We start from the raw sequence: 72,089 nt of genomic DNA on the forward strand, positions 1-72,089 counted from the left end.
AAAAGTTCAGTTTGGTGGTCAAAGCAGAATGCTGCGTCAACCACGGAGTGGTTGCAAAAATTTGACAGCTAACAGAAGCGACGCATGGCGTCGACAACGAACTCTGTTCGCATTCCGAGTTGTTTTCGTTCATTGCGGGGCATTCCGAGAATTGTTTACAAACCTCTGAACTCGTTTTTAGGGCGCTGACCATAACACACATTTGCTGAGAGTCCAATGTACCAATGTCTGTTTTTGTTGTCGCTAGTTTTTTGCTGATTGACACCCACTTTCTGGGTCCTGGCTGGTTGGTAGGCGCCGCCGTGATGCTGACATTAGCCGTCCAGCGTTCAGGGTGAAGATAAAAGGAGAGGAAGGAGAGGACAGAGCGTGAGCAGGAGTGGAAACAAACAAGGGTTGGCCGCTGCCTCTAACGGACCTTTTTTGCTCTGTTTTCTCGTTTTCTAGTGGCCCAGAGGGTTTCACCGGTTGTTACATAAACATGACCACTTGGACACGCGCTAGTTTGCTGGTTGGCCGACTAGCTGAACGGGGGGGGGGGAGCAACAGCGAATAGTTTTCGCTATTCCGTGGGTCATTTTGGCGCCAATTCGACCCGTCCTACGACGACGGGCAGCAATAGATTAAATTGACCCAGAATGGTGCCCCAGAACTAGGCAGTAGTGATTGAAAGCCAGAACTGTAGGCTCCTGCGTTCCCGTTACGAGATTGACTTCGCGGTTCTAGTTTAAATCGACCGATCAGGGCGACACTGGCATTCCGTTGGAATCAGAAATGAATTTGAATGACGGTATTGATATTGAAAATTGGTGACCTGATTCCACGAGTTGGCGTCTGCGGTCGAAACCAATGAAGATGACCTTCGGTCATCAGGACTCTCAATTTACGGTTACGTTGCATAATAAACGATTTCAATCAATTTGACCGTCATTACCGTTTGATGCCAAGTGACTTGCACTTGGCGGTTCGTGTGTGACTGCATCTACACAGGATGCGAACCGTACGCTCAGCGAACGCGGTGCAAGGAGGAGGAGCTTCCGATCGGTGAACCAATTTCTCCTTCCCAGCAGCACTGAGCACTAAGTAAGTTTGTTTTTTGGCAATTCAGATTCAGACATAAAAAAAAACTAAGTTAATTGGTACATTTTATTGAACGACAATTGGAGAGTGCCCTAGTTTTGACACTTTTTTGCAACTACATGCTTTGAAAATGTAACAAACAAGTTGGGTTAAACACATTCCATAATCTCACCTCGAATGAACCATTCAAATTAGAGCTACCAAACTAACTTCATAATTATCGAATAAAAAAATCGAAAGTTACTGACAATTAACTAACCAAAAGTGGACCTCCTCTCGTTAAGTTCCGTTGAAATCACGCTCAAAATGATGAAATCCAGCCAAGCTGTCAACCAGCCACGTAGCCAGAGGTGGGGGCCAGGAGCCCTATCTTGGCTCCTGATACATTATATACATATCTTACTGCTTATAAACATAATACATTACAATACATTTAATGTATTGTAGTTCTAAACGCAAAAATATGCATATAAAGCAGTTAAAATCAAAATTGGGCCCCCGGGCCCCCCCTTCTGGCTACGTGGCTGCTGTCAACCTGGTACCGATTTCAGGCGAAATGTAGTTTACGCGTGGACTTTGAATAATATCATTCACAACACACACGCTCTCGCGGGGGGCGGGGGGCAGCACAAAAATACCGCAAAGCCGAGAAGCGCTGAGTCACGGACTCCGGACTCCTAACGGTACCGTGCTTTGTTTTCGTTCCGTTTCGTTCCAAGAAAAGGAGGCAAACAAACAACCGTAATGTCCAGTCCGTTTCTCAGGCCTCTTACGATATTGTTTTTTTTTTTTGGTTTTTCGTTGTCCTCATACCTCCTGGCACCCCACCCCACACCGCACCGGTGGTCGGTATAATACCTATTCTCAGCTTGGTGGTTGGGCTGTTTTTAGTTGCGCTTTTCGAGATGCTGATTTACATAATGTTGCATAATGATCGAAAGCCGAACCGAATCGAACCGAACCGGCCCGCCGGATCACAGGAAGTAGGCCACAAACCAGGTGGCTGCCCGCGTTGGTGACCGTTGTCACGTGCTGATCATGTGCACCAGCCCTGTTTGTTTTTCACTCCATCGGGGAGCCGCGGATTCGAGCCCGAAAGTTCCCAGAAGTATCAGGAATGCAGTTTTCAAAACAACCTTTGGAATGTCGTAAATTTTTCGATGCTGGAATGCGTTACAGTTTACCTCCAACAGCGTTGTTTACCGGTGCTCTTGAAGAAAAACAAAATCAACGCAACTGATTATGAAAACATAGCCCAATTCGGACGAAGGTCGCCATAGAAACGTTGAATGAAAGCTGTGCGCCTTCAAAGCACAGCAAAGCTTTGCACGCACGCATAGTTCGATGCGTGAATGAATGACGCAGGGCCTACGTTGTTTTGAATGCTGACCACAGCCAGCCGGCGCCGGTAGGCAAAGCCATCGAAAACAAAACATTGAACTTGAGGGAAGCCCACGAGCTCGCTCGAACGGGTCTCCGGGGTGTTTTGTTGTACCCTGCCGTTGGAATGTGTATAGCCGTGCGTAGGACCGGTGCGCTGATGTGTTAAGCCGGAGAATTGGATGCTGCTTGCGTAGCGAAAGTTCCACGCGGGACCATGGATGATGGAAGTTTCCATCCGTGTAGCGTAGGAAGAAAGTTCTGAAAACAAACCGAATGCGGTGCTGACCGACCGGTTTGGTGGTCGAAACCCACGGTGGCGGTTGGAAGCGCCCGCGGACGAAAGTAAGAGGCAACCTAAAGTTGAAAAGAAAAGTACCGTAAGATTTGAATAATTCGCACGTTCTTCTCGCGTTGTTTGTGGCTTGTTGTTTGGCTTCGCTTTTCGTCCGTACCGTGCCGTTACGTGTGAATGTAAGAGCGGGAAGCCAGAAAATAAAAATAAAACCTATGCTCCAGCACGGGGAGATCGGCATGCACGATCGTTTGTTTATGCGAAATTTGATGACCCGCCACGGGCCGAATTGGATCGTTTGTGGAAACCACTGGGAGGGGAGCAAGGAAATATGTATGGAGTTACAGCGTGTATGTTTGTTGTTAGAATAACATATTTTGTTTTTCAAATCAACAAACTAGTTATTTACATAACCACAAGAAAAACAGTGATTCAGTTCCGTATAAAACTTACAGGAAAATAACGGGAAAAAGGAAGAACCGAAACAATGCAGGCTAATTTACAAATCATCGAAAAAAGTATTTTCATTGAATTATGCTAAAAGTATCCCGACGATTTAGTTCGTTTCGAGGTACGATGCTGGTCTAACAAGCCAGTCGTCGTATGTTCGAATCTCGGCTAGGCGGTGCTGCTAGACAGAGTCAGTAGGATTGTTGCACTAGCCCCGTAACTGTTCTGTACTCTAATAGCCGGCTGTGAAGTCTGTCGGTAAAGAAGGAAAAAGAAGGGTCAAGTCTTAGAAAGACGTTTAAGCCCAAGGCTTTGCTTTTTTTTGTCCCGACGATTTGGAGAAAGTCTGACCATCGACACAAAAACTTTGAAGGGGCAAAAGAACAAAGGCACTCCTAAACTCATTTAAAAGTGGAACCCAAAGTGGTCATCGAGTCGCACATGTCCGCCGATCCGGCGGGACAAAGGAATGAAATCAGGAATCTCCGCTGCCGACGGTTACCCGCCAGCGAAAGGTTCTCGTCAATAGCCCGAATGTCGTTGGCTAAGTTGCGTCGCCATGAGCCTCGGGGTCTTCCTCTTCTACGTTTGTTATTGCGGATTCTAGCCTATTGCTTTCCTGCAGGTCTCAAGAAGTGTCTGATCCACTTCGACATCGACGATGTAATTCCTTACTCTGCATATTATTTCGGCACAGCAAGATAATATCGTCGGCTAGGTCGTGGTCATTTAGCTGCTTCATCGTTAAAGGATTCCGAGGTAATCCTCCATTCCTCCTCCATCTACTGACAGTAGCTGTCATTGCTCCAACTAGTATTTCATCCATACTGATGAGAAACAGCAGCGGTAATAAATATATAGCCCTGTCTTACACCACCAGTAACTCTTATAGGGTCGAACAAGACGTCATTGTGCAACACGAGAACGTATAGATGAGCTCGATCCAATGTAGCTCTGATCAGTGGAATCCGTTTGTCCGGAAAACCGTGCTAGTGCATAATCTGCCATAGCGGGTTTCGATCAACTGTATCGTACGTTACTTTCAAGCCAATAAAAATGTTATGCGTGGATTATGTTGTATTCCCGACATTTTTGCGGGATCTGTCGGATGGTAAAAATTTGGTACGCAGTGGCGCGAGCTCCCATGCAGCCCGCCTGTTAATTCCCTACGAAAACATCTCAACTGTCTTCGAGGATTGAAGCACCTAGCTCCTTGGCCTCATTCAGTATTCGCACGTAGTTCAGCTCGGCAGGTCGTGGGGTCATTTTAATGTTCAGCTCAGAAGGATAGCTTTGACAGTTTTGAGTACGTTTTGACGAAAAGTACTGACATTAGAAACTTCGTCGAAAATTAGCTTGCTATTAATGCTGAAGAGGGTTCTTAATGTGAAAGCACTTCTCAAACAGGACTATTCATTCTAGGCATTGCACGTAGGTACTAGGTAGTGTTTCAATTCATGTAGGAACAACTTGATATTCAAAGCTCGGATATTGCGATTAAACTAATCGAAGCCCTCAAAGAGTGAACCGAGGAAAAACAATCAGCATACGGGGATCTACTCGCTTTCTTATACAATTTTGCCATCAAAGTAAGGACTTCAGTAAATTTGTAAGTCTTCAAGAACCACGTTGATTAGTCAAGCTGACAAAATCTTAAAGCAGTTAATTGCCACTGCGAATGGGATTGCTAACATAGAAAAGACGGTACCTGCGAATGGTGATGAAGAAGTTGACGCTTTTAAATAATGAATAAATAATTATGAATAATAATGATCAGATTTGTCGATGATGGAAAAACTTAAGAACTTGGAAGGAACACAAAGCACTCTTTCTACCAGCAGTGAATACAACATAAGCACCGGCATCTTCAAAAACGTTTAATGATGTTTAACGCGCTTCGAACCATTCGTCAGGCTACGGCGGAAGCGGAAAGAACTGAAGTTTTCCCTAGTCCATGCATTGACTTCCACATTATAAATATTATGCTGTATGTATTATTTGAAACAAGTTACATGCCGCAAAAGATTCGTCTTGAAACTCTGACGCCATTCGTTTCGATTATAGGTTTTCAGATAGAACTAAATACTTTACTTACTTTATTCAGCCGAGAGCCGGGGTGGCTCTTGCCGTATCAAGAATTCCTCTCCATTGTACTCGGTCCTGGGCTACTCGTCACCAATTCGTTGCGCGTCTCGACACACGCAAGTCGGCTTCAACCTGGTCGAGCCATCGTGCACGTTGAGCCCCTCTATTCCTGATGCCGGTGGGGTTCTTGAAGAGAACGGATTTCATTACACAGTCGTCCGGTATCCTTGCGACGTGGCCGGCTCACCGTAGTCTCCCAACTTTCGCCAGGTGTACGATGGGAATCTCTCCAAGCAGTGCCTGTAGCTCGTGATTCATACGTCTCCGTCACTCGCCGCTTTCCGTCTGTACTCCGCCAAAAATAGTCCGCAACACCTCTCGTTCAAAAACGGCAAGTGCACGTATGTCTTCCGTAACCAAAGTTACTGTCTCAAGTCCGTAGAGGACTACCGGTCTGATTAGCGTTTTGTACATCGTCAGCTTTGTGCGGCGGCGTATGCTCTTTGATTGAAACGTCTTGCGAAGGGAAAAGTAGGCTCGATTTCCAGCTTGAATGCGTCGTTGGATCTCCTTACTCGTATTATTGTCGGCGGTGACCAGAGATCCCAAATATACGAACTCATCAACCACTTCCAGTTCATCGCCGTCAATAGTCACTGTCCGTGGGAGGCAAACGTTACTTTCTCGGGAGCCTCTTCCTACCATATATTTGGTTTTCGACGCATTAATTTGCAGCCCTATCCTCTTAGCCTCCGTTTTTAGTCTGGCGTAGATTGCCTCCGCCGTCCCACGGTTTCTAGTAATGATGTCGAGGTCGTCTGCGAAGGCTAGGAGTTGGCTACTCTTGCTGAAGATCGTTCCTCTCGTTTCGATGCCCGCTCGCCGGATCACACCTTCAATAGCGATATTGAGTAACATACAGGACAGTCCATCCTCTTGCCGTAACCCTCTGCGCGATTCGAAAGGACTTGAGAGTGTTCCCGAAACGCGCACGTAGCACATCACTCGTTCCAGAGTAGCTTTGATCAGCCGCGTCAGTTTGTCCGGAAAACCGTACTCGTGCATTATCTGCCATAGCTGTTCGCGTTGTACTCTCGACATTTCTGAAGGATTTGTCGGAGAGTAAAAATTTGATCCGTAGTAGCACGGACCCCCATAAAGCCCACCTGATACTGCCCTACGAAATCTCTTGCTATTGAGGATAGACGACGCAACAAAATCTGGGAGAGCACCTTGTAGGCGGCGTTCACCTGCGTAATGCCGCGGTAATTACAGCAGTCTAGCCGGTCGCCCTTTTTGTAGATGGGACAGACTACACCTTCCATCCGCTCCTCTGGTAGTTTGTAGCACTTCTTGGCCATGTTTATAGAGTTCAGCCAGGAGTCGGTCCTTTTCGGCGACTCTATTATTCTTCAGCAGACCGATTTCTCGCCGAATCTCTTCGAGATTGGTACGCTGTTGTCGTTTGTAGGTATTCCGAGGTTAATTTCCATTGCGTCTCCTGCTGCTATATCGCCGTTGAGGTGCTCATCGAAGAGCTCCTTCCACCTGTTGACGACCTCGCGCTCGTTTGTGATTAGATCCCCTCCCTCGTCCCTACACATGTTAGGTTTTGGCGTGTGGGCCTTGCGAGTTTGGTTCACCTACTCGTAAAACTTGCGGGTATCATTAGCCCGGAATAGTTGTTCTGGCTCCTCACGATCTCTGTCCTCCTTCTGGCGCTTTTTCCTCCTCAGGATCGTGGTCAACTCATTCCTCGCTCGTCGATACTTGGTCAAATTCTCTCTCGTGGATATGCTTAGATAGTTTTCTCAAGCTCTTTTTCCCCTCTCTATCGCTTCTTGGCATTCCCCGTCAAACCGTCGTGCACTCGAGGTTTCCACTTCTAGCACCGCGGTGGCGGCCTCGTTGACGGCCGAGCGTATCCTACTCCATCCGTTTTCGAGATTCGAAGCATCTAGCTCCACAGAGGAAGGCAGAACTTCATCCAGTACCCGCGCGTAGTTTTCGGCAGTGCGCGGGTTGCCTAGTTGCCGAATGTTTAGCCGAGGAGGGCGGCTTTGTCGCGAGGTATAAACCGTCGAAAGTTTTGAGCGCACATGTACTGCTACTAGGTAGTGGTCCGAGCCAATATCCGCACTCCGTAGGGAGCGTACGTTAGTGATTCTCGAGAAAAACCGGCCCTCGATGAGAATATGGTCGATTTGGTTCGAGGTTCGTTGGTCAGGTGATCTCCAGGTGGCCTTGTCGATATCTTTGTGAGGAAAGAAGGTGCTTTTGATCACCAAGCCTCGGAAAGCCGCAAACTTGATGCATCGTTGGCCGTTATCGTTCGTGTCGATGTGCAGGCTATGGGGCCCGATCACCGGTCTATACATTGCTTCCCTGCCGATTTGGGCGTTCATATCCCCGATGACGATCTTGATGTTCCGTGGTGAGCAGCTGTCGATCGTTGCCTCCAGCTACGCATAGAACCCTTCCTTCTCGTCGTCGGGTCTACCTTCGTGTGGACAATGCACGTTTATGATGGTATAGTTGAAGAAACGGCCTTTTATCCTCAACACGCACATCCTCTCGTTGATCGCTTTCCAGTCTATTACGACACTAGGAAGTCCGTTCCCAGCTCGTTGGCCGCTCCACCGCTCTGAAAAAATTGGGCTTTGCCGCCACGGATCCTCCACACCTTCTCGCCTTTGCGGCAGATCTCCTGCAGTGCCACGATGCCAAACTTTCGGGGTTCTAGCTGATCGAGCAGCACCCGGTCGCCACCAACGAAATTTAGCGATCTGCAGTTCCAGGTATCAAGTCTCCATTCCATGTCCTTATTTCGTCGCCTTGGTCCATGCCGAATGTTCCGAGTAAGATTTTCTTGACTCTTTTTAGCCTTTAGGTTTTGGGTAGGTAGCCGTACTAAAGCCTACGCTACCGAGTCTCACTGTGCCTCCTTCCCTGTTGGTATATGACCTTAGTTTCTACCAGGGTTGGTTACCTGATCTCCGCTAAGGATGCTCGTATTCCGGTTGGTTCCACGAGGAGGTAGGGGTAGGAGTTGCTGGATACGAGGCTAAGGACCACTATGGGGTCTGTTTTACGCATTATCTAACCATTTACGAACTCGTATATCAAAGTACAAAAATTATCGTAAATATCTATACCTATAAAAAAGGATTTCTGTCTGTCTGTCTGTCAGTCTGTCCCTATGTTCCTTTTAGAATCGAAAACTATTGAACCGATCGGCGTGAAAATTTGCATATAGGGGTTTTGGGGCCAGGGAAGGTTCTTATGATGGTTAGAGACCCCTCCTCCCACTAATAGGGGGGGGCTCCCATACAAATGAAATACAAATTTCCTCATAAATCGAGAACTAATCAAGCAAATGGAACCAAATTTGACATATGGGTGTTTTTGGAGACAAGAATTTTTTATATGGTGAATTGAAACCTTTCCCTACTTGAGGAGGGAGAGCTCCTTTACAAATGAAATACAAATTTCGTCATAACTCGAGAACTAATTAATCAAATGGAGCCATATTTGGCATGTGGGTGTTTTTGGAGGCATGAAATTTTTCTATGATGAATTCTTTCGCAATTTTGGTTATAAAGGCGCATCATGTTATTGAGGGTCCATTTTTCGCATAATTGGTCTTATATGATTTTTCCATAAATATTTTTCTAGTTCTAAGGTTACGACACGGCGCATAAAAGTTTAATTGAGCAAGCAGACTAGATTCTGGATGCGTTGAGAAATAATGTCATGAAAAAGTAAAGCATTGCATGTTCGCGACGTTCTTTAAGTGTTTGTATATGGATGAGCATGCAGCGCGCTTCATAAGATGGTAATGGAAATACTGCCCAGTTAAGTTTTCGAAGCGCGTATAGTAGAAATTGTTTCTGAACAGATTCAATGCGTCCTTCGTGTAACGCCGTGTGTGGTGTGGGTGCCATACAATATTGCAATATTCCAGAATAGGTCTTACATATGTAATGTATAAAAGTTTTATTGTGTACGGGTCTTTGAAATTATGACTGAAGCGTTTGATAAAGACCAGCATTCTATTTGCTTTGTTAATAATGGTATTGTAATGTTCTGTAAATGTTAGTTTTGAGTCTAAGATTACTCCTAGATCTCTTACAATTTTACATTTTGGTACAATATTGTTTCCTAAGTATATGTCAAAAGAAGGAGTTTGAATTTTCCTGCTAAATGCTATTGAGTTACATTTTTTTAGATTCAGGTTTAGTAAAGATTTGTTGCACCAAGTGTTGAATACATTGACTTCATTCTGAAATACTGCGACGTCATGGGCATTTTTTATTTCCATATATATTTTCATGTCGTCTGCATATACAAGTACTTTTGAGTGGTTAAGTATATAGGAAATGTCATTTACGTGCAAAATGAAAAGAAGTGACCCTAAGTGGGAATCTTGAGGAACCCCAGAGGTGACTTGAATAGGGTCCGAGAGAAGGTTTTAGAAAGCGAACAATTTGTTTACGTTCCGTTAAAAATGATTGAAGCCATTTCAAGAGCTTCGGTTCTATTCCAATTTTTCTTAATTTGAAGATTAATAATGGTATGTCTATTCTGTCAAATGGCTTACTAAAGACCATGTAAATTGCTTCTACGTGGTTGCCATTGTCCATTGCATTCAGAGTAAAAGTTACAAATTCCAGAATATTTGAGGCAGTAGAGCGGCCTTTAAAAAAGCCGTGTTGCTGACTTGTAATTTTGTGTTTTACTTGTTGAAACATTTTTTCATTTACAATTGATTGAAATAGTTTAGGAATGCAAGAGATAATGGCAATTCCACGGTAGTTTCGGATGTCTGATTTTGTTCCTGATTTGAAGATAGGGACTAAATACGAAGATTTCCATATTTCCGGGAATTTTCCATTTTTCAGAGACATGTTAAATAGGCGTTGTAATGGTGTAGCAAGTTCTTCGGCCAGGTTTTTGAGAAATATGGGTGCTATTCCGTCAGGCCCCGGTCCTTTTGACGCATTCAAGCCTTTGAGTGCTTCAAATACGTCAATTTCTGATAGTTGAGAGACAGATATGTCGTTAGAAAATTCAGGGGTAAATGAGAAATTTTCCTGGTCGCGGTCTTCTTCAGTAAATGTTGTACATACTTCTTGAAAGAAATTTGCAAAAAGATTGCCGATTTCATTAGTATTATTTCCAATAAGTCCGTCAAGTTTCATTTGGGTTTCATTTAAATAGTTAATGAAATTTTTTGGACATGATTTGACTTTAGGAATTAGAACCCCTCTCCCTTTTTAGAAGGGAGGGGGGGCTCCCATACAAATGAAATACAAATTTCCTCATAACTCGAAAAGTAATCAAGCAAATGGAACAAAATTTGGCATGTGGGGGGTTTTGGAGGTAGGATTTTTTTTAATGATGGTTTGAAACCCCTCACCCCTGTGCTAGGGGGATAAGGACTATCATACAAATAAGAAAGAAATTTTTGCGTAACTCAAAAACTAATCGAACTGGAGAAATTTTAGACTTTTTCGTAAAACATTAATCAATAACAAGACCACCAAAAACTATCAATAGTAATATTAGATAATTCAGCGCGAGACGGCCACAGGCCGCGACCTGCCGTCGGATTCGCCGGCCACTGCGGGGAGACAGCCCCCCGTAGAGATCACCTCTATCTAGGTTTATTTATTTTCCTAGATCTACTGACCTTAATTACTTTCCTTCAGTTGGGTCACCCCTGCCTAATGGTACTTTCTACGAAAAGATTTTCCGTGAAATGGTACATCCCGCGTAAGGTTTTTCGCGAAATTCTATATTCCGCATTATGGTCAACCGAGAATTGGTGTTCCGCAAAATGGTATTCGGCGAAATGGTTTGTAATGATGGCGAATATTTAAATGCTATCCGCTCTATTTTATCAGGCTAAGCAATGGGGGGAGTTACTGTGAGGAAAATTTGTATATTAAAACACCCATGAACTCCCCAGAAACTTGCAAAACTCGAGATTGTGACAAAGGTCATCCGAGATTCACGATTTATATACAACACAGTTTAATTTGTGGCAATACGAAGTTTGTCGGGTCAGCTAGTCGAATATAAACCGTCGAAGAGAAGGAGTAGTTTTAACACTTTTACGAAACTACCAACTTGGACTAGGCTCGATTGAAACAAATAATCGCTATTCGTTGGACGGGGTGACTCTGTCATTTCTTTCTAAAAAGGAGGTAGTCGAATTCGCAAGTTTATAAACTTGCCATCGCGGGCGTGAAAAGCAAAGCTACATAAATCATTGCATAGAAAAATTTCTGATCGATTGAGGCAAATATCTCTAAAATCCATTAAAAATTGGTTGCGTTATAAGCGTGCAAAGCGTCACTTTTCGTTACATGTTTTTTCCACTCCTAATGTGCATCCTAATGAGTTATTCTCGCTGAAACGGGGCCACTACTGACACGAGGTCTTCAAATATTGAAACTTTTGCGCTTAATTGGTTGAAAATGGTTGAAAAATAAGAATTACACTTTTGATACCTCAAAATAGTGGACTCCAGTTCCAAAAAAAATTGAATTTTGAGCAAACCTGGAGATTGATATCATGTGATATTTCATAAATTTACCATGAAACAACTAACAAATGGCCCGGTTCTGTAAAGAAGAAGAACAGGGCTTTCAAATGGAGTAAAAAAAAATTTTGGCGACCATCTTGGATTTGGTCGCCGTATTGGATTTTATCAAAAAATTGCCGTTTTCACCATGAGCCCCCCAACTGATTTTCGTTTTAAGACCACCATAGGAAAGTTTAAAATGGCGGTTGGGGGGCTCATGGTGGGCTAGAGATTCTCTAGCTCTTCGTACAAATTCTCCGCGAAAAACCAAGCGTTGACCTTTCACGCCGTAACCTCTTGAACGAAGCATGGAACGGTTATCGAATGACACCTCATCCAAAAAGACGAGATTTGAATAATCCCAAGCTCATTAAAAAAGCGGATGATATCCGATTCTTTGATTTGTAGAGCACATCGTTCGAGACTTTTCCAAGTCAAGCCTTCGTTGTGTAGAATACGCCAAATACTAGCTATCGCTATTCTACTACCAAATTCTTGGTGAAACATTGTTTGAGCTTCATGAGGATAAAGAGTCGGGTTTCCTTTGTACAATTGAATTAACCAGTGAATTTGATTGCATCTCTTTCATATTTTCTTCTAGAAAATTCCATCCTGTTCGTATTTTAGAATCCAATTAGTGATTGTCGATTTGAGTTTTTTATAAATGATTGCCAATTTTAAGTAATTTAAGTAATAACCGTAAAGAACGTAATAAACTGTTGAAGCTGCCTTCCAACTATCGTGAGAATATCCGATATATTTAACTATTTACACCGGTTTTTTAGATATATTCTATAGGTATTTAAGATCAATTGTGTATTTATAATTCAACAATAATTTTCCTCGATAAAAATAAATCGACTGTCACTTTCTGTAGCAGAGCACCTCGTAATATTGTTTTCATGAGATGAGCTGTCAACTAGCTGTTAACATAAAAATAAGAGACAGACGAATTTCGTAGCAAAAGTCTAATCATCAATGAAAAACACAATATAACTATGAGTTATTCTTCAGCAAAATTTCGCATCACTGGTCCTGGATGCTGAGCGAACGGGGCTTTATAATTATGCGAGTGATTTTTTTTAATGTCACTTACCTGTTGTCCACAGTTTAAGATTTTTCTTCTTGAGTTTTAGAGTTCCTGGTCTGATGTGTTTTTGTGGAATCTTCTGGTGTGAAATTTTTCGATTGTTGTTTACGATAAAGCCCAACATATCCATCACCTAGAAATATGTATTCATTTCTCTCTCGCAGTTTAACTATTCACCATTATGTCCATTTAGTTGACCATACTTTCGTAAAACTTTACAATTTTTCCTGGTCGCTATGCAGAATAGATTTCAGCTTCTTTGAAAGACAGCAGTCACAATGTATGGGAACAATCGCCAGATTAAACGATTTCGCTATGACTATCCTCCACTGTCCACTTGGTAACGAAAAACATATCCACTAAAGCTTTGTCGTCCAAATTTGCATCATTTGCATCATTCCCTGTGAAAGAAGCGTAATATGATAAAAATTCTGTCAACATCAAATATCTATATTATTTATAGTACAAGTATTGAACATTCTACTAAATTAAACCACCACTCAAACGCGGGAAATTGTATACAGTTTCCGAATAAAAGGGACTTCAATTTCCATCTGGAAAAATTTCATTCCAATAAGCACCGAATACGCCTGCTGCGTATGCAACCGACGCGTACCCCGAGTAGAAACGTTTCACCCCCCAGTGCGAGCAAATAATGTTCCTTCGCGAAGTTCATGTGCACTTAGAATTTCAAATCAAGCGACCGAGCGTTTGCTTCTCGTTTTGCTTCATGGTTAGCTAGCACAGCCTACTGAGCTATCGCTGTTCGGTTCGGGTAACTTTTCTTTTCGTTCAATTCGACGGACCTGAACCTGAATTTTCACTATCAAGTGGGAAGCTCTGGAAGCGTTTACGATAAAACTTTCTATTTGACTTAGTTTTGCAAATACTTTTTGCTGTCCTTCAGCAGCATGAATGTTATCGCGCAGCGGTGAAGCATCTAAAACTGGACGGATAAACAAACAAATGCAGATATAGACTCTAGCTCTACGTCTACCCCGATAGCGATATTTGCCGTCAGGAAAATATTTCGATCGGAACCGTTTTTAATAGAACGAACTTTCGCACGACGGCCAAAGATTGCTTCGTCACGTTGTGTATGTCAAATTGTACCTTCTTACGTAATGCACGCCTATCGTGGGATTTCGGGAATCGCAAATTTGACCAGGCACTTGTGTGATGGCCGATTTGGATGGAAGTTTTATCGGTGACGTTTCGAATGGTGGCGACGGCGACGACGACGACGACGACATACACGACGTTTATTGGCACTTTATTAGCTGTGAACGAAAGATAAGTCATCTCTGTTTGCTTAATGAACGATTTGAAAAGTTGATTTTAAGTCAGCTGAGTTAAACGTAACCATTCTTGTCCCGCTGTTCCCAAGGACCAAGAAGTTTGTTAGTTTATTTATCTTTACTTTTTCGTAAGTTGTTTCTTATGCTTTTGTCTAGGTTTTGTTCTTTCAGATGGCAAACTTATTCTTACTTATTTGTAAGTTTGTAATAATTGTAAATGGGTGTGTCATATAGTTTGTGCAATTTCATCAACCTAGACCTTCCTATTTGGTCTAGAGCATCCATTTCTGGTGTTAGTCATCAGCAGAAGCAAGCTTAGTCAGCGGATTTTATGCTAGAAATCACTCCTCCCAAAACGCCATTCAAAAAAAAACATCGACAGGTGCCATATCAGGTCGCAAACTAATCACGATAGGAAATCACACGCGACTAATAGTTCAGCAACTTTATCATATCCGTTATCAGCGCACCCACGGGCGTCGCCGACCGGGGACTATTCCTGCGACGAGATAAACCTCTCCAACGCCAACCTGGCTACGCGCACCCTGTCCCAGCCAGTCTTCTCAGCTTATCAACCCATCGGACGGGTGGACGGTAAGTAACGTACGTCATTCGTCATTCGTATATGCTAAAAATTCAGGGACAGCCAAACCTTTCGCAGTGTTCGATCAGAGTTCAAGTCGACCTCAGCTCGAGGCCCGCACTGCGTCCGTAGCCATCAAAGGTCACCATCGCCATCGCCGTCGGATTGATTCCATTCCCGAGATATCGTATTCGAAAAATTTCAATTCCAAGGTACAGCCCTCATTAATAGTAATCAGAAGTTTGTGATTCAGAATCCACGAAAAAAAAAACACGTTTCAATCCCATCAGAACCCGCTACGACTTTTGTACGGAGTTCAATCATTCAAACTATAGTTAGATTATGCATTCATCCGCGCCCGGAGTGCCAAGTCCTGGACCGTGCAGAGTGTAATCAATTCAACTGATTCGAATTCACCAATCAACATCGATCGATCGATGCAAAGAAGAAACTGCCTTCCACGGCACGGCACGGATTGAAGCGCAAATAGGCAAGATCAAAACCTCGGCCCTCCTTCACAGTCGCCGGCGACGTAGAGCGAGAGAGACAGAGGAAGAATTTTCAAACTGATCCAAATCATTTTTTTGTGTGTGCTTTTTTAGGTCTCACTAACAGCAGCGGCAGGATCACTGCCGGTCCAGCTATCGGTGGTCCATCAGTCGAGCCGGATCAGTCATTTGGTGCGGTGCCCCAGTCAGTGCTTGTGTACTTGAGCTCTAGTTAAAAAAGTTGAAAAGCTTCTAGAAAGCTTCTGCTCTGAGTTAGGAAATTTTCTCACGCTCTCGCTCTGTGTTTGTGTGTGCTGTTCGAGCTGCTCGCTGTTTCAAATGGGAGAAGAAAGTTGCTGCGATGATTACCACCCTGAACGGTCGGTGCAGGCGCCCTGGAGCCTCCGCTGGCTGCAGCTGCTGGTTGCTGCCGGCACGAGCCGGAACGGATCTTTGGAGCGCACGTTTAAAGGTTTCCTTCCGGTCAGTGTTGAAGATCTGCAGGCTGCGGATGCCATAATTCGACTTCCGCTGTACGGGCTGGCCTTGGCCGCCTTCGGCTGGTTGTGCTGGAAGTTCTACTACGGACGCGTGATTTGGAAAAGGGTAAGTCTGGCAATTGGAATATTTTTGTATGGACAGAATGAATGCTGACAAAAATTTTTCTAAAAATTAGATCAAAAATGTCTAATCTAATAAAATTGATTGACAATTTTTCCATTGAAATTAAGGTTCTAAGTTCAATGTGTCTTAAATTTGCCTAGGAACTTGACAAAAAAATCTATTTTATTTAACATGACTACCTAATTTTGTGCAATTGTTTTGAATGTTTTGCAGCTTGCGCCTCCCAGTTGGCCTCGACGTATGATGCTGGCCTAATAAGCCAGTCGTCGTATGTTCGAATTTCGGCTGGGAAAGGCTGTTAGAGTCTATAGGATCGTAGCAACTGGCCCTGCAATTATCCTGTACTCTAACAGCTGGCTGCGAAGTCTGTCGTATAAAAACAGAAGGTCAAGTTACGATAACGGAATGTAGCACCTGGGCTTTGCTTTGCTTTTGCTTTAATAATTCTTGCACTGGCTTATCGCCATGTTCTCTAACCGAGACTTAAAAACACGTTGAGATAAGAATTACTAGTAATTCGGTGCTCTGCTCTCAAGCGGGAACAAAACAAAAGGGAAAAACATCTAGTTGCTACACGGTTACATGGTTGCTATTAACAGTTGCTCGTTCTGTACGCCTACTATTTTAAACAATACTGCTCGATCAGTTCCGAACGAATTCCTACTTTAGAGCGTAGCCTCTCTAGTCGAAACCGTTCGTTGAACTGGCTTTGTGGGTACGTCGGCCAACATGGACTCTATTGGGAAATACTTCATTTTGAGGATTTTCTTCTCTTGCAGGTCACAAACGAAGAGCTTTGTATCGATGTGGTTGTTGCACCGTTCGTTTCGGTCGCCCTCCGCCAGTTCGATGCAGTTTTGGTTGCCTTCAAATACGGCAATGGGACTGCCAATACCTTCGCTTATTTTTTCAATTATTCGTTTAGGCTAGGCGAGCTCCTGACACCTTTCAGCAAGCACCACGAACTCCGCTTCGGTGAACGAACATCTTTAATCCACCGGACGATACGGCATGTTGTAGCTTGTGGTCACTGCACTAGTGGAATTCAGTTAGCGCATCATCCTCTTGACTTGGCTTGGCTAGTAGGATTGTAGCACTAGCCGCGTAACTGTTCTGTACTGTAATAGCCGGCTGAGAAGTCTATTGATAAAGAAGGGTCCAATCTTAGAAACTCGTTTAAGCCCAAGGGTTTTTTATGATCCTCTTGGCTTCGGTCCAATCCTAGACGAGTTTTGACCCAAAATCCAGATGCTACCCAACTAGCATTTTAACATCTATATTTGGGGTCAAGTGGTTATTAATTAGGTAGCTGATCCGTCCTCCCCTTCTGCTGTAGATAGCTGATGTCGAAAGAAATTTTCGACGGTTTTGCTTTGTCCAAATCGAAGCGTTGTACCAATTTCTGGACCTAAGTGGTTGATCCTGTATCCCAAACAATTCCCTCTACCTTCATTTAAGGAAATGACAATCGACTCCCAAATTCGTCACGTTGAAGTGAGCTTAAAGGCTCTTGAAACATACGTCAAACTGCTTCTCCGTCTGCGTCACAATGTCTCGTAGCCTTGAAAACTGAATCCACTTTCAGATTCCATAGACACGCTGATTGCTACACGAACGGCATACGGTTCGTTTGTCACCCGTAGTGTATCCTTTTGGTTTCCGCATATAAGAGGTTTCTGCTAGCGTTCCGTTCAAGTATGCGGTTTTGACATTAACGTGCTTGACGATGGATTCACTAGCGAATGAAACGAGGTGTGAAGAACTCGTCGTAATCGATGTCGTATCTCTGGGTGAGCCCTTGAGCGACGATTCATGCCTTGTGTCGTATCATGTTTTCAGTCACATCCTTTTTGGTATTAAATAGTCATTTGTTACAAGAGCCGTAGCATGGCGTTCTAGTGCATTGGCAAGACCCGATTTTGCACCCCGTCGTTTCTTAACTCAGTTTTCTTGACTGAGTTTTCTTGAGCGTCTTAGTGGAATTCAATCGTGAAAAAGTTTTATTTAATTTTAATCAGTTTTCTTTTCAAGGTTATCATTCGAACAATAATAATTCAAAATATATAGTGTAACTTTTCCGAGAAGAGTAAATGGTTAATATGACAAGTCAAAAAAAGGTGAACTGAAAATCTTGATCTTAGACTAAAAATAAAGACTAAGCGAAGGTGAGATTCGAACTGACAGCTCTCAATCTCCAGTCGTGCGTGTTAGTTTAACCAACAACAATTACACCACTGAGCCATCTAATACAGTTGGATTTCGAATTTGGCATGGTTCGATTTTGGCATGCCTCGATTTTGGCAACAAAAGTATTCGCTTTTGGCAACACAAAATATTTCACTTCCAAAAATATGCTTAAATATCAATCTGTTTCCGCATACATGCTTTAAATGACGAAAAAATGATGCCCTGAGTGTGTTCATGAAAAAAAGTTATGTGTGTTTTATTGCCCCCTTTCGAGTTGACGCAGAAGGATTTATGAGATGACTGCATAATTAGTTTTCTTTCCTCTTCCTGGATGATGAATATCTCAAAATCACGTTAGTTTCAAACTACAAAAGAATATACCGAACAGAACTATTTACAAATAACAACACGCTGTCAAAGGCTCTTTTCGCTTCGATTTTGCTCTCATGATTACTGCACAACAGCCAAGCAGAATTTGAAAAAGTACTTGTGTAGTATAGAATTAAGAATAATCATATTAAAATATCCAACCAAAGTAGACATGCCTACAGCAGCATCGAAATATAAATTACCAATTGTCGACTCAACACGTGGAAGAAAACCAAGCAACCGTTGCCTCAGAATAACAAACAGTTCGCACCAACAAAAAGGGCCAATCTGCAAAATGTAAACAAACCGAATGAGGGTTTTGACGTAGGACTACGTCTTACGGCAAGTTTTGAGATAGGGTGTCATTCCAAAAAATCGAAAAATGCGAGCGTCACGAAAAATGAAAGGTTTTGAGCGCTAATAGCTCAGCGGTTTTCCGATCGATTTTCAATATTCTTACACCAATCGATTGGAAAATCTTCTAAGAATTGACCCAAATGAAGAAAAGTATGGATTCTTGATGTTGAACTATTGAAAAATTGAAAATAATGAACCTATGTTTTACCAGAATTCTCGCTTCGTGATTGGTTGGAAGATTCTTTACGATGATCTAAACCTATACCAATTTGATGTCTGTGCTTGGGAAGTAAGCCAAAACAAGTGACAAAGTTCCCTCATTTCAACAATATTTCTTTACACCACGGTTCAACCTAGACCATTTTGATGTCCTTGCTTGGGAAGTACGTCAGAGAGCGTGACAAAGCCCCCTCGTGCCAACAGATTTCTTACGAACGCTTTTAAACCTAGTCCAATTTGATGTCTGTGTTAGAGAAGTGTGCTAGAAAAAATGACACAAGTTCGTTGTCCCAACAGATCGCAAATTCTTTACTGCGAGACGGTTAAACCTTGGCGAATTTGATATCTGTGTTGGAAAAATGTGCTACAGCTGTAGTGTTCGGTTATAATACGACTTTTTATGAATACGCATGCTTGCCGTTTCATTAGAAGTGTAGTGAAAAGATGTGCTGTTGATAAAATAGGATTGAATTGGTAAAATCCTTTCAACGTGGGAAACCAAGGATAATAAAAACAATCTTTAATTTCAGTAAGGTACACTGAGAAAACTTTTCGTATAGTTTCTATGTGTCCCACACATAGATTTTTGCAATGTGCCTGGTCAATGAACTTTATATGCCACACAATTATAATTTATGGGTACGCGAAACTTTTGCACATACTACATCATATGCGTATATTTTTTATGTGTAGAATTGCACATACTATTCATATCCGTATAATTTCTATGTGTATTTCTTGGCGGATTGTGTTTATATGCGGCAGAATATTTTGAGTGTAGCAGGAAAGCAATAGTTTGTGTTATTGATTTTTGTATGCAATGTTACTACTTTGATAAATCCGGAGTGATTCGCGATTAGGGCTCAACTGGCAAATTGTAAACAAATCGTTTTATTACACCATCAGCCTTAAAAGACTGATAATATCATTGGCAAGAATCCTTTCTTCTGTTTTAATCGTTAGAATTATTTAAAACAAGTTTTTAGTGATGGGCGATAGAAGTGTTTAATCAAAACAGAAGACAATTTGCAGTTTAGCCTCTTGCATTGTTATGAAGTGACAGGCTTATTTGCAAATCGTTTTGTAAACAGGCGATAGTAAAGAGCGAAACTGCGTTGTTTTCAAAACACAGGCGCATTGTAAACAGGCGAAACTAAATAAAAAAATCAAAACAAGGCGTAACAGGACTGGGTGAATCTCCTTGTCAAAATGCTTGGAGGCTCATTCCAAGGGGTTCAACTATAAAACTTAGATTTTGAGCTTGAATGCACAAATTTTATGCAGTATTGTTGTGACATTATAGGATTGATTTATTCTACACCAATTTATGTCTTTAAACTTGATTTTTGTAACTTTTATTTAAATTAAGACTTGAAAATGTACTGGCAAATTATCACAGTGATATTCCTCATTGTTTACACCTCGTAAGTTGCGCCCTTTTCGCGAATCACTCCGGAAATGTTACACACAACGCATGTAGCATGTATATTATAGAACTATATATATAGTAACTATAATAGCATGTACATATGTTGCATATAGCATGTATACATGAAGAATCGAATGATTACAAGCATGAACACATGCTACTATCACTACAAAGAGACTTACGTAGTCCTGCGTCACCTATATATGCGGTCGTGTCTTGTACACAACCCCTCTGATTTTTTCCCTATGCTAGTCCAGCAGAAAATAACCCTCACTCTTCTCCTCCCCGTTTCTTCTTCCCCTGTTGATTTGGAAATGCATCTGTGTATGAATAACTTATTCACACAAAATTCATTTTATATAATCGTCTTTGCGGTTGTTAGCCTGACCGATTTAACATTTATAATATATCTCAGATATATTACAAATGTCAATACAGACAAAAAAATAATTTAAAATATTTCTATGAGTAGAAATAATTAAAAATTTTTCTAGGAATCCTTTATTGTGGCTGTGTTGGTATTAAAAAGAATAAGAATAAGAATAAGCATCAGTACTAGTTTTAAAAATAATTGTAAAAGAATTTTGAAAGAAATAATTGAAAATTTCCTTAAAAACGTGATCAATTTACCCCCGGATAATTATCTACAATATTGCTGAAGAAAGTACAGTTCAATCATTCGTATTTACGGTGCTGTAGGACTGCAATGCCGCTGGGAGCAAAGAGAGCGCTCTGTTTGCTACCAATCAAACAGACATAGCAATGCTTCCTACAGCAATATTGCAGATAATAACTAATTCTATAAATCATTTTTTGAAATTCTGCTTAACTGAGAAGCAGTAATCAAAAGAGCAAAATCGATATGAAACGATCATGCCGTTTTTGGGCTGACACTCCTTAGCAATATGTCCGTATCGATCGCAACGCTTGAAATTCCTACCTTTCTGCTGCCTCTGTTCATCCTTTGCCTTCGGTTTCAATGGAAACGGGTTACTTCCAACAAACGTCGTTTGGTCATTGGTCTTACTGGAGTTTCGGTACTTTCGCGATGATCGGTGTGCCGGAAATTTCTAGCGCCATAATCAAGGGTTTAAACTCCTTTGGTAGTTTTGCAAGCAGTAGGCAAACTGTGGGCAGAGCCCCTACCGACAGCAAGCGAGACCGAAAGACGACGGAAAAAGGAACTTATACTAATAAAAAACGCTTTCTGATCAAGCTTGGATCTTTTCGAATCTGGAACTTGTACGTAAGCACCACAACCAAATACTCGGAGATGAGCAATATCCGGTTTACGATTTGTCCAAAGCTCGTACGGCGTCTTTGGAAGTACACGAGACGGTTGCCGATTCTGAAGATATGCTGCCGTTAGCACTGCCTCGCCCCAGTACAGCTTCCCCAAATCAGCATCCGCTAGTATACAAATTGCCATCTCCTGCAGTGAGCGATTTTTGCGTTCCGCAATCCCGTTTTGTTGTGGTGAGTATGGTGTGGTAAATTGTGCTTTTATTCCTTCAGCCTCGTAGAAATCACGTAACTCTCGGTTGACATATTCACCACCACCATCGGACCGAATGACAAGAGGTTTCCTTCCAAAAACGTTGTGCACCCATCGAACGTACTGTTTGATTCTGCCGGCTGCTTCACTCTTGTTCCGCAATAGGTACATGACAGTATATCGACTGTAATCGTCGATTAGTGTCATGAGCGATTACCAGATGGGGTTACAGTTTCCATCGGTTCACAAAGATCTGTGTGGATTATCTCTAACGGTTGTATAGTCTTCCGCTCGATAACCGGAGCAAACGGGTTCCTTTCAGGCAGCACTCGCATGTAATATAACATCCACAATCTTTGAATTTGAAGCCACTTACTAGATCCTCCGTTGTCAGTCGTCGAAATACATCGGGGTCTCGATGCCCGATTCGGCGATGCCAAGTGTGTTGGCGCCACTCGTGATGCTCATTTCCAGCTTTCAATAACTGTTCCTGAACGCGCAGCCGATAGACTGCCAATTTTGTCACAGACTACAACTGTTTCACCTGCAGCGTTAACGATTGCACAGACCATCGCACCAAACTTGGCCCCAAAACCTTTAACAGCAAGCTGGCTCACCGAAATTAACCCGCCATCCAGATCCGGTACATACAACATATTTTTCAGAGTAATTTCTACCTGATCGCCACGACCGTTTTCACCAAAAATAACACCTTCGCCGATTCCGGACGCTTTTGTTTTGTTACCATCGGCCAATGTCACATTCGATTCTACACTTGTGCACAGTGCTGAGAAAAACGCTTTTTCACTCGTCATATGACATGACGCGCCACTATCAATAACCCAACAATTCGGCTTTACTTTACCGGCCATAAAACACACAGCACCGGTTGTTCCCTGAGCCTGCTTTGCATTAGTGTTTGCGCCTTTTGGAGCTTGCCTCTTCCATGACACACTCGAAAGTGTTCCGGTTGCTTACAAAAATAACACTTTCTCCGGCTTTTTACCAGCATCTAACTTCATCGCTTTCATGTCATTAGATAGCGACACACTTTTTTCCCGACGCTGATTATACTCATCCAGCAGCCGAGTTTTCACTAATGTCACTGTCCAGTCTACATCCGCCCGGCTCTGCAGACTTTGTACCAATCCATGATACGATTCTGGCACACTTTTAAAGATCATCGCAATCTGCAATGGCTCTTCTATGTTCAGGCCCGCAGCAGCAAGTTTATCGAACAATTCTTCCATACCGGCAAGATGCGAGTCCATATTTTCTGCACAATACCCCAAGATAATGCTATATGGTCGACATTGTCGCTTTTTCGTGGTGCTCTCGTAAAGCATTCCACATCCCGCGTGCACTTTCTACCGGTTCAGGCTTTGCAACAGCTATCACTTCCCATAGGTCCTCTTTTTCGAGCAACCATTCCATCCGCTGCTTCCAGGAGCCCCAATTTGCCTGGCTCAGCATCGGGAAAGCAATTTTTGCACTATCTGCCATTTTGTAACACACGTGGTGTGGAATCTTCTGACCGAAAATATACAACTTTGTTCGTCACTTTTCCGCGAATACCGCATATCTGGGCCCATAACCTGTGGGCAGAGCCCCTACCGACAGCAAGCGAGACCGAAAGACAACGGAAAAAGGAACTTATATTAATAAAAAACACCACTCGTTTAAGAAAATAACAAGAACGTTTTTAATCGCGTCTATCCGTGAAAAAAGTATACAGAGAAAGAGGAAATGTTTTACATGTCTATCAGTAACGTTGGCAACAGTTGAATGCAAACGGGGGATAAGTAACTAGTCAATAGAACCAAGGTGTGTGATATAAGAGGTGGTCATCTTTACTCTCCCACAGAAACGACGAACTCTTCGGAAACGTCGAAGCCAGCAAAGGCTACGAGCGGTGAAAATGATCTCCGTCACCTGTCACATGAAATTTCTGAGCAGCTGACTGGCAGAGGGTCTACCTCCAACATCAGTTCAACGGTGTTTCCTGTCACGCTGCAATGAAGTTCTCTGTGAATGAAGTACACTCCACACTTGTGTAAAGAAACCGTCATTCTGATTTTGGAGCAGTCGGAGTAACCTCTCGCTCGATTCATGGCATGTGTTCGTAGCAGCGCTTCATCCCACGGCTTGAGGGTTGCTACCGTAGTCTCCAACCATCTTACTGTCTTCTCCTCGGTGCAAACGAGTAGCGGCAGCCGTTCTTGAGTTGGCAACTCCTGAACTTTGACCACATAGCTGGAGAATTCTGTTCCGCAATGGAGTTAAGAATTTTGTCGCGGATATCCGTTGGCTGGAGGTATCCGCCATCTCACTACCACTACCATCTCATACGAAATCCCTTTATGGGACGCAGACGGCCCTTTACTTAGGCGCACTCTAGATTAGTTTCCGGCGACCGTTACCGCTTGTTCTCTGCTCGAGTGGTCGGGATTTCTAGTCGACAGAATAAAGCGCCAGTTTCCTGACCTTTTCCTGTGTGTATCCCTCACTGAGATACAGCTTGTGTCGCTTTTTTTCTGTGTACCAAAGAACCGCTTGAAAGCAACACGAGACGACGTGACTCTCCACTTTCTCATTTGGTGAACTCAGGATCAGCGATGAGACTGCGAATGTCCTCCATACAGCGAGTCGCTGTATGTACAAGTTCCGGCAGATTTTGGTGCATTATTTCGATAAAGAGTGCAAACCTAGATTCGTACCATAAACCAACAACTTACACATAACTAAACACTAATCATTAAATCAGGATTAATTTGAATAAAATATTGTTTTTCGCAGGACCTCACCGACATCGGCTTCAACCACATGCTGGACAACGAGCGAATGGGCAAGAATGACCGCCAGCGGGCGCACACCATCAACCGGTTGCGCCGGCTGCGTCGCGTTGGCCAACGCATTCCACCACCCTACCCGAACGGATGGTTCGGCATACTGGAATCGGAGACGTTGGCTCGGGGTCAGGCACGCAGCGTCGATTGTTTGGGTCAAAACTTTGTCGTTTTTCGCTCCGCTTCCGGGGAAGCATGCGTGCTGGATGCCTACTGTCCGCATCTGGGTGCCAATCTGGGGGTAGGCGGAACGGTCCGGGGCGATTGCATCGAGTGCCCCTTTCACCACTGGACGTTCAGCGGTAAGGATGGGCAGTGTACTAACATACCGTACAGTAAGTCCGGTACGGTTCCGAAGGTGGCCAAAGTGAAGAAGTGGCGTTCGCTGGAAGCGAACGGGTTTATTTTTGTTTGGCATCACGTGGACGAGGAGGTGGAACCGTGGCAATTGCCGATTGTGGCGGAAATCGAGGACGGTCGGTGGGTTTACTATGGGAAGAATGAGTTTCTGGTGAATGCGCACATTCAGGATATTCCGGAGAATGGAGCCGATGTGGCGCATCTGTCGGCGGTTCATGGACCGAACATGCTTACCGGTAGCGATATTCGATATTACCGGCCAGCTTGGGCGGATTTTGGCATGCATGCCTGGCAGGCCAGGTGAGGTGTTCAGTGCGATTAGAAAGGCTTTGGTAGCAATTAAAGGTTTTTTTTCCTATTCACAGTTGGAATGCACCAGAGGAAAACGATCCACCACACATTGCCCGCATGGATCTGAAACACACGTTCCGGTTCTTCAATAAGGTGGAAGTTTGCACGGTAAATGTGAAAGCATTCCAGGTTGGTCCCGGTTACGTGCAGCTGATGATGCAAACCAGCATCGGACCGATGGTAGCACTGCAAACGGTTACTCCGGTGGAACCGCTGGTTCAGAAGGTCATCCATCGATTCTACGCTCCGCGTAATTTGGGCAATGCCTTTTTTCAGAAGTTTGCCATCTGGGCGGAAAGTGTTATGGTACGTTACTCTCGGTTAGTTCGACATTACGGGGTAATTCAAAGCTAATTTTGCTTTTTTTACGATCATTTTTAGTTCGAACGTGATATGATGATTTGGAACCACAAACAATTTATCGAGAGTCCCCTGCTTATCAAGGAAGACCGATTGATCAGAGCGTATCGGAAGTGGTACGGCCAGTTCTACTCGGAGAACAGTACCAGCTATACGATGGCAAAGGAGAATCTGGATTGGTGATGGAACGACGCAGCGTCGAAAAATTTCCCTTTTTTTCAAAACCAATTTTTTTTTTGTCGACTAGAATAGGAATCCAGTTGTCTGTGATTATCGAATAAGAACCAATACTTTATTGAAATAAATTAAAAGAAGCAACTTTTGCTATTTCGATTTTAGCCAGTATCAAAATGCTTACCGGTTTATTTAGCCTGATTCTCCTCTAGAAACTGATCCAGCAAACCGGCCTCGATCGGGATCAGTAGATTCTCGGCTCCGTCAATCGTGCGTTTCACCTTGACCAGTTTGTGGTCGATGAATTCGGTTAGCTGAGCCCGAAGGGCCAGATCGGTACTGACCAGGAATGCCTCCCGGCAGTTACTGTACAGTTCTTTAAACAGCATACCCGGATAGTGCGGGTTATCCTTGTTGGCCAGCTGGTGGCGCACAATGGCCAGAAAGATTCCGCGCGAGTTCGTTGTCAGTGAGTTGAATACGTTCTTCATCGACGACAGTGCCAGTGCGCCGGAATTCTGCACCAACAGCGAGTTTTCAAAGGCCGTTTCGTCCGAGTACGGCAGCATAGTCGTTACGTCCCACCAGGAGAAGTTGTAGTAGCTCAGCTTGGAAGAATCCCAAACTAAAATCAGAAAAATCGGGTAATAAAAATTGCGTTAAAAATAGGTGAAAATTACTTACTCAGAGGCGTGTTAATGTGATCGATCGAAGCAAGCAGGTGAATGTTATCGATGTTTGCCAGTCGCGCCAGCACGTTTTGAGCTTTTCCATTACGCAACATTGTTCCGTCGAGGTTATGTACGATCAGGAACAGGTGCGTCGTCGGAAGGTAACTGAATTCTTCCTCAATTATATCCACCAGTTCGTGAAAATTACCACTGCTAACATTTAGGTCCAAAACATCCCCGGTGATGGCATCCAGAACGTCTTTAATAGTGAGTGTCGGAAAGAAACCGTTAATCACGATGACCGGCTGGCTGGCGAGAATCTTCCGGTGGAAGCTCTGCAGCAGATTCCGCTTCGATCCCAACCCATAGAGCAGAATGTTGAAACCTTCGTTCATCAGGTACAGCCATTTGGCAAAATAACTTTCATATTCTTCATGCAATTCCTGAATGGCCTTCTCATGCTCACTGGAACCGCGAAGTTCCCGCAAAAGGCGAAACAGCTGATCATGAGGCAACCGAGGCGTATTCAGCCGATCCAGTGTGTGATCCGACGTGACCACCTTCGAGCTGCTGTGGGTGGAAAAATAATCATCACTTTGCAGCACGTACTGCAGCTCGGCAGCAGTTTTCTTTCGGCCACGTGTTCGCATGCCGGTTTGTTTCTGCGCCGCCGCTGCTGATGCTATACCGATTTGAGCTGCGTTCTGCTTAATAACGGGACGTTTCGGTTTAGCGTCCTCATCTTCGGAGGAAGACTCCTCTTCCGAGCTGGTTTCACCATCGCCATCGTTATCCTCTTCCGATGTTGGCTCATAGTCGCTCCCACTAACCGAAAAATCCGAATCGGATTCATTTTGAACCATTTTTGAAATATCTGAAATGAAAATTTTAAAATTAGCTTAAAAAAGTAGAAAACTTGGTAAGTCAAACTAACTTTTCTTTAGCTTCCTCCGGTCCTGGTGGGGTGTTTTAGCTGCAGCAGCAGCTAAACTCTTCCGCCTGCCTGCCGTCGAAGGAGTTGTGACGGGTGTTTTCGGTGTCCTCGCCGAGTGCAGTCTACTACTGCCGGGCTTGGACGCCGTTGTCGGCGTCCGGTGCTGAACACTGGAAACTAAAACACTCATTGAGTCTCTCTTTTTCGGTGTTTTAAACCCATAAATGTGCTGCCCTTGCACATCCTCCCGTTCTTCGAAGAGAGTAGTTGCCTTCACTTTAAGCGCCAGGTCGTGCAGCTGGCACTGGTCCTCGTCGTTGCCATCGTCTTCATCGTCGGAAATGACTCTCGAACGGTGACTTCTTCTGGGAACGTCCGGAACAAAATCCTCCGTATACCGTTTGTTCGGAGAACGGTGCCGAAGGGACCGTCGTCGATCTACCGATTCATCACTTACTTCAGTGGTTCGCAGATTCCGTGCGGCACTTTTGCGCGCAGACGAACGAACTGGCGTCTCCGACCGAACGCTACATGCCTCTTCGTCGGAAATAATCTCTAACGGATCCTGTTCAGCAATCGTTCGACTGTCGGAAACAAAATCCTCGGTGTACCGTTTGTTCGGAGAACGGTGACGTAGGGAACGGCGTCCAATGCTTGTCTCGGTGGTTTGAGCTCGTGCCGTACTTTTGCGTGCTGTTGAACGAACGGGCGTTTCGGATCGAACGCTGCCCGTCTCTTCATCGGAACTAGACGCAAGCGGATCCTTCTCCGGGAGCCGTGTGCTTCGACGGCTCATACTAACGGGGTTCGATTACTTTAAAACTTTTAAAACACGATTTTTTAGGAACACACAAACCAAACGGACCAATCACTGTTTAGTTTTGCATGCAACGGCTGGCTGATGATGATAAACAAAACCAACTGACAGCTGATTTCGCGCCTCTTGCTAGCTATAAATTTTACTTTATAGCGTCGCTATAAAATTAGTCGGGACGCGATCCTGTACCGGCTTTTTCGTTTCGTGAAGATGCAGAAACACGGAAAAGAAAATATAGAAAAGTTTGAAATTTTTGCTTTCATTAAACGTAAGTAAATTATTTATTATGATATTCAAGAGCTGTTAAAACAAAATCACTATAAACAATAGAAGTTATTAAATATAGCTGATTGTGAGAAAAAATTTCCATTATCACGCATAAAAGTGCGATTTTGGATTGATTCCTTTCGATGTCTTTCTTATTTCTTATTTATTTCTTTCATCATCAGACTTACAATCTAAGTCCCAATGATGGTCAACTTCTTAAAACTAGTGGTCGAGGATATAAATTATATAAATTAAACATAAACATGAAAATATAAATAAAAAACGGTGGCGGAAACTTTATGGGAGCTCCTAAAGAAGCAATTGACTCGCTTACGTAAGGGTTTAGCACGATAGGTGAAAATCATGCTACTTTATTAAACATTCCCAACAAACATTTTTGTTTAAGAGTAGTATTCAGCCACCGTATAGCTAATACCGATGGAATAAGCGCTTGATAAGCTGTTATACAACAAAAATGTTCCTTGGGTTCTTGGGAGATCGCTGAGGGCACCCTATTTGTTGCAGTTCGTACGGCGTTATATCATCCGGGGTGGCTCTTGCTGTATCAAGAATTCCTCTCCATTGTACGCGGTCCTCGGCTACTCGTCGCAAATTCGTTGCGCGTCTCGATACATGCCAATCGCATTTCAATGGTCGAGCCATCTAGCACGTTGGGCCCCTCTATTCCTGGTGCCGGTGGGGTTCTTGAAGAGAACAGATTTCAATGCACAGTCGTCCGGCATCCTTGCGACGTGGCCGGCCCACCGTAGTCACCCAACTTTCGCCAGGTGTACGATGGGAATCTCTCCAAGCAGTGCCTGTAGCTCATGATTCATACGCCTCCGCCACTCTCCGCTTTCTGTCTGTACTTTGCCAACAATAGTCTGCAACACCTTTCGTTCAAATACGGCTAGTGCACGTATGTCCTCCATAAGCAAAGTTACTGTCTGAAGTCTGTAGAGGACTACCGGTCTTATTAGCGTTTTGTACATCGTCAGCTTTATGCGACGGCGAATGTTCCTTAGCGTCTTGCGGAGGGAAAAGTAGGCTCGATTTCCAGCTTGAATGCGTCGTTGGATCTCCTTACTCGTATTTTTGTCGGCCGTGACCACCTTCTCCTCTCTGTTAGCAAGATAGCAATCCCAAAAAGTGAAGTTTTTGGAGCGTTTGAATTTTAGGTAAATCCCAAAACGTCCATTAAACGCTCGATTAATCGAGTAATCGAATATCCCTACAAAGATTAAACCATAATGGAAGATTGCCGATTTATATAAAACAAAGGATTTCAAAATACAATAACTTTTAATTATCTCATGTGCCGCCACAAGCAGGACCTGTTATGATTATAGACATTAAGTAACAGAGAAATACGTATAAACATGATAAACAGTAACGTTCAAGCAATAAAAGAAACAACTAATGTCTGATGATTACATCTTTTCGGTCTCTATAAGACTCACCTGCTACGTTAGGCGATACGCTGGCCTCAACGTGCGCCGTAGTGGACACCTCACGCAACGCTTCAACGTTGAAGAGACCAGCTATTTCGTGCGATGCACCAACTAATAACTTCAGGATGGACTACGAATCACTTCCGTTTTCTCTCAAACGGTAGAGGTTACGGCGTTCTGCCACCGTCAACGCTGGCCTCTTAGCCGTTACAGTTAATAATGCCTTCTCACGGACTCGCTTGCGATATTTTTGCATGTATTTTGCTTGGAGCAATTGAAACATTATAAACTCAGATTCATAAAATCACTCACTTCTCACTTAAATTGATTATATGTTTTTAATAACAATTTCATTTGGTAACTATGGCGACAACTGTAGTGAATTTGGAAAAATGGTTCAACTTTGCATGGAAATTCCAGGAGTTACTTGCAAAATACAGTCTTCCAATAATAACTATACAAAAGGCATATATTTTGTGATTCAAATGGTATGCGAATTATAAAAATAGAATCAGAATTGGCTGGCCTATAAGCGTTCAAAATCTATCACTTTTTCGTGTCGCGGTCACCTTTGCTCTTCTAGCATGCCACCCTATGAAAGTAAGACGTAGTCCTACGTCAAAATGTGAATAATCCCCATTAATCGTTCATAATCGTATGAATAATCGAATTATTAAACGAAATATTCGAATATTTCCCAAGACATGACATAAAGATAGTCATCGGGGATACAACGAGATTACAAAATAAAATAGGTAACAAACCCTATTAACCAATCCCACACACCCGACCTTGACCAAAAGTCTTTTCGGTTTACCTGTCGTTATCCCCGAAAAAAGGTTAGGGTACCGCGAAAGTAAACAAACCCTGCTAATGCCCACCGGATGAAACCTGGTGAAATTAGCCGAAGTTGGTTCATTGGCCCCGTTCGAAAGTCCTGTACTTGGCAGGCACAAAAGTCTGGGGAATGAGCCATTTTGGAAGACAACCTCCAAAGAGTCCGACACGTACGGACGGAGACAGAAGTTAGTCACGGTAAAAGACAGAAGAAAAGAAAAGATTCTAAAGTGAAGTTAAACGAAAAGTAGGAAAAATAGTGACAGTACGAAGTGGATAGGCAGAAGTAAAAAGAAGTTGGTTAAGGGGACATAAACGACTAAATTTTTTGGAAAAATCATTATTTTATTTCAAATTTTGATTCTGCAGTCTTTTCCGCTTATTTTGATACCTAATTTGTAAGGATCCGCCCACGGGAAGTGACCGAGAAATGATTATACACATAAGCATTCCAGTGCGGCGTGGAAAACCACGATTTTCTAACTTTATGTACCTTTTTCTCAGAAACTACACAACGTATTGGAACAAACTTTTTTTTTGTTTTGTTGGTAGTAGCTTGGCAAAGAGTTTTATAACTTTTGAGTTTCGTAAACAAAACACAGCTTGAGAAAAACGTAAAAGAAGAAGAAAAGATGCATGAAAAAGTAAAATTTTGTCTTCTTTTTCTTTTTTCTCTGGCTGTGTTTCGTTTACAAACTTCAAAAGTTATAAAAGTCTTTGCCAAGCTACTACCAACAAAACAAAAAAAAGTTTGTTCCAATATGTTGTGTAGTTTATGAGAAAAAGGTACATAAAGTTTGAAAATCATGGTACTACAGACCCATTTTGCACGATGGAACATTCGGAAGCACACCTGGAAACACCCTAATGAAGAGGCCTGCTCTCAGATCGACCACGTTTTGGTTGATGGCCGGCACTTTTCTGATGTCGCAGGCGTGCGATCCTTCCGGGGACCAAACGTTGATTCAGACCACTATCTCGTAGTAAACAAGATCCGCGCCCGGTTGTCCAACGTATTCAAATCGAAGCCAACGAGGAAGATACGACTGAACATTTGGCGGTTATCAGCGGAGGGAGTTGCTGCAGAGTCCTACTCTGGGATGAGCGGTTCGGTGAACATCTCGGAGAGAACCTGCACGAACAGTGGACACACACCCACGACGCGATAAGTACTACAGCGCCAGAAGTCACATTTTGGCTGCAACTGTGACACGCCAGAGCAGAGAGATACCGAGATGCTAGAGTTGCCGAAAAGAGACCACACCGTCGTAAGAAACGTCAGCACTGGGATCGCATTCTTGCGGAGGCGGATAATTGCTTCGAGAGGCACGATACAAGAAGCTTCTTTAATACGATCAACGGAATCAGGAACCGGACCGTGCCAACTTCTGTTATGTGCAACGACAAGGAGGGAAACCTGATTACCGAAAGATCGGAGGTGGCTAGGCGGTGGAAACAATATTTCGATGCATTGTTGAATGGTAAACAAGATGGAACGGTCAACAGAAACAGGATAACGATTGTGGATGATGGACAAGCATTGCGGATGATGAATGCACCAACTTTGGACGAGGCTAGGAAAGCAGCGAGAGAGCTGAAAAACGGCAAAGCAGCTGGAAAGGACGGCATCCCCGCCGAACTTTTGAAAGTCGGGAGCGAACGACTGTATTGTGCAAGCCATCAGGTCATACTAAAAGTATGGACTGAGGAGAAATTACCTACGGACTGGTTGGAAGATCTCATATGCCCAATTTACAAAAAGGGCCATCGACTCGAATGCAGCAATTATCGCGGTATTACTCTCCTCTATTCTACATACAAAATTCTCTCTCGCATCCTGTTTCTCAGACTGAAGCCGTTTCAGGAAAGCTTTGTTGGCGAATACCAGTGCGGTTTACGAGAGGGACGCTCCACGACGGACCAAATGTTCACCTTGTGACAGATCCTTGATAAATTCCGGGAATTCAACTTGCAGACTCATCATTTGTTTTTAGACTTCAAGGCGGCGTACGATTCAGTTTAACGAAACGAGCTGTGGCAGATTATGCACGAACATGGTTTTCCAACAAAACTGATTAGGCTGATACGTGCTACCCTTGATGGTTCAAAATCAAGCGCCAGGATAGCGGGTGAGACATCGGACTCGTTTGTGACGTTAGATGGTTTGAAGCAAGGTGACGGACTATCAAATTTGCTGTTCAACATTGCATTGGAAAGTGCTATTCGAAGGGCTGGTGTGCAGAGAAGCGGTACCATCATCACGAAATCTCATATGCTTCTAGGGTTCGCGGACGACATCGATATCATCGGTGTTAACCGTAGAGCTGTGGAAGAAGCGTACACGCATCTTAAGGAGGAAGCTGAGAGGATAGGGCTTATCATAAATTCTAAATTCTAATGAAATGACTACGTATCACACAACAAAACGGGGAGGCGTATGAGAGTAAGGCAACTTCAATAAAACAAATAAGAATATACAAACTACTGCATCAATACATAAATAATAAAATCTTCATAGTTGACTTGAAACTTTAACTTAAGCAATAGTTGTTTATTTTGCGCCAGGGGAGGATGTGGCATCTTGTCATTTATACTATATCGTAAGGTTTCGCCTGAAGTGTGTAAAGGTATGTTTGATACGGTACTTGGCAAATATGCGGTAGCGTGTGACTGGTCGGTTGTCAGGGTGTGATCGAGCGTGCAGTGGATGCCCGGTAGTTAAATGAGTGGCTAGTACATACTGGATGTTTGGTCAGATGTCACATGGAATTAGGAAGCAACCCGTCAAAAGTCGTTCAGAAGCCATAAAAAAGCGTTCAAAATCTGTAGTTTTTAAAACACCATACGAAATATGGCCGGTAGTGTAAATTTTTATTTCGCAATTCTGCCAAGTTATGCGCTTATTCTGACTATTTGAAGGGAAATTAATAATCATCAAATTTTAACCATAAGTTAAAAGTTTACACTAAATAATTCACAGCTTCCAGCACGAAAATAAATGAAAAAGTCCATTTTTTTAACGAAGAACAACAATAATATAATTTAATAGCGTTGATGTTTGTGTGCGGGTAGGTTTCGCACGTGATTATCCATGAAAATGAAAATGAAAATGGACAGGACAGGACGATTACTGAGCGGCACAGGATAAAGAACAATTTAGGTCAGTCAAATAGATTGCCAAAGACAAACACTGACTGGTGTTTTGTGTATCATTCAAACACGTAGGTGGTATTTTTTCTTGCACAAATCAAGGGCAACGAGGGCGAGGATGGACCACGTTCGAGACGGACGAAAATGCAGGAAAAGGTCACACCGGGGGTTGCTGTTTTTGTTTTCTTTACTAACTGCCTTTGGGTTTCGTTGGAATTTTACGCATTTCTTCCGGAATCACGTGTGAATGAGCTTCCAACGAAGAAGAACCATCGGTTCGGACCAGTCGGGGTGGCGTCAAATGCCTCCATTCGGGTTCATCATTTGAAAACAACATCAATGAGTTAGTTACCTTTCATTTTGAGGTGCCCGAAAAGGGGGTGAAAAACACCGGTGATCTCATCGTTTGTGTATAGTTTGCCGGATCACCCACTGCGGAATAAAAAATGGAAATTAACGTAAATATAAACATAATGCAACCGTCTGGCACGTTGAATTACGCCAAGAGTATACCGACCGATTCATACCATTCAGCAAAGAAGCACTTACCGTTGTTGGGGAGTTTTAGAAATGGCGTACTTCACGCACCACCAATAATGGCATCGCCTACTCGGAGATGATTTCTGTTGTGTGTAAATACACATTCATTAAATACTTTGAATCTGGAAGATGCCCGACGAGGACGAGGGGAGACACTGCCGCGCCGAGGTCGAGGGGAGGAACACTCTTTGCAAGATAAATATTGCACTGTTGAAAATTCCCATCACAGCGGGTTGAGAAAAACTGAATGGCGCTAAAAATTTGCACTGCTGATGAAAGCATTTTGCAGCTCATTTCGATAAACTGAACTCACTCGGGGAAAAGTTTGTTTGTTGTTTTTGGGCACTCGTTCTCGGCTGCCGACCCGCCAGCGCCACGGTAGGGAAGCGGCAGTTACTACCATGTTATGGGGTGAAAATTAGCTGTCGGAATTTGCAACTAACTCAAAATTTTATTTACATGAAGATCATCAAAACAACTTTCCGGTGCTGGTGTTTCGTTATGAGTTTGTTTTGAGGCTTCCTTAGAAGTTCCATTCGCTTTTATCTTGATCTGACTATCGCTCTATACGCTTGGTAATTTAAACCGTCCTCTTGTGCTGATTCATTTGATTTCCTTAGTCGTTCATTTTAACTGCCCTTAAAATAAAAACAAAATCAACAGACTTGGTGCGCAGAGGGAAACTGACAAACCGTCGTCGTCGTCGGCTGCGGTCGGTCGGTGGTAACCGGTCCCCGTCTGTTGATGGGTCCAGCGACAGCGATCCTCGCCCATGAGGTCCTAAGAAAAAGAGAGTCTGTAACGCGATCTGCCCGTCCCCAATGAGACCGATCGTGGTGATCTTGGCGCCACTGGGAAGCAGATAATCTCACAGCCGGTCACCACCGGTGTGCCGCCGGTCGTCGGTTTCTTTTGTGCTTCGTTCCAGATCAAGAGGTGTCGTCGTCGTCGTGGTCGTTGTCGTACGTGTCGGACCACGCGGATGGCATTTTGCGTATAATTATTTTAATATTTAGTTAACATAAATCTTGCAGTTTCTTGGCTGCAACGGAGCACACGGCGCGGTTTCCACCCACGCGTCAGGCATCGACCTAACGACTGCGCGAGACTGCGGTCCAGTAACGATGCTTTCGGGCGTCAAGCGGAGTGCGTGCTGGGCCTGGGAGGTGGGCTCTGCAAAGAGACGTACAGCGAATCACATCAACCGAATTTCTGGGCAGTGGGTCTTCCCCCCTTTTCCATCGTATCCGCACGAATCGCGCAGGACGAGGCGAAAGGCTTGTGCACAAGTGGGAAAAATTATTATTCCTCACCAGGTTTTTTTATATTTCTATAATGGGCTGATTTATTGGCGAGATCTCGAAGTTCGCTTGAAGTGAAATTAGATACCATTGGTTTATTGTTACCGGACAAAACACACGCAACGTGGCTGGGCTGTTGGCAAAGGCATTTGGAGGTGAGAGTTTTTTTTACCGATATCTCTGAAAAATACCTCAGTGAATAGTCTATTCATAGCCCAATGCAACCGGGGCGTGCTGATATGGTCGGGTACGAAATTGTGCGGTAAGTTGCTGACGATTCAGAAAATTATTTTACATGGTTCTATAAATAACCGGGAGTAACTTTAAACCTTTTCTGGGAGGGGTTTTTATCTGCTGTTTTGCGTGCGCTAATGTTGGCTTTTTATGCTAGTTAATATGAAATGAGACTTTGAGTTTCAGAGTATGTGCTACTGGCGTGCCCAGGCTGGGACATCCATTCTCTAAACTTTAATGTAAAACGAAATAATTTCTGAAACCCACATGTTGCCAACTTTATACACACGAATAATACAAATGTGCCGATTTGGTCAACAGAATGGGTGGTGGCCAATAGACTTGAAGCACTGAGAAGCCTCGAATGTGTGACGGAAGGAAACATCCAATCTTTTCGAGTATTCTACAACACAGTCATCGGAACACAAACTGCAATGCGGAACGTTAGAGCTAATATTTACTTAATGAATCCGGAGCTGATTTCCCGCCTGGCTGAAAAATTGCCTGCTTTCAGTAAGCAGATGTGGATTCGGCATAAGGCATCTTCGGTCAAGGAAGGAAAAGTCATAGAGCTCAACACTTTTTCTCGCTGGTTGGAGGATGAAATGGACAATCAACTAGCCAGTTTAGATGGCAGTACCAAAAGACCGAACTCATCGAAACCAAAGCAAATGGTACTGAATGTTAACAACCGCGTCGTAGACACAACGTCGAAGTGTCCTCAATTCCGTAAATTGTCAGTAGCCCAACGCCGGTCTGTTTCAAATTCTTGCAAGGTCTGTTACATCTGTCTGAGGTCAGACCATAGAAGACGAACCTGCAAATCGGATAAGAAATGTTCAATTTACAACCAAAACCACGATGAACTGGTCCCTGATGATGAACTATCGAGATCGAAACGTAACGATGTTCGAGTCAGTCAGTCGAATGTATATAATGTGCACGGTAAAAACGTTAATACCTTGCTGCGCGTAGGAAAAGTCAGGATTGAAAGTCCTGCAGGCGTCGAAGAAGTATTTGCTCTCTTTGACGAAGGTTCTACATTGTCGATGATGGATGCTGCTGTCGCTAAAAGAATTGGCTTGCGGGGACCGACTTCATCCGTGAATTATCGTTGGACAAATGGAATTTCGCCCAAAGAGGAAAAATCCATGCTGTTATCGTTCCGAATTTCCGGGCCGCCTACACAGGCTAAATGGTTCCAAGTAAATAATGTTCGAACTGTACAAAGCATGGGCCTGCCTCCGATGAAGTTCTACGCAGAAAAGGTAAAACTGTTATATCCAATGCTGGACGAGGACAAGCTCGCTGCGATACAGAATGCCTGTCCCTGTATATTGATAGGTTCAAATAACGCTGGACTAATAGTTCCACTAAAGACAAGAGACCTGAAGAGCTCGCTGAGCAGCTCGCTGAATCGTAGCCATACGATAATGTTGTCTGCAGTGACCAGTCAGTGATCTGACAAGAATACTGCAATTTACCTTTGAGTGTTGCAAAAGAAATTTCGCAACCTTCTCATAAGGCTTAACAATGAAACTTTTCGTTTGACGACAAGTTTCAAGATTTTCCCAATAACGTACAAGTTCAGATGAAAACCAAGATCGAATCTTTTGTTTTATCCAACATGCCGCAATTGGTAAAGCATGTTCCGGTTTGAAAACCGACTTTTCTGCTCCAGATCTTGCTAGTTCATCAGCCCATTCATTTCCGGTTATACCAGAATGGCCAGCAACCCAAACCAGATGAACGGCATTTAGAATGCTTAGTTCTTCTAATTGGGTGTGGCAGGCGATGACTGTTTTAGATTTAGAATTAGCCGCACAAAGGGCTTTTATAGCGGCTTGACTGTCAGAACAGAAGTAGATAATCTTGCCTATCAGTTCTTTCTGAAGTGCAAACTGAGCTCCGCACATAATTGCAAAGATTTCAGTTTGAAAAACGGTGCAGTAACTACCCAACGAATAGGATTCCGCCAATTCCAGCTCACGGCAGTAAACACCAGCACCCGCGCGACCTTCGTACAAGGAACCATCGGTATAACAGACCACATAGTCGGAAATTTTCCTTTCCATGTAGCCTGACATCCACTCCTCCCTAGGAGGAAAGTCACTTGAGAAAGTCCTATACGGGAAAGTACGCATGAGCGTTACATCGCTAGGAGCAAGGGCAAACTTGTCCTCAGCAACAATTTGCGACCACAGTCGAGTATGACCAGTGGAACCGTCCACAGACTGCCAAAGGCCAATCGCGTGTAGTCGATAAGCACATATTAGTGCCTCTTGCTTCAGGTGGAAGTGTAGAGGTTTAATATTGAAAATAGCTTCTAGGGCGGCAGTAGGAGTTGTAGTGAATGCACCAGACATTGCCATTAAACACATCCTTTGAAGATGGTTTAGCTTTGTCTGGACAGTCACAACTTCCCCTCTCTGCCACCATACAAGACAACTATACGCCAGTATTGGTCTGACAACGACCGTGTATAACCAGTGTATGTATTTGGGTTTAAGTCCCCAAGAGTTGCCAATTGCTCGTCTACATTGCCCAAAGGCCATGCACGCTTTTTTAATTCGGAAATCAATATTTGTGGACCAGTCAAGCTTGGAGTTGAGAATCAACCCCACGTACTTCACTTCGTTCACAACATCAACATCCGAATCGTAAAAGCGCAGAGCGCGAGCTCCATTGGTATTTCTACGTCTTGAAAATAAGACGATAGATGTTTTGCTCGAATTTACCGAAAGTGCAGTTTCTCGGCACCACGTTTCTACGACACGTAGTGCCTGCTGCATTAAGTCAAATAATGTGCTTATGCACTTTCCAACTACTAGGATGAGATAGTCATCCGCAAAACCATATGACGGATAGCCTAGACCATTGAGTTTCCTCAATAGGCCGTCCGCCACAAGGTTCCATAAAAGAGGCGAGAGAACGCCACCTTGTGGACATCCACAAACACTTTGCTTCCAAATGCTTGCTTGCCGTAAGGACGAAAAAAGCAATCGGTTACTAAGCATTTGTTCTATCCACTTTATGATTATTGAAGGCACATTATGACAACGAGCAGCCTCCAAAATGGAAGCGAAAGATACGTTATCAAACGCGCCTTCAATATCCAAAAAAGTTCCTAAGCAAGATTCCTTTTGTGAAAAAGCAACCTCAATTTTATCCACCACATCATGTAATAAAGTGGTTGTAGACTTGCCACTTTGATAAGCATGCTGTGCTGAATGAAGAGGAACTTCTACTAAGCTTGTTTCGCGGATGTGGTGATCAACAATCCGCTCAAGTGATTTAAGCAAGAAAGACGTTAGACTGACTGGTCTAAAACTTTGTGCTTGCTCGTATGTCGCGCGTCCAACTTTTAGGAATAAACCTAATGGTTATTTCACGCCATTGAGTTGGGATGTACCCAATAGCAATACCACACACAAGCATCCTTCTCAGAATGTGTTTGAAGTAATTGAATGCTTTCTGCAGTATAATAGGGTATATTCCATCTGTTCCAGGAGATTTGTACGGAGAGAAGCTGTTCACGGCCCACTCAATCGCTTCAGTTGTGACAAGTCTCCGAGCAAAAGCCCATGAGTCTAAGCCACCTAAAACGATTTCTGGATCGTTTCGAACTTCAGTTTCCACACAGCCCAGAAAGTGACTATAAAAGAGACATTCCAGGATTTCATTTTCATTCGAACAGTATTCGCCGTTCGAACTTCGAATGTTATTAAACTGATAATCTTTCGATTTTGACAGTATTTTATTAAGTCGACTTGCCTCGCCGAAACTGGAAACGTTGCTACAGAACCTGTGCCAGCTCGTGCGTGCTGAAGATCGTAGAGCCTTTGCATAGGCTTTCCGGGCCTGTTTGAAAGGCTCCACGCCATCCCTCCGACGTCAATTCCGGGCTCTCCTGCATCATTTCTTTAGTTCCGCGAGATGAGAGTTCCCCCATGGTGTTCCTCTAGTCGTTTTAATAGTTTTTAGCGGGCAGGCTACTTCAAAAGCGTCCGCAATAAAAGATGTTGTGACAACTACAGCCACATCCAAGTCGATCGCTGACTCAATCGTCGGTTCGAATCCTTGAAATTTCATCGCCAGTTCCTCCTCGAAGAGTTCCCAGTCGAAAAATCTCGGATTGCGAAATGTCGCAGCGTTCAAGGAGACACCCATATGATCAAAATATATAAAGCAATGATCAGATATTGGTGTCTCATTTGAAACATGCCATTGTGCCAACTCATGACTGATCCTGTTAGAGCAGAGTGTTATATCTAACACTTCCTCTCTACCAGCTCGTATGAAAGTTGGACAATTGCCAATGTTGAGTATCCCAAGGTTGGTACTACTTAAATATTCCATCAAATCACAGCCTCTCAGATTGATATCCGAGCTGCCCCAAATGATGTGATGATTAGATTAGATTACATTAGATTGACAGTGTCTCACCACATTTCTGAAATCGTCGCTGGGAGACGGTTCATCGTGTGGTAAGTATGCAGAACAGTAGACTCCGTTCGCGACTGGCATGTTTTCACCCCTCCAGCCATTCAGTCATTGACACGGAGTTTGACCTTGACTTAGGGGCTCCTGATTTGCCGACTCTCACGGCACGATCAGGTCCCGTGGCTCAATTTTTGCCCAAACGTACAATTCGGTACCAACCGCCAAAGAGCATAACTGCAGATTGTGTAAACAGACCGATTGAGAGTATCTCTCTCTCTGTGCTAAGCCAGCAGAGAAACAGGAAACTCTCTCCCACGCAGCCACGCCCTCCGAAAAACCGGCGTCGAACTGCATGATTAGGTAGCCGGAAACCACACGGCAAGTGTTCCACCTTCTCTGTCTGCGTACGACATCCAAGGTTGCGCACTAAACCTCGGTAAATCTCAGGCGTTGCATCGATTGCGAACAATTGAAAAGAAGACGGATGCTGATCCTGCATTCGCTGAGAAATACTGTAGTAAAATTCAAGATTATGTAGATAAGGGATATGCAAGAAAACTGTCACCTGAGGAACTAACTGAACCTGCAAACACTTGGTATTTGCCACATTTTAGTGTGGTAAGCGGTGAGAAATTTCGTTTAGTTATTGGCACTAAAGCGAAATCGCATGGATTCTCGCTGAACGACTTGTTGCTGAAGGGGTCCGATTTCGTTCCACCATTGATTGCGATTTTGATGCGTGCTAGAAGAAAGAAGATTGCCTTTGTCGCCCACATCAATGAAATGTTTCATCAGGTTGTTATTCGTAGAGAGGATCAGGAATCTCAACGATTCTTTTGGCGCGGTATGGACCGATCTGCTCCTCCAAGTGTACATATCATGATGGTCATGATATTTGGTGCAATGTCATCGCCCTCAATGGCACAGTTTATTAAAAATTTCAACGCTAAGGAACTCGAAGAGCAATAACCAGGGGTAGAACGTGCGGTGGTAGAGCAGCACTATGTAGATGATTATTTTGACTGCACAGATACAGAAGAAGAAGCCATCGAACTGGTCGAACGCGTCATCAAGGTACATAATCAGGGAAGGTTTAAACTTGTCAAGTTTTCCTCAAATTGTGAGGCCCTGCTGAGATCTCTTGAACCCGCTTTGATAGCCGAAGATGCAGAAAATTACACCCGAGTACTAGGCATCATGTGGGATCTTCAGACAGATTCAATAAACGTGGCGGACTTAGGAACAAAATCGTCTAAATTTGGCAATATGGATGAATGGATTAGAGGTCCTGAGTTTCTTCAAAGCAGTGAAGGTGTTACTCTAGAAATGTCATCTGCTGAATTGCTGAATTTCCATAAAGAAATAGTCGACTATCATGCACTAAGTTCATTTTGCTACACCGTTTCCCACACAGAAATGATTGATTTACCCGATATTAGAAGGTTTTCTGATTTCAATAGATTGATTAGAGCTACTGCGTACGTTTTGAAAATGAAAAAGATTTTGCTGTTGCCAAAACACAATCGACCACAACGCTTGACGATTGATGTCCGTGATATAAGTGAGGCGAGAAATGTTTGGTATAGAAAAGTACAGCTGAGTAGTATTATTCACTTAGAAGTCGTACCGTCTCTAGACACTAACAGCTGTATAATGGCGAACCGTTACTTCATGTCAATCCGTGGTTTACCACAGACGGACAATTAAACATTAAACGTTAGGGGCGTCGAATGGAAATTTATTCCCCCTGGAGCACCGCATTTCGGAAGATACTGGGAGCGGTTAGTAGGAACTGTGAAAACTGCACTTCGAGCAATGCTACGGGAAACACATCCAACGGAATTGGTTTTACGGACAGCTTTGTGTGAGGTAATGAACGTAATTAACAATTAGACTGTTGACGCATATATCCGATGTCTCTCAATTTGATCACGATTTTGATGAACGAGATCTGAAATGTCGGGCAGCCTATAAGCACGCACAGGTTTTTTTTAAAGAGGCTCTGCCTATTTTGGCATTCGCCTCTGTCGCACAGGTATTCGCAGATAAATTTTGGCGCAAATCGATAGCTGAATATCGACCAAAGCTGATGAGGAGCGGTAAGTAACCGGATAGTAGAAGCTATCGTGAATTTGGCATTGGAGATCTAGTAATGATCGTGGATGAATCTCTCCATCGTGAAAATTGGGCGAAAGATGTGGTAGAAAAGATTTTTCGGGGAACAGATGGAAGGGTGAAGACAGTTTGTGTAAGAACATCGAGATCAGTGTACACGAGACCAGTTAGCAAAATTATACTATTGCAAGCGAATTCCGTTCCTGGCCCGGAGAATGTTGCCAACATTATACACACGAATAATACAAATGTGCCAAACCGCGTAACCCTGGTTACCGCTTGATTTGGGAAATAACAAATCAAAGCAATCGAGGGTGAAAATTTGCACTAATTTTTCAAGCACTTTCATTAAGATAGGTTTGTTGTAAATTTGTTCTCCTTAAGATTATTTTAAAATAATTTACTAGTTATTACATAAGATTGTTAATTACTAAAAAATACAAAATCGTGGTTTGTGAAAAAGAACACTTGAAGTCACTGTCCTGAAGAACTGTCCTGGGTCTACATTTTTGGCCCTTACTTTGGGAGAGATCCCAAGTAAGGAAAGACTTCGTCCTGCTGCTAACTGTGCTTACACCACCAAGTCCGCATTTTTTTGATTTAATCTGCCATTATTTTGTCGATTAGTAAATTACCGTAAAAGCACCTAATTCTGCGTATGGTTCCTAATTCTGCGCACCGCATATTTTCCTTTAAAATCATTACATTATTAAATGAATAGCTCCATGTAAACATGTTTTTTTAGATACTCTAACTGAAATTTGGGGTGCGCAGTATTAGGTACGTTTACAATAAGTATCTAAAAATAGTTCCATCTTCAAGTCCAATTTTAAATGAAGTATAAAGTTAAGTTTCAAGCCTAATTTAAGCTGAATTTCAAGTCCAAATTCAAATCTAGTTTCAAGTGCAATTTCCGCACTAATTTCAAATTTAATTTTAAGTCTAGTTTCAAGTCCAATTCCAAATAAAATTTCAAGTGCAAAATCAATTCTTACTTTCAGTTCAATTTGAAGTCTAAATTCATGTTCGTTGCCAAGACTAAGTTCAAGTCCAATTCCAACTTTGATTTTAAATCCAGTTTCAAGTACAATTTAAATTAATTTTTCAATTTTAAGTCCAATTTAAAAATAACTGATGGTAAAAATTCAAAAGGAAAGTCGGAAAATTATCTCCTGTTTGTTACTCGGGTTTCCTGAATATTTACCTCATGAACCAAAATGGGGCAGAGCAAACAGTTTCTTATGAAAATATAGGCAAATTTTTTGCAGCATGTTCACAGATAGAATACCGATAGATCTAGAGGTAGTCCATCTCCTGCTGTTCCTGGATATAAAAACGGAACGGAGCACGGACGTGATCAAGCCTGTACTGATGGGATAAAAAACAGAAAAACGCGATAGAGAAAAAGATGAAAAACTGGCCTAAAGAGGCAAGAAGAAAAATGAGAGAAAAGAAGGAAAAACGATTAGGAAAATGAGGAAGGTCCGAAAGAAAATGATGGCAAACTGGACAGAAAAGCAAAAAAAAGGAACAAAAAACAAAAAATACAGGATCGAAAAAGAGGAAAAGGAGAAGAGAAAAAAAGTGAAAACGTAAGACAAACGGAATAAAACGAAAAAGAAAAATAGAACGTGACAGAAAAGCAGGACAAAACGAAGAATATAAAAGGGGTCAACGGGGAAGAAAACGAAAAACGAAACAGGAAAAGAATAGAAACAAGGAGAAACGGAAGAAAAAATACGAAAAACGGAACAGAACATAGACAAGCAAGAGCAAAATCAGGACTGAAAAGGGCGCCAGATGGCACTTGAAAAGAAGAGAAAGCAGAAACAGCGTGCAGAAAAAGGAAAAACAAGAGAGCAAAGAGCGAAAATGAGACAAATACAGGGGAGATAGGACAGAAACAGACGAAAATCAGAACAGTGACAGGAAACGGGAAAGAATAAAAGGAAAAACGAAACAGAAAACCAGAGAAATTAAAAATGAAAAGAAGTCAAGCGACAGAGAAAAAAGAAAACCGACAAAGAAACCAAGAAAAGCGAGAAAACGATGTTGAGCAGTATACAAAATGAGAAATCTGGGACAAAATGGGACAGGAAAAGAAGAAAAGAAAAGCGGACTAAAGAAAAAGGTAAAATGGGAGAAAAAAGATAGAAAACTTAGTAGGAAATGGAAAAACGAGAGCCAAAAACGGAACAAATGTGACAGAAAAAAGGGCGCATCTTATAAAGAAAAAACGAAACAGGAGAAGACGACAATCGACAAAAAAAGGAAGATAAAAAGCGTGGGAAAAAACGCAAACTGGAAAAAGGAAAAAGGAAATAAAAAAGACGAAAAATGGGACAAAAAATTGCAAAAATGGGACAGAAAATAATAAGTGACAAACAAAATTAAACATAAAAGGAAACCAGGGAACATGAGAAACATAAGAGGCAAATAAGAAAAAATGAAACAGTAAATAAAGAAAACCGGAACAATTAAACGGAAAACATGGGACAGAAAAGAGAAAATAGATAGAAATACAGGCAAAACGAAAGGAAAAAGAAGAGAGCGAGAGCGAAAAGCAAGAAAACGATATGAAAACGAAGAAAAAACGTAACAGAAAGAGGAAAAACGAGACTGGAAAGGAGAAAAGGAGGAACAGTAAAGAGACAAAAGGTCTAATTTCCAATTTTAAGTTTTATTTACAACTCAATTCGAATATTTCGAATCAAGCTTAATTCAATTTCAAGCACAATTTCAAAAGAAAATTAATTCTTCTTTACGTCCGATATTACTTTAAATTTTTGTCCAGTTTTAAATTACATTTTATGTCCAATTTACAGTTTAATTTTAAATAAAGATTTAAGTAGTAGGTTGAGACGCATTCCAAGTGTTTTCTTGTCCGGCAGCCAAGAGCGTAAGCCGATCATTAGGCAGTGACGAGGGGCGAGGCAGTGAAGAAGGAGAAAAAGTGCTGCCTAACAATTTTGCGAATTGAGCGAGAAGTCAACCGAGCCTACTCACACGCGAAAGAGTATGAGAAACACAAAAAACAGCAGAGAAACAGTAAAAGAACCAACCGCCGGTATTGTGTGTGATATTTTGTTACCCACACACTCGCGTACGCTTATCCTCACATCGTCCTCCGTACGTCCTCACATCGTTCTGAGTACGCGTGTGTGAGAAAATTAGACCACAAGAGTGCGGGCTTCGCAACACTGCTGTCTAATGGAGCGAAAGTATACGGAGTTGGAGTAGCTGCATCGTTCTCAGGAAACGCGAAAGCTACGGAAACGGAACGCATCTCGCAAAGGCGCAGTGCCGCGAGACGAATTGTATCGGGATAAGAATGGCAGTATCTTGATGGACGATGGTAGTGAGGTGTGAGCAATTTCAACGGAGCGAGAAACGTACAGAGTTCACACGCACCATTTTTTCGTTGACTTCAAAGCTACATATGATACCATCGATCGTAAAGAGCTATGAAAAACCATAGACGAAAATGGCTCTCCTAGGAAGTGGATCAGACTGATTAATTGTCTGAGCAACGCTCGAGAGGAGAACCTGCGAGCGCTCGTATACAAGAGACGAGTGCTAAAAATAATATTCGGTGGAATACAGGAGAACGGGATACGGTGAGCAGGGCATGTTGCAAGAAAGCCGAACAATTACTCTGCGAAGATGGTGTGTACTTCAAATCCCGTAGGAACACAAAAACCTGGAGTGCAGCGAGCAACATGCTTCAACCAGTTTGAGCGAGATCTAAAAGGTCCGAGGAATTGGACCGCGGCAGCCCACAATCGAGTTAACTGGTTATAAATTTGGTTATCAGGTTATGTTGAAGTGACCCGATTTTTTCTGGAAAAATGCGGGCCGGCGGAGGTAATTAATGCAAGACTGCAGGCGGAGACTGGGAGGATTGGGGTAAACCGAAGACTCCAGAACTCAAGACTTAACATAGTAGAAGGTTTGCATATAACCAGCAAAGGATGATACTGCTAACGCAATCTCTTATCTCAAGGGAGTTACTACTGCTTATAAGTGTTAGTAAGGTTGGGCATCTGAAAGAATGTATGTATGTGATGTTAGTGTACGATGTCATGCAATGATGTCAGTGTGGTTGTGATGCTAGAGTGATGGCACATATACAACCTAAAATTTATTACCGTCATCCGTAGTGGGCGTACTAACCCTGTCCGTCGAGATTTGACAGAATGTCCAGTCTTCGGTTAAACATAAATGCGTCGAAGACCAAATAAACTAAATGAAGAGGCTCAAAGGAGACAAACACGCATCTCCCACGGACGGTAACTGTTAATAGCGACGAACTAGAAGTGGTAGATGAGTTCGTGGATTGGAGATCGCTGGTGACCACGGACAACAACACTAATAAGAAGCGGGGCATTCAAGCGGGGAATCGGACTTACTTTGCCCTTCGCAAAACGCTATGATTTAGAATCTTAAGGTCCAGACACAATGCATACGGATTTTACTACATTCCGGCAATTTGACAGTTTTACCATGGGTTTTCTGTCAAATTTCCACAACGTAGTAAAATCCGTATTGTGTCTGGGTCTTTACATCACCGTACGTAGCGGACAGTGCACAAACCCCTTACTTCCTTATTTATATTTCCACAGAAATAAGCAACCTAGCCTACATTGTGTGCGACGGGCACGGAAAGGCTGCAATTTTGATGCCTACTTGATTGGTTGACAATAACGTTTTGCATGAGGAAAGAAATATTTAGTGTTCGAAACGGGGGGATTGGGGTAAAGTACCACGCGCGTTGATAAATAAATGACGCCGAACGACGAAGTCCGTTTTCAAAGCAGAACATAAATATTTCTGTTAGAAATCTAATGTTTAATATTTGACTACTCGAAATTAAATATCAAAATTGCACAATAAAAGATTTGATCGGACTATTGTGCAATCAACTATAGATCAGGACTAGATCATTGTTAAGTCATAAATTGAAAAAAACGCAGACGTGATAAATGATAATAAGCTGATTCGAACAGTAGTAATAGTAGTAGGCGGCAGCCGGTGGCTATTTGACAAAGCGAAAAATCATATTTCCTGGTCGGACGAGCGGCCGGCAAAGCCGGTGGTGTATAGGAACGGACCTGGCTCGGACGTGACTTTGCCATGACTGACCATTCGGCCGACGGACGGACAACTACGCAATAGAACGCACATCATTTCCCGGAAAGTCGCAGAAATAACTCAGACCCGGCCGGTCCGTCGGTCAGTCTCGTCGGTGTCGGTGCGATCCAATTCCGAAAGCTGTAAATATGCTGGATTAAGTTCGGCGTCGATTCAGGTGTGATTTATTCGGAAGATTCCACCGTTCTGATTAGCAACCGGCCACGTCTGCTTCCAAACTTATTTATAAATATCTCCGTATATGACAGGAGGCGAGAATTTCCGGGAATTCCGATCCCTATTCAACGGTTTGGTCGTCGATTTTTCAATAAGTTTTTTTTTATTCTCAAGAAAAAAATGCTTGTGGTTCATTCTTTATTTCTCACCTCGGCGCGTTGGCTCTTTGTGCGCCAGATATTGAAGAGATTTCCTCTTCTTTTCGCCTGCTGCAGCACGGATGATGATGTGAATGCCGCAGGAATTGAATGCCTACTTGGACCGCTGCTGAACAGTTTGATGGCCGACGGATATGGATGGGGGAGGTGGTGCCGGAGGAAACTGACCGGGTCGGACGGGTGGCGGAGGATTCGGCGAGTGAAGGAAGAAGAAAAGTGTTAAACGGAATTAATGTGCCACACAAAACGCCAGCGCCTGCTTGGCTCATTTATTATTCGACTCCTCATCTTTTTTTCATTCTGTCGCTCGGTCGCTTCTCGGAGCGGAGCGATCGGCACTGGGCGATTGGATTCGTTCGAGTGCTGCGCTGCTACACGGCGCAGGAGACCGTCAATGTGGCATGGTAGGACTCCTTTCATTGGGTCTCAATCGTTCTTCTCACTTCTTTTGAACTTGAAACGCTGGAATTTATCTCGTTAAAAAGATCGGAATTCTGTGATTACTGAGCCATTGGTGTGCTGAGTGTTCTTTTCGCAGGCTGCTTCGCGACCACTCGGGTTGCGCATCGAATTGGGCAATTCTGCCTCTTCCTTTCTCTGGCTATCTGCTCATCCATCGTTTCGGTGCTGTCCAGCTGATCCCTGCCGGGGTGGAAATCGTCTCACCTTTCCGAAGCACCATGTAATGCTGAAGGAGAACTTAATCACAGCATGCGGTAACAATGGCGGAAATAAGCTCGCATCTCCGGTAGGTCCGACGTGGCAAAAGGCGTAGTATGACACGAACGAACGGAAGAACGACGCACAAAACCTTCACCCATACTGTTTTACAACCCATTGTTTCACACCTTCAGCTCGTTTACCTCCCTGGCTGCTGGCCGATGATGCTGCGCTGCTTGCTGAGGTCTTTCTTTGCTACTGCCAGCCTTTGAGCCGATATGGCATGGCAGGAAAAATAGGCAACATGCCAGCAAACGACCGGAATAAAACATTTTTATAATTGTTATGATTTTATTAGTTCCTCGAAAAGCCATTCACACACAGCTAGCGAGGGAGAGAGCAGGGATGTGAAATTTGTGGAATGCAAGTAGGCGCTTGGCAGTTGAGCTCGCTGGCCTGGCAGCCTTGGAGTCCAACTTTCGGACTGCTTTGATTGCTCGCCACGTCTTCGTCAGCGTCCGGAGAATCATGCGGCATCTGCGGCTTGCTTTGTTGTCGTTGCTGCATCCAACAGGTACCGAAATGAATGACAATTTCTGAACCTTGTTTTTTCTTTTTCGTTAAGACCCCGGTTTATGGGAGATCGTCACCGGGAATGACACCTAAATTAGGAATTCGAAGCCTCGTCAGGCGGAGATGGATGATCTTGATGTTCGTGCGATATGCACAACAATAGCCTGCCAGTCTACCTGAGATCGTTTCGGCCAGGTAAAAGCCCCTGGCCCATGGCATGGCAAGACGTGTTGGTTTGCTGCTGCACACCAACCACCCCGGCAAGAAGAAGAATCTTCCAAATGAATGTCGGAAGACTCATCAATGGAAACGGACAGAGGGGCGGCGGTGGTTGATGGTTGGCGGGGTGACAAAACGGGCGAGCAAACGCATTGCACACACACGTAAATAAATTATCTTAACGATCAATGAATTTCCACTAAAAAGGCCATTGTGTTGACACATAAAATATCGGCTTTCGTCCCGTTTCTCTGCCATTCTCGGCTTCGTAATTCCAGTCCAGCCAGCTCGGGACGGGACGGGACGGACGGGAATCGGACTCGGAGAAGCGGGTGCTGCGAGTGAAAGAGGTTAGCTCAACTCAACTCTCATTGGATGCGCTGTTCCTTTCTTGCGTGCCTGATTGCCGAGAATTTTATTTTTGCAGCCTGCTTAGAGCAGGCGATCGATTCGCAGTTTTTGATTTAGCGGTACATTTTTGTTTGTCAAATATTTCAACACTTTACGGTTTACGAATTAAGGCTAACTTATTCTCTTGACGCATGATTTTTTATAGGGCTGGACATAAAATGTGCTCCTAGAACGTTGATTTGCTGCTGGTCGAATAAAAATAATTACAGCACATTCTAACCTTTCTAGCAGAAGTTTCTGCTGCTTTCGTTGTGTTAACGTTATGACACTGCACTAGAGGACATTATTGTTTTATGAACAATTATACTAATTAAACATGGAATCACATATTTGTGATTAACAGTTTAACTAGTTCCGATAGTCTTCCTATTGCCATATAAAATCAGACGCCCCTCGTGCGTAACCGGTACGCCCCTAGGAACTGGAACCGTTTGACATAACTTTGTTTACATGTTTATAACGAACAACTGCGTGGAAGTTTCGTCAAAATATTCCACCGAGTTACGGAGCAGTACAGTATGAAGGTCCCACGACATTGATATTGAGGTGAGCTAAGTCCAATCCTGGCATTTCCATCCGGAATATGGCTAGAAAGTTCTATCAAATCACGCGTAATATCCTTTCTCGAAAAGGTTATAGGTCTTACGGTGTCAGCAAACATCCAAATCGGCACTTGAGGCTGAATTTGGCAGCCAAGAAGCGTGTTGGGCATCTGTTCAAGCAAGTTTTGATGGACGACGAAACCTACGTGAAAATGGATTTCAAGCAACTTTCCGGTTAAAATTTTACATTGCAATAGGTCGTGCCAGGCAAGTATAAGTTCATGTTTACAGATAAATTCGCAAAAAAGGCCATCATTTGGCAAGGAATGTGTAGCTGTAGAGTGAAGACTGAGCCTTTCAACACTTCCTCATCAATTTATATGATCGCAAGTTTATTCAATTTTATTCCTTGTTGGTCTAAATTTGAATATGTCCAGGGCGTAATTCTTGCTTATTACAAAATACTGGTTCGAGTCCACGTTTGATCCCCGGAAGGACCGCACGTCTGTGGCATCTGAAAAGTGCCGACCATCAAACAGAACGTGGTCGATCTGAGAGCAGGAGGTTTCTCCATTATGGTGTTTCCAGGTATGTGTGCAAAGCCCAAATTACAGCCACAACTAACTTACACGCTACGAGTCAATTTTTGATGACCAATTCGCCATTTATTATATTAATTTGGGGATAAAAGCCAACCTTGTCATACATTTACCTGACAGCTCCCGAAGCGAATGGAATCCTGAAGCTGGCTTTTCCTGACGAAACTGAGACAGAGTTTGCGGCGAAGGTTACTCCGAGATCTTACCGATCCATATCTTTTCATTAAACTGTGGTCGTAACGAACAATGCACTTCGTTCAATAATAGTCGCACCGAATCAATTCACTTACAAATCGTCGAATCGAACCGTTGTAATAATCTATGGTCTAACGAATGATATACTTCATTCAACAATGATCGTACCGAATCATTTAATTCATCTATGGTCATACCGAACCATAATATGTAAAATGAATCGGTGCGATCATTGTTAAATTAACTATATTATAATTCATTTTACAATGATCGTTTCATTTTACTTATCTATTTATATAAGAGGCTTATGTCTGTACCGGAAACCAGGTCTCTGACAGGACGTCATAAGAGGCTTATCGATAACTAACGCTTTCGTACGTAGCAATGAGTTGTATTTTCAGTCACCTTACCGGTCGACTGCTGGACTGCTCGATTGCTCAACTGGTTGACTGGACTGCTCGACTGGACTGGTCGATTAGGCTGCTCGACTCAACTGATTGGACAAATCAACTTGACTGCTTGACTGAACAGCACGATTTAACTGCTCGAGTGAACTACTCGACTTAACTACTCGCTTCGACTGCTCGACTTAGTTGCACGATTGAACTGCTCGACTGGACTGTTCGACTCAACTGTTCGATTCGACGCTTGACTCCACTGCTCGATTCAACTGTTTGCTTGCACTGCTCGACTCAATTGTTCGACTCGACTGCTCGAATGAACTGCTTAACTCAACTACGCAATTGGACTATTCGAATCGGCTGCTCGACTCAACTGCTCAACCCGATTGCTTCATTCAACTGCTCAACTAGACTACTCGATTTAATTGCTTGACTCGACTGACAGCTTGATTTAACAGCTTGACTAGACTGCTTGACTTAACTGCTCAACTTAGCCACTCAGCCCGACTGTTCGACTCAATTGCTTGTCTAAACTGTTCGATTCGACAGCTCGACTTAACTGCTCGATTCAACTGCTCGACTGAACTATTCGACTGAACTGCTCGACTCAACTGTTCAACTTAACTGTCCGACTCAACTGCTCGACTCTACTCGATTCAACTGCTCGGCTGGACTACTCGACTCAACTGCTCGATTCAAATGCTCGACTGGACTACTCGACAGAACCGCTTGACCCGACTGCTTGACTAAACTGTTCGATTCAAGTGCTCGACTCAACTGCTCGACTAGACTACTCGATTCAACTGCTCGACTGGACTGCTTGCTGAATAGCTTGATTCAACTGCTCGACTAGACTGCTCGATTTGACTACACGACTGCTCGACCCAACTGCTTGATTCGATTACTTGATTCGACTGCTCGACTCGCCTGCTCAACTCGATTGCTTGCCGCGATATCATATGGTCGGTGTTAAATCAGACCGGACCAGGTCGCAAAATTTTAAAAAATGATTAGACTAGGGTATGTTGCTGGTTCATCGTGATTGCCTATTCCTGCCCTATCCAACACAAATTATTAAAAATATCATAAAAATGGCACACAATGCAAAACTAGTTATTCCCTAATATTTTAGTTTGTTGTCTATCATATGCGATCAATCAAAGAGATCTATTTAAGTACTTTTTATCATTAAAGAAGTCATACCAGCCAAATTTCCTACGTTTTTTCGTGCGACGTAGAAGAAAATGTCGACTAATCGTTTTAATTTCCGTCATGCATAAATGAAAATAACTCACGCAAGGCATTGTCGTTATTCTACAGCCAGGAAAACTTGCCTGACCTGCAGAAATATTGCAGAATAACATTTGTCAAGTCGGCCTACACAAATACATGCGCTTTAGCTTCGTAAACATTGTTGTGATTTTTAGTTCGGACGATGAAAAATTTTGATGGATGGATTTTAAAACGGTACGACGAATTTAAGAAATAAAGTCAGTTGCGTAATTTCAATAATATGCTTTAATAATCGCTTTTCAGTGATTTCAAAGTTCACGGATCAGCCAAATTCAGCGGATTAGTCAAATCAGCACAAGAACTTTTGGAGCATTTTTCAAATCCATCCAACAAATGATGAAAATTAGAATGGCTTTACTTACTACGACGGGAATTAAAAATAAACCCTAAATAATAATTAACGCAACAATTGGACTCTACACTGCTTATCCGAATTTTGTTTCGCTGAGGCTCTGTAGTCAAATGAGCATCTACTGAGCAAAAGACCGAAAATGAAGGCTGCAGTCAAGTCGAGCAGTCAAATCGAGCAGTCTAGTCGAGCAGTTAAATCAAGCTGTTTAGTCAAGCAGTCCGGTCAAGCAGTTGAATCGAGCAGTCAAGTCCAGCAGTTGAATCGATCAGTCTAGCCGAGCAGCCTAATCGAGCAGTTGAGTCGAGCAGTCGAGTCGAACAGTCGAGTCGAGTAGTCCAGTCGAGCAGTTGAGTCGAACAGTCTAGTCGAGCAGTTAAATCGAGCAGTCCAGTCGAACAATTGAGTCGAGTAGTCCAGTCGAGCAGTTAAGTCGAGCTGTCGAATCAAACAGTTAAGTCAAACAGTTGAGTCGAGCAGTCTAGTCGAGCTGTTGAATCAAGCTGACAGTTGAGACGAGCAATCAAATCGAGTAGTCTAGTTGAGTAGTTGAATCGAGTAATCGGGTTGAGTAATTGAGTCGAGCAGCCCATTCGAATAGTCCAATCGAGTAGTTGAGTCAAGCAGTCCAGTCGAGCAGTAAAATCGTACAGTCCAATCGAGAAGTTCAATCGTGCAGTTATGTCGAGCAGTTGGGTCGAGTAGTAAGTCAAGCAGTCGAATCGAGTAGTTAAGTCGAGTAGTCCACTCGAGCTGTTCAGTCAAGCAGTCAAGTCAATCTGTCCAATCAAGCAGTTGAGTCGAGCAGTTGAATCGAACAGTTCATTCGAGCAGTTCAGTTAAGCAGTACAGTTGAGCAATCAAATCTAGCAGTCTAATCGACCAGTCCAGTCGAGCAGTCTAGTCATCCAGTTTAGCAGTCGACCAGTGAGGTGACTGAGAATACAACCCATTGCTACGAAAGCATGACGTCCTGTCAGGGACCTGTTTTTAGTTACCGATAAGCCTCTTGTGACGTCCTGTCAGAGACCTGGTTTTCGGTACAGACATAAGCCTCTTATATCAATAGATTATATAGGGGTCATTCCACGGAAATTTACAGTCAAATTTTTTTTTCTCTTCGGAATATTTTTTTTTTCGTTCTTTGTTAAAAAAAATCGACACGTATTTTTGTATTTCGATGTTACTGTTGGAATTCGCAAGATATGATTTTTTAAAGTATTGTAATCCGAAAAAATCACTATTTTTAAATACTGATTGTAAACATAGTTTGTAATATCAAAAAATGACTTTCTACCAGATGTGTTCACTTGTGGAATTGTGGAATGTGGAATAAGCTTTTAAAATTGATATACCCCACCTCCTCTCGATTGTTTTTCAATAGTTAAATAGTGCATTTTTATAAACAATTGCAATTTTTTCAAAGTTGGAACTTTTTCTCCCGACTTTTTTTATTTTAAAATATATGTTCATCTTTCTCGAATATTCCGAAATATTCCGAAGAAAAAATTTTGACTGTAAATTTCACGTGGAATGACCCATAGATTATATATATTTGGTTTCTATTGTTTTGTGTTCCATATTCCCTTTCCTGTCTGGTTTTCTTTCCTTTTCTCTCACCCTTTTTTCCTTTTCTCCGCTGCTTCCTATTTTTTTATTCCTTTTCCCTTCATTTCCCGTTCCCGGATTTTCACCCTACCTCCAGTGTTCAGATTTTCCTCTGTTCTATTTTTCGTCTTTTTTCAGGCCCAATTTGCATGGTTTTTTGTCTCGTTTAGCGACATTTTCTGTCCCGTTTCGACTGTTGGCTTTATTTCGATCCCGATTCTCGTTTTCTTCGCTTTTAAACTCCTTTTCTATCCCGTTTTTCGTGTTCGTCTGTTCCGTTCTTCTTCTTTTTATGTCTTTTCTTCAGCCTTTTCTGGCATGTTCTGTTTTTCTTTTCCCTTTTATCCTTTATGTCTTCCAATTTATTTCAATTTTTCGGTTTTCGTTTCCAATTTTTCTCTTTACGTGTCCGGTTTCTTTACTTTTTGTCTTGTTTTTTCTCCTTTTCTGTATGCTTTTCTTGGTTTTTGGTTTTAGTCTGTTCAGTCACTTAATTCTATTTTCACCTCTCCGTTTCGTTTTCCGTTTTTTCAGGTTTTCTTTATTTATTTGTCCGTTCTCTTTTCCATTTTCTCCTTTTGTATTCCGTTTGACCTCTTTCTCCCATTTTTCTCGTCCATCTCTCTCTCTATCTCTCTCTCTCCGGATATTCTCCTTTTCCATTTTGTTTCTCTTAGTTTTTGTTCCCTATTCCCTTTCCTTTATTTTCGTCTGTTCCAGTCTTCCTCTTATTATGTTCTGCTTTTCCTCCTTTTCCTTCGCGGTTTTGTTTTTTTTCCGTTTCATTACTTTTGTCTTCCGTTTTCATTGTTTTCTTTTTCTGCCCCTTTTCTCTCTCTTTGTTGCTCCCGTATTTTCTTCTTTTCTATCGCGTTTTTGCTCCTTTTCAGTCCTGTTTATTCTTATTTTCTTCGTTTTCGTTATGGTTTTTCCTTTCTTGTGTTTTTCTGTTCGTCATTTTTTTCTGTCTAGTTTCTCGTTTTTTGTCTCCTTTTCCCTTTTTTCTCTCCCGTTTTCTTTTTTCTCCTATTATGTTTCGTTTACTCTCCTATTCTGTCACGTTTTTTTCGTTTACCTTTTTTTATACCAGTTTTCATATTCTTCGTTTTCAACAAACGAGCTCAGAAAGAAATGAGAGTATGTATTTGCTAGCTCTCTCTCCTCTTTTTGTTCTGTTTATACTTGCCCAGTTATGCTAAAAATGGCGTCGAAACAAGAAACATTTCGGAAGCGTGTTGTACATTTTTACGAAATGCAAGAGAAATCTCGGCAAAAAGTATACGGTACAACATTTAAAAAGCGAATATGTTGCGGCTTCGACTGTTCACCATATCCTAAGATGCCCAACAACTATTCGCACGCAAGGTAGTGGAAAACCTGCCAAAATTATGGACGCAGAAGGACATCGTTCTCTTTCTCGTTTCTTCAACAACAAGTTCTCTGGTTTGGCTATCAATTAAGATGCATCAGACGAATGTTTGAAGAAAACTTTGATCCCGTTTCTACAAAAACATCATGCAGATGGTCTCAGTGCACCCAATCGAAGATTTCTTCGGGATTTTGAGTTCTTTGATGTACAAAAATAACGGGAGAGCCACGAATTGCAAACAGTTGATTGGTAGAATCAAGAGATGTATTTGCAAAGTTGACATGACGGCCGTACAACACTCCTGTTTCGACGTCAAACGAAAGCTTCGCCGAACAGACGATTACGGACCGTTTTCAAATGTACACTAATTTTTTTCAGCAATGGATAATGTATCTTTAATTTCGGTAAATCAGATCTTCTTCATGTATCTTTGTCTTTTTTTGACAGCTTAAGAAAAATATTTAAAAATTTTAGTTGCCACCCGTTAGTAGAAGGTCAACAACTTTGAATGCAAATGAATTGAATTTGAGTAATATTTCCTACAAAGGCACCTACAATGCTGGGTGGCTCGACCTAATCAAAAGCGGTTTGCGATTTCTGGGACGTCTAGGAAATTGGCAACGAGTGACACGAGAGTGAGTTTACCGTTTTAACCACGGTAATAAGCGTTGCCCTTGGGTTTTTTCCGACTTAACCTCTTCAGTGCTTGACTACAAGTAATCAGTACAAGTTTTCCCAAAGAGATTTACGGCTGAACTCTGGTCAGTCTAGTTCATCAACGCTCCAAATCTCGATAGATTTGTTATTCTAGTCAAGGTCCCATTTCGATTTAAAACATGTTTCATTTTATATCGCACTATAAATATTATTTAATTTTTCTTACCTCGAAAACTTCCTACGCCACTGTATCAATTGGAAAGTGAGAACTGTACCTTCACAAACAAACCGAGAGGTTCAATTTGGCAGGATCGCCAAGGTGATATTCCGTATTTTAGTCACTTTCTCTCTGTTCCAGTAACACGTTTTTTCTGGGTTGCGATGGGTGGACAAACAATTCATCCAGTGATTAAGCTGTTGAATGATATGGGGGAATATCCTTCAGTAGACTCCATGTCCTTGCCTATTCGTCATGCAATTGTTCCTGAAAGTATACCAATATTAACGTTATGAATCGTTACGTAACTATTCTTTAACTTATAGCTTTAAAACTCTTCAGTTTGTAGTCTTGCCGAATAATTCCGTTTGACTAAAGTCAATTTGATGACCAAACACAACCCCAGAATATCTATTCAAAAAAAAAGCAAAAATCATAATTGACTCCCATCCATTCTAGCGCGCCGAACGCTGCTCCTCCTTCGATCGGATTCGTCAACCGAAAACCGATCGCCGGCAACCAGGATGTCGAAGACAAAAGGGAACCATCAACGCAGCAGCAGCAGCAGCACCAGCAGCGGGCGTGAGAAGTAGTGATAATTAGATTAGTAGAAACTATAAATCAACGCGGAAGCCGGCCCGGGAGGGATCGCCTTCCTATTGCGCGCTACCGTTGTTCGCCGTGTTGAGGCCAAGGATGCGGCAGTCGCGGCCGGCGGTGGTGGTGCTGCTGCTGTTGCCTCGGAGCAATATGATGGGAAGATTGACGTTCGTTTGTCACGCAACATGTGCCGGCCAAGTCTTGGCCGCCCGCTCGGTGTGAGATCGGCATTGACGAAGACGGCGGCGGCGGCGGCAGCGGCAGCGGCGGCTGTTCGCGTTTATATCATTTTGTCAACTCCAGTTTCTGCAACGTTTATTTTATCGATGGAATATTAATTTTGAATATAAATTTTTTGCACGGCACTCAGATTAGAAATCAGAAAGGAACGAGCCGGCACAGCCTCTGGCTCAGCCGGAGGAACGTGCTGTGCGGCGAGGTAATGAATTATTTAAAAACCTACGATAGAGTGAATGCACCGGAACGGTGCCGAGGAGAGGATGAACGGCAGGAGGAAATAACACTCGGAAAGGAAATGTCATCTTCGATTATTGAGTCCAATCGAAGCATTGATGTTATTGGCTTGCTGCGGTGACAGTAGGCATGTACTTAAACAGAACGTTACTCGCGCGGTTGTCAAAGGTTGAAGGCGTGAGATTGATTCATGTAGAGTTGGATCGACCCCTGGCTCACGAAAGTCATTTGATTGGTCGATTAATTAATGGCTCTGATGTATCTCGCGGCTGGACACCCCACCATCAGTCGTGCTGACAAATGGCTGAAAAATGACAACAAATCACGAATAGGCCATGGTGTGATCTTATAGAAGGGCTCACTCCTGGTAGGCAACGGCGAAACGAATTGCAGTGCCATGCCAAGCAGTAGCGTAACCAAGGAGACAAATAAACACCGAAAGAGTGAATTCAACTCCTTGGCTTCGCAACCGCAACCGACTTGTTATGGCAAATTGCAACGGTCGGTCGGCGAGGGGGTTTCCTGCGGAAAGGAATGCGATGTTGATTGCATTTTTTGTGTTGTTATTGTCATTGAAAACTATGTGCGCACCTCAGCAGGCGCAGGCAAGGCGAGAAAATTGAATAATATTAGCACGCCGTTAAGATAAACATTCCCACTTTGCAAAATAAACAAATCGGAAGAGATAATTATTTAAATTGAGATTGACTGATGGTGGAGGCAGCATCGGCACCGGTTCATCCAACCGTGCCGCCGTAGATCCCGGTCACAGTTTTGTCACGGCGGATTAATTGCACCCGCCAGCCAGCCACGTTCAGCCGAACAAAATATTCCACTTTGATGGGTCGTAATAAAGTTTAATGGAAACGCGTGGTGCTTTTCGGGCGGAAATTCTCAACGCGTCTGTGCCACGGCGGACAGACAAGACGCGTGTCAGGAAATCAAAAACACATTCCCGAAATCCATTAGAAATATAATTTTACTGCCGAATCGCACCATTCATTCGGCAGAACAAGAAGAGCAAAAAAACAACGAGCCGAACGAACCAGTATCAGTCCGTTTTTTCCAGAACGTAACCAAACAGCGACGGTGTTTTCTTTCCGCACGGGAGCACTTTGATCAGAACGCTCAATCCGCCGCGCACTATCAATACCGCGCGCAAACAGAGAAATTACTCATTGCTCTGATTGTGCAAGACACTTGACGCAAGAACGCGCGCCGTTGGTTGGTGCATTCGTTCCGTTCCGACGGGTAACCGGCTACGGCTTCCACCCTCCGGTGGTCAAGCGAATCCAACCCGGCCTGGTCCGGTCGGGAATCGACCGGAATCGATCAGTTGCGATTGTGACCGCGAGAACAGAACGCGAGTGGCCGTCTTTATAGTCGCGAAGTACGAACGATGTGAAGGGCGCTTTTGTTTGTTGTTCGAGGAGTGAGTTAAGTTTGTTTTAAATGTAGAACAACGCCAAAGTAGGCCTTGGACACAAACACACGCACACATACACACACAAAGGACTATACTTACTCAAAGAAAACGGTTGAAGTTGCCATCAGCGCCCTTTTTCGAGATAGTAAAATCAAAGGTTTGCCTACCGAGTCGACGCTGATTTTGACCTCTCCGTGACAGGAGAATCGCATTGCGCCAAAAAGAAAATTATTTGCCAACTTCATAACTGGATTGAACAGAACGGCGGAAATCTGAAACAAGAGAATTTCGATTAAAGATTTACAAAAAATAAAAGTGAACATCATTATTTTAAACAGCAGAATAAAAACTGAATAGTTAGCTAACGATGATCAAAGTGTAAAAGTGTAAAAGTGAACACAAAAAAAAAATAAAAAAGAAAGTTAAAGGTAACAACAGATAAACACAGATTGTCAAATGGTCAAAACACCACAAAGCCAAAAAGACAAACAAACACGGCAAAACAAAAAGGCAGAAAGTAAAAAAACATACCAAATAAACAATCACAGAAAGCAAGAGACGAAAAGACAAACAGTCGGTCGGACAGAATGACGGACAGGACAGACAGCTTGACCGAGTGACCGGAGAGACAGACCGACAGGACAAACAGACAGACGGAACAGTCTGAAATTAAAGAAGAGAAAAAATTGTTTCCGATTAAATTCCACTCTTAATATTTATCCGTGACAGATACGTATTTAGCCTACGACTTGCAGGGTTCTTTAGTGTATGTTTTCGACACTGATGCAGCCTGCAAGGCGTAGGCGAAATGGTACATATCTTTCGTGAATAAATGTTAATAGTGGAATTTAACCGGAAAACGTTTTTTTTTTCTTTTCTTTAGTTTCAGGTTTCGTATTCCACTAAGACGCTCTAAAAACTTCAGACAAATGAACAAACCAACAGACAGAAAGACAGACATTTATCTTTCACCGAAAAAAATTAACAAGAATAACAAATAGAATGTCAGACAGACGGAACAGACTAACGATATAGACACACATATGGGACAGACATATAGGACACACAAACAGACGGTACAGACAACCTGACAGGATTGACTGACGGGAAAGACAGACTGACGGGACAGACAGACAGATGGGGCAGATAGACAGATATATAGACTGAAGTTTTTGGAGCGTCTAAGTAGAATACGAAGCCTGAAATTAAATAAAAAGAAAACTTATCCAAATAAATTCTACCATATATATTTCTTCGCGACAGATACGTATGTCGCCTACGACTTGCAGGCAAGCAAAAAACACGGATGAAACCAAGTCGTAGACGAAATATGTATCTGTCACGAAGAAATATACATAGTAGAATTTAGTTGGATAAGTTTTCTTTTTATTAAGTATCAGATATACAGACCAACAGACAAAAAGACGGGACAGACAGATAGACAAGTGGGATAGACAGACAGATGAACGAACTGACGAGGCAGACAGACAGTTGGAACAAACATACAGAAAGACAGACAGACCGGACCGACAGAGGAGACAGACAAACAAATGGGACAAGCAGAGAGACGGGACAGGCAGACAGATGGGACATACAGACAGATGGGACACGCCGTCAGAGGGGACAGATAAACAGACGGGATGGAGGGAAAGACTGACAGCAGGGACATGCAACCTGACGGAATTGACTGACGGGAAAGACATACTGACGGGACATCCATACCGATGGGACAGATAGACAGATGGGGCAGATAGACAGATGGGACACTAAGACAGACGGGACAGATAGATAGACCAACAAACAGAAAGACGGGACAAACAGAAGGGCAAGACAGACAGATGGGACAGACTGATAGCCGGATAGACAGACAGACAGACGGAACAGACAGACAGAGGGGATAGACAGATATATGGGACACATAGACACTTGGACGGATAGTTAAACGGGACAGCTGGGACAAACAAACAGACACCCGTGACAGACAGACAGACCGAACAGAGAGAAATGCAGACAGACTGGCCGGACTGACAGACAGATGGGACAGCTAGACAGACGGGACAGGTAGACGGGGCAGACAAACAGCCAGGGCAGACAGATGGACGGGACAAACAGATAGGCGCAACAGACCGACAAACGGGACAAGCAGTCAATCGGGACAGGCAGACAGACAGACAACCTGATGGAGTTGACTGACGGGACATCCATACCGATGGGACAGATAGACAGATGGGACACTCAGACAGACGGGACAGATAGATAGACCAACAAACAGAAAGACGGGACAAACAGAAGGGCGAGACAGACAGACAGCCGACTAGACAGACAGACAGACGGGATAGTCAGATAGATTGTTCAGATACACTTGGGACAGACTGTTAGACGGGACAGCCGGGACAAATAGGACAGACGGACAGACGGAACAGAGAGAAAGACAGACAGACGGAACGGACTGACAGACAGATGGGACAGACAGAAAGACGGGACAGACAGACGGGACAGACAGACGGGACAGACAGACGGGACAGACAGACGGGACAGACAGACGGGACAGACAGACGGGACAGACATGACAGACAGACGGACGGGACAGATAGACAAATAGATAGTCCAACAGACAAATAGACGAGATAGACAGAAAGACGGGTTAGACAGAAAGACGGGACAGACAGAAAAAACAGACAGACAGCTGGGACAAACAAACAGACAGCCGGGACAAACAGATAGACGCAACAGGCAGACAGATGGGACATACAGACATATGAGACAGATAGACAGATGGGACACGCCGTCAGAGGGGACAAACAAACAGACGGGATGGAGGGAAAGACTGACAGACGGGACATCCATACCGATGGAACAAACAGAAAGACGGGACAAACAAAAGGGCAAGACAGACAGCCGGCTAGACAGACAGACAGACAGACAGACAGACGGAATAAACAGATAGACGGTACAGATAGACGCTTGGGACAGACAGTTAGACGGGACAGCCGAGACCAATGTGACAGACAGATGGAACAGAAAGAAAGACAGACAGACGGGACGGACAGACAGACAGATGGGACAGACAGACAGCCAGGACAGACGGGTAGACAGACGGGAGTGACAGGCTGATGGAACAGACAGAAAGACGGGACAGATAAACAGACAAACAGCAGGGACAGACAGGACAGACAAACGGACGGGACAGATAGATAGTCCAACAGACAAATAGACGAGACAGACAGAAAGACTGGACAGACAGAAAAAAACAGACAGACAGCTGGGACAAACAAACAGACAGCCGGGACAGACAGCCTGACGGAACAGAAAGACAAATGGGACAGACAGACAGACGGAACAGAGAGAAAGACAGACAGACGGGACGGACTGACAGCCAGATGGGACAGATAGACGGGACGGACAAAAATACGAGACAGAGAGACTGACGGGATAGATAGACAGACGGGACAGGCAAGTAGGTGTGACAGGCAGGTAGACAGACAGGTAGACCTACGGGAATGACAGACTGACGAAACAGACAGACAGATGGGATAGCACTATGGGCCAGAAATTAAAATTTCGGGACAAATATATTTGCGGTTAAACGGCATGTCTCAGCTCAATGTGGTTTTCGGCAACTTTTTGAATAGAAAATTGATGCATATTTTGAAGGGGTCGTCCAATATTTAAGCGTTACTTAAACAACAATTTAAGTAATAACTTTTTGAGTAAACTTTTTTTTACCTTTTTGGTTTCAAAATATTAAAGATAAACCAATTTCAAGTAATTTTTCTGAAGATATGAAACTGCTACCGTTTACCCATTTTCAGCAATAGACCTTTGTTTATAAAGGACCCCTCAAATCACATTTCTCCTTGTAACATGTTTACTTCAACAGACAGCTGAATGTGATGTTCTAGAAAATATTTTGCACATAAAAGAGGAATATTTTTGCTGTATAAAAAATACTTGAAATTGGTTTATCGTTAACATTTTGAAACCAAAAAGGTGAAAAAAAATTTACTCAGAAAGTTATTACTTAAATTGTTGTTGAAGTAACACCTAAATATTGGACAACACCTTCATAAGATGCATCATATTTTCATTCAAAAAGTTGCCGAAGACCACATTGCGCTAAGACATGCTGTTTAACCGCAAATATATTTGTCCCGAAATTTTAATTTCTGGCCCATAGTGAATAGACAGACAGACAAACAGTAGGGACACACTGAGGGGACAGGCAGAGAGCCTGGACAGACATACGGATGGGACAGATAGACAAATAGATAGTCCAACAGACAAATAGACGAGACAGGCAGAAAGACGGGACAGACAGACAGACGAGACAGACAGCAGAGAAACAGAAGCAAAAAGAAGGACAAATCGATAGAGACAGAATATCAGAATGAAGCAGTGCCAGAAAGATAAAAAAGACAGAAAGACAACTAAACAGAAAAACAAAAAGAGAGATTGAGAGAGAGAGACATAAACACAGAAAAACAGAGTGAAAGAAAACCAGAAAGGTAAAAAGAGAGCAAGGCAGAGAGACAGAAAGATAGAAAACCAGAAAGACGAAATGACGGGAGAATACAATAATCGAAAAGCAGAAAGATAGAAACACGGAAAGACAAAGTATCAAGAAGGCAAAAAAGATAAACAGTCAAAAGTCAAAAGTTGAAAATCGAAGTTTAAAAGTCGATGTTCAAAAGTCGAAAGACGAGAATCGAAAGTTGAAACCCAGAGATCGAAAGTCATGGTTGAAAGTCGGAGACATAGGCTGGAATTTGAAGGTCACGGAAACGTCGTTTCTTCACAGAACAGTTTGTCGAAAGAATTAAATTCATTATTCAATTATTCAATCATTCGGCAATCAACAATAGTGGTAAAAATGTTGTTTACTTTTATTTCAGGTTTGATAGATTGAGTAAACAATATGTTAGTTGCTGTAGCAACGGTTGAATGCTTCATAGAAAATGTGACGAATGCTTTGATCAGCATTGACTTTCAGTGATGTGAGCACCACACAACGGGAGCATTACCATATACTCTCAAAATGGCAGCCGGTCTTTACACACCCGGCGAGATCAAGACGAATGTCTGTTCTCTGTGGTTTAATCAAGCAGTTAAATCGAGTCGAGCAGTTGAATCGAGTAGTCTAGTCGAGCAGTTAAGTTGAGAAGTTAAGTCGAGCAGTCGGGTTAAGGGGTTCAGTCGAGCAGTTAAGTCGAACAGTTGAGTCGAGCAGTTTAGTCCAGTAGTCCAGTCGAGCAGTTGAATCGAGCAGTTAAGTCGAGCTGTCGAATCAAACAATTAAAATCAAACAATTGAGTTGAGCAGTCGGGTTGAGTGGCTAAGTCGAGCAGTTTAGTCGAGCAGTCTAGTTGAGCTATTGAATCAAGCTGTCAGTTGAGTCGAGCAATCAAATCGAGTAGCCTAGTCGAGCAGTTGAATCGAGCAATCAGGTAGAGCAGTTGAGTCGAGCAGCCGATTCGAATGGTCCAATCGGGTAGTTGAGTCAAGCAGTTCATTCGAGCAGTCGAGTAGTCCAGTCGAGCAGTGGAATCAAGCAGTTGAATCGAGCAATTTAGTCGAGCAGTCTAGTCGAGCAGACAAATCATGCTGTCCAGTCAAGTAGTCCAGTCGAGCAGTCGAATCGAACAGTCCAGTCGAGCAGTTTAATCGTGCAATTAAGTCGAGCAGTCGGGTCGAGTAGTAAGTCAACCAAATGTGTCAAGCAGTCGAATCGAGTAGTCAACTCGAGTAGTTAAATCGAGCTGTTAAGTCAAGCAGTCAAGTCGATCTGTCCAATCAAGCAATTGAGTCGAGCAGTCGAATCGAACAGTTCAGTCGAGCAGTTCACTCAAGTAACAATTTGGGTTTTATTACACTCTTATGATGGCATTTAAAACCCAAAATTAGTTTTGAATACCACCATAAGAGTACAATAAAACTTGCTTGGGCAGTTAAGCTGTCCAGTTCACCAATCAAATCGAGCAGTCTAATTGACCAGTCCAGTCGAGCAGTCTAGTCAACCAGTTGAGCAATTGAGCAGTCCAGCAGTCGCCCAGAGAGGTGACTGAGAATACAACCCATTGCTACGAAAGCATGACGTCCTGTCAGGGACCTGTTTTTAGTTACCGATAAGCCTCTTATGGCGTCCTGTCAGAGACCTGGTTTTCGGTACAGACATAAGCCTCTTATATAAATAGATTCATGACCTCTGCCTAATTTTGATAAAAACAGGAGTCAAACGTTATATTGCGATTAGTGATAAACACAAAAGAAACTGAGATGCATGACAGAGTAAGGTGGCTGTGTTGAGTAAATTTATTGTCGCCCTAAATTCAGCTGTTAATTCACAAGTCAAAATCCATAATCTACAATTTAAAGTTCTAAATCCACAATCCATTAACCGCCCAGTTAGCTTCGAGGTACGATGCTGGTCTAACAAGCTAGTCGTCGTATGTTCGAATCTCGGCTAGGCGGTGCTTGCTATAGAGTCAATAGGATCGTTGCACTGGCCCCGTAATTTTCCTGTACTCTAACAGCCGGCTGCGAAGTCTGTCGATAAAGAAGGGTAATGTCTAAAGACGATATAAACCCATGGCTTTGCTTTGAAATCCACAAACCAAAATCAACAATCCACAATTCCTGAACAAAACCCGAAATTCAAAACCCACTAATTTGGATCAAAATCCACAATTCAAGATCTAAAATACAAAAACCACAAACACCGCCATCGTTAAGCCATAATTAAAACCCAATTAAATCCTCAATCCGCAATTCGTATTCCGAAATCTAAATCCCGAAAATTATAATCTAAAACACAAAAAATGCAATTTCCAGAATGCAACATTCAGAAAAACCCAAAAAAAATAGGAAGTTAAGGAACCAAGAGTCAAAACGTTGAATTGTCAAAAAATCAACAATTCAGCAAATCAACAACAATACAGTTAAAAAGCTGAATAGAAGCTTAAATGATAAAAAAAATCGAAGAAGAGAAAAACCCAGATTCATAAAAACTTAAAAAGCTCAATATTAACCAAATTTAAAAATCCAAAGAAGAACCAATTGCGATACCGAATGAGTCAATTAGACAAGCAGCGAAGAGGCCAAAAAGTCGGAGTGCGGTCAGAAACTCGATAAGAATAACGTCGAAATACTAAAAATTTGAAGAGTCAAAATGTAAAAAAAATACTAATTTGAAAATTTGAACTAGAAATTAAGAAATCGAAAGTCGAGAATCCGAAAAGTCCAAGAGTGAAACAGATAAAATCTGTAATTCAGTCAAAAATTAGAAAATTTTGGAAAATCAAAACATCCAAAAGTCGAAATTTTCGAAGAATAAAAATGTTATAATTTCTAGTACCCACTACCCAGTTGAAAAGCCGGAATGTCACAAAACTTTATATGTTAAAATTTTGAAAAGTGCGAAAATAAACGAGCAAAAAGAAAAAATTAAATTTCAAAATTTAAAATAAAATTACAAATTAAAAATTAAACTGTACCTTCCTACTACGTTGTCGTTGTCTGCACTGATCGAGTAACTTAACCCGAAATACACAGATCCGGTGGTTCCCGCATGAATCATGTTTTCAATCAACCTTTGTTGTGTCTTGCTTGCATCGTCCGATTAAAGGTTATATTTTCCACTTGAAACACAATAAGAAATTGTTTTTTCGATTCGAACTCGCGCACGCCGTCTGTCTGAGATATTTTCCCAAAACTTACTTTCTTAATCACTTTTCAAACAAACAAACAAACACTCCTTCCGTTGAATTGTTTTCACCAGCGAAAGCAATTTGTTTGAATTGATTCATCTCATCGCACTGCTGGAACTGCGGCGGACGACGGACAAGCGAAAGCTACTCTCTGATGGTTGAAAGGTTGGAAGCAGATAACGCTTAACGCTGCTATAAACATTAGCCGGATAAGAACGAGAACCCGTCACGCCGCGGATAGTTCGTCCAGGGCGGAGAACGAACGGCCGGTCCGGCCGCAACTGCAGCCGCCATCAGGTCGTGCCTTTAGCGTGCAAAATCACTCCACACCAATAAACGGCGACTAATCTCGTGCCCAGTCTTATCACACCGCCAGTTAGAAGGCGCTGCACTGTGCGTTAGATCTACCTTGAACCTCGTCCATCGAACACATCTTAGCGCCGAACCTGGACCCGTGGCAAATCATTTTCTGTTTAGAAAAAATCGCAAACGCGAATAATAAATACACATTAAAAATACTAATTTGACAGCGATAAGCCACCGGGCGCCGCCGCTTGCTGCGATCGACATGCGTAAGAAGTTGTAATCGCTCTTCGCGAGTCCCGTCAATTGCTTAGGTGTGACCAGACAACAACAACAACAACAACGACAACAACAACGACAACAACAAACGTTGATCAGGAAATTTCGGTGCCGTCACGGCGTGCCGGCCCGGAAGAAATGATAAGAGCTGCCGAGCTCTGGCAGCACGCCAGAGAAACCACGTAGGAAAAAAGAAAAGCACCAGAGCAATACACACAGCGCGTGTTATCTGCTCCTTCGGGGTAGGATGCCGCTGGTTGATGCTGGATTTCGGCGAGATTACGTCGAACGCGTCTTGCGCGGATGACGCAGTACAATTGGGCGCCCCAGAATCGATAAGTTAACGGTTACGGGACCAGTGGCGATCAGTGTCGATCACGACTTCGAAGAAGCAACTGGTTAGGTAGCAGCATTTCCTTACGATCGAACCACATCGAACAATCGAAGAACAAGAGTGTTAAAGTGCGTTAAAGGAGTCATTTTCAACCCGAGTGTGTTTTACCAGCAAATGCATATCAAGTGTTCCTGTTGTAAGAATTGCACCGGAAGAGTTTCTGTTCGGCGGTTCTACTGGGTTGTTGTTCTAGACAAGGGTTAAACTAGTCGTTTCTTTGTTTAAAAGTGAGTGTGTAAAAGTTAATCGAAATGCCTCCGAATCAACGTGATATCGAAGCAGCTCCGCTGCTGGATGAGAACTGCAACGGCCAGCTACTGAAACCGTCCCCACTGGAAGCTCCCTTTAACGGTACCAATAAGCCCAAATCTTACGGCACAGCCAATCAATGGCAAAAGATCATTCGCTACGACCCACTGCAGCATCGTAAACTTGACCATCCCTGCACCAATCTGGACACCTTGATGCATATACTAAATGGAAACCTGGGAACCGGAATCCTAGCAATGCCGAATGCATTCAAACACTCCGGACTGTTCCTGGGATTCTTCGGCATCCTAGTGATGGGAGTGATCTGCACCCACAGTATGCACATCCTGGTGAAATGTTCCCGCGAACTCTGCCGACGCTATCAAGTGCCGTCACTCTCGTTCTCGGAGGTCGGTCGCTATGCCTTCGAATCCGGGCCAACATCACTGCAAAAAATAGCCGCTTTGGTAGCCGTTCTCATCAACTGCTTCCTCATCGTAATGCAGATTGGATTCTGCTGCGTTTACTATCTGTTCGTGGCCGTTAATCTGTGTGATTTTCTCGAATATACTGGCGTTCAGCTGAGCGTCTTCACCGTGCTGTTGAGCTTGTTGATCCCACTGACGGCACTGAACATGATTCGAAGCCTAAAGTTCCTGACACCGACTTCGTTGGTAGCCTCCGCCCTAGCGGTCAGCGGAATTACGATCGCGTTTATGTTCCTATTGCAAGATCTTCCCCATAGCAGTTCGGTGGCTCCGATATCCAGCTGGAGCACATTCCCCCTGTACTTCGGGATGGCTATGTATGCCTTCGAAGGGATCGGTGTCGTTCTACCACTGGAGGCTAACATGAAAACTCCGAAGGACTTCTGCCGCTGGAACGGAGTTCTAAACACCGGAATGACCATCGTAACCTGCCTCTATTCGGCGGTTGGTTTCTACGGTTATCTGAAGTACGGTGACGAAGCCCAAGGAAGCGTAACCCTGAATCTGCCCAACGAAGAACTGTAAGTTCCCCGCGAGTTCCAACGAGTTTTTCGGTAATTCTAATTAACGTATCAATTGCATTACAGCTTGGCACAAATGGTTCGACTGCTGATGGCGGTAGCCGTGTTCGCATCGTACGCCCTCCAGTTCTACGTGCCGATGACCATCGTGGGCCCAACCGTGCGCGGCTGGTTCGGATCTCAAACCGCCCAGACCGCGGCCGACTGTACGCTTCGCTTTGCCACCGTTCTGCTGACGTTCACGATGGCAGCGATCATCCCTAACCTGGGGGCGTTCATCTCGCTGATCGGTGCCGTCAGTACGTCGGCATTGGCTCTGGTGTTTCCCCCGCTGGTGGAAATCATCACCTTCTGGCCGAGCCGGCAGTACGGCCGCTGGAATTGGATTCTCTGGAAGGACGTTTTGATTACCTGTTTCGGGCTGGCCGGATTCGTCATCGGAACCAGCACCAGTGTGGTGGAAATTATTACCGATTGGAAGTAGCGGGGATGAGTGTGGTTTATTTATTGTTTATTTGCTCGAAATGCCTAGAAGTGTTCTTGTTTCCGTAGTGGTTAAGAAAATAGTTAGGATGATGCATTAGATGTGATAGTGGAAGTTTTGCCAAAATTAACGAATCTATCGGATAGTATCGAATGGTATACATAGTGACTAGTACTGAAATTTAGGATGAAAATATTAATAGAGTCACATTAGTTTGCTAGCGATGATAATTGAACGAGTCAATATAAAATCAATATATTTTATTATAATTATCATAAAGAACACGCAGTTTTATGATTCAACTGAAGAATATCCCTAAAGTAGACAAGAAAATGAAGGTTAAAATTCCAGTTGTTCAATGAAGCTTAACTATGACTTCGAAAATATCTTCTACAGCTGAAATCTTATTGGTTTCCGAATAAATCTGGGTGCAGAGGTCATTCAACCTAAAAATAGAGGGTAACGCCAGAAACGACATCATTACTCGATTCTGTAGTTGTACGACACCATAATGACGTAGAACTGTTGAATCGGCTGAGTCCTACAAAGAATAGATCACGAGAGGTCCAGCACGCGAACACTTAACCTCACTTTAATGACAGTTAAAGGTTTTTGAACTTCCACGTGATTAGAATTTACAGCCGTTTTTTGTTTCCATAAAAGATGTGATCGAAGTGTTTTTTGTTTTTTCACTGCAAAATTAACATGACGATTTGTAATGTTTTGAATAAAAACTTTTGCCTCTTATTTTTGGTCATAATACTTAGCATACTTTCCGACACCTACCTACTTGTAAAATTTCCTCACAAAACGAAAGACCTATGACCAGTCATCTTCTAATGCCTTTTCATCGTAAAATAGTTTTCCAGCACCGTTTCTACATTCGAAGCACTAGCGTGCCCGGACATAAACAAAGCCTAGGGCACCCAACCTTTCAAAAGAATGTTTTGGCCTGGCAAAATCGCAGGAGGAATCGCAGGATGGCGAATAAATTATTACTTATCACTAAAATACCGGCCGAAAACTCCGGACTGTCGGATGAAATTGGATTTTTTTTTGAATTGAAGTATTTTTTTTATTATCTCTATGCTTTTTTATGATTGGAGCAGGGAAAAGCCCTTGTGAGTAGGATTACGTTCAAATCCTTTCTCACATGGGCGCAAAACCTCCTCGTCTTTTCAATTTTTACAAGTTAACAAAGCATATAATTCCTAAATTTGCTAACCCAATGAACACATTGTTCTTTGAAGGGTTGGCTAATGAAGCTTATCAAGGTATCTTTAGGCAAAAATAAAAGTTTTTTCTATTTATAGTAATTACAAGAGAGTTCTTATAAGTAACGGATCAAATTGACCAAACTCGTGACTTTAGTCATGACCTTGAAATGCGGTCAGGCATATATTAATATTTATTTTGAAACGATGATTCTACAATTGATGAAGGGACGGTAAGGGAAAGTAATGAAGAAGGATTTTTTTCGGGAATGAAGGGGAAGGGTGGAAAGGAAGGGGGGGGGGGTAATAGGTAGCTATGGTTAACAAGTTGTCGTTGTGACTCCTATCTTTTGTCCAATGCTGGAAGGTGCATGGGTCGAACCAAGTTGTAATCAGAGATTATAACCGGATTTGAACCCACAACACCTGCCATTGTCGCCTATATGGGTTTTTAATAGTTTTTCAAA

At 43.0% G+C, this 72,089-nt stretch overlaps 3 protein-coding genes across 3 annotated transcripts; 2 read left to right on the forward strand and 1 right to left on the reverse strand.

The window, feature by feature from the left end:
* Positions 1 to 15,677: 15,677 nt before the first annotated feature.
* Positions 15,678 to 26,118, forward strand: LOC128732395 (cholesterol 7-desaturase nvd). Its single transcript, XM_053825644.1, has 4 exons — positions 15,678 to 15,944; positions 24,815 to 25,524; positions 25,590 to 25,881; positions 25,957 to 26,118. The coding sequence occupies exons 1-4, from the start codon at positions 15,678 to 15,680 to the stop codon at positions 26,116 to 26,118; spliced, it is 1,431 nt and encodes a 476-aa protein (XP_053681619.1).
* A 179-nt stretch (positions 26,119 to 26,297) lies between these two features.
* Positions 26,298 to 28,510, reverse strand: LOC128732398 (origin recognition complex subunit 2). The gene is made up of 3 exons (XM_053825645.1): positions 27,715 to 28,510; positions 26,794 to 27,654; positions 26,298 to 26,734 (listed from the first exon to the last, which is right to left on the reverse strand). The coding sequence occupies exons 1-3, from the start codon at positions 28,508 to 28,510 to the stop codon at positions 26,298 to 26,300; spliced, it is 2,094 nt and encodes a 697-aa protein (XP_053681620.1).
* A 40,407-nt stretch (positions 28,511 to 68,917) lies between these two features.
* On the forward strand, positions 68,918 to 70,408 carry LOC128732399 (proton-coupled amino acid transporter-like protein CG1139). Its single transcript, XM_053825646.1, has 2 exons — positions 68,918 to 69,924; positions 69,991 to 70,408. The coding sequence occupies exons 1-2, from the start codon at positions 68,918 to 68,920 to the stop codon at positions 70,406 to 70,408; spliced, it is 1,425 nt and encodes a 474-aa protein (XP_053681621.1).
* The last annotated feature ends 1,681 nt before the right edge of the window (positions 70,409 to 72,089 follow it).

This window comes from Sabethes cyaneus, chromosome 1 (genome assembly GCF_943734655.1).
Source record: "Sabethes cyaneus chromosome 1, idSabCyanKW18_F2, whole genome shotgun sequence".
NCBI classification, from domain to species: Eukaryota; Metazoa; Arthropoda; class Insecta; order Diptera; family Culicidae; genus Sabethes; species Sabethes cyaneus.

Excerpts from the sequence above, each read along its gene's own strand:
- LOC128732395 (XM_053825644.1), top strand. The coding sequence starts at position 15,678 with ATGGGAGAAGAAAGTTGCTGCGATGATTACCACCCTGAACGGTCGGTG. Across the intron at positions 15,945-24,814 it reads GACGCGTGATTTGGAAAAGG|GACCTCACCGACATCGGCTT; the intron begins GTAAGTCTGGCA and ends TGTTTTTCGCAG. Across the intron at positions 25,882-25,956 it reads TCTGGGCGGAAAGTGTTATG|TTCGAACGTGATATGATGAT; the intron begins GTACGTTACTCT and ends GATCATTTTTAG.
- LOC128732398 (XM_053825645.1), bottom strand. The coding sequence starts at position 28,510 with ATGAGCCGTCGAAGCACACGGCTCCCGGAGAAGGATCCGCTTGCGTCT. Across the intron at positions 27,655-27,714 it reads CCGGAGGAAGCTAAAGAAAA|ATATTTCAAAAATGGTTCAA; the intron begins GTTAGTTTGACT and ends TTTTCATTTCAG. Across the intron at positions 26,735-26,793 it reads TCACATTAACACGCCTCTGA|TTTGGGATTCTTCCAAGCTG; the intron begins GTAAGTAATTTT and ends TTCTGATTTTAG.
- LOC128732399 (XM_053825646.1), top strand. The coding sequence starts at position 68,918 with ATGCCTCCGAATCAACGTGATATCGAAGCAGCTCCGCTGCTGGATGAG. Across the intron at positions 69,925-69,990 it reads AATCTGCCCAACGAAGAACT|CTTGGCACAAATGGTTCGAC; the intron begins GTAAGTTCCCCG and ends ATTGCATTACAG.